This window comes from Pagrus pagrus, assembly GCF_965226575.1.
Source record: "Pagrus pagrus genome assembly, chromosome: 22".
Classification (NCBI taxonomy): Eukaryota; Metazoa; Chordata; class Actinopteri; order Spariformes; family Sparidae; genus Pagrus; species Pagrus pagrus.
This window is the reverse complement of record NC_140204.1, coordinates 4,814,911-4,886,999: the sequence shown is the minus strand read 5'-3', so window position 1 is coordinate 4,886,999 and position 72,089 is coordinate 4,814,911. Positions and strand designations below refer to the sequence as shown.

The 72,089-nt window shown below is 43.6% G+C and overlaps 4 protein-coding genes across 4 annotated transcripts; 1 reads left to right on the top strand and 3 right to left on the bottom strand.

Annotated features, from left to right (window-relative positions):
* Positions 1-31,641: 31,641 nt before the first annotated feature.
* On the bottom strand, positions 31,642-33,991 carry LOC311251217 (uncharacterized protein). The gene is made up of 3 exons (XM_084343584.1): positions 33,219-33,991; positions 33,009-33,074; positions 31,642-32,035 (listed from the first exon to the last, which is right to left on the bottom strand). Exons 1-3 carry the CDS (start codon positions 33,876-33,878, stop codon positions 31,793-31,795), a joined length of 969 nt encoding a protein of 322 aa, XP_084199710.1. The 5' UTR covers positions 33,879-33,991; the 3' UTR covers positions 31,642-31,792.
* Positions 33,992-41,206: 7,215 nt separating this feature from the next.
* On the bottom strand, positions 41,207-43,667 carry LOC311251612 (uncharacterized protein). Its single transcript, XM_084344109.1, has 2 exons — positions 42,967-43,667; positions 41,207-42,421 (listed from the first exon to the last, which is right to left on the bottom strand). The coding sequence occupies exons 1-2, from the start codon at positions 43,624-43,626 to the stop codon at positions 42,176-42,178; spliced, it is 906 nt and encodes a 301-aa protein (XP_084200235.1). The 5' UTR covers positions 43,627-43,667; the 3' UTR covers positions 41,207-42,175.
* Positions 43,668-45,923: 2,256 nt separating this feature from the next.
* Positions 45,924-47,859, bottom strand: LOC311251872 (uncharacterized protein; the record flags this gene model as incomplete). Its single annotated transcript, XM_084344517.1, has 2 exons — positions 45,924-46,675; positions 47,173-47,859. The coding sequence occupies 2 exons, from the start codon at positions 47,857-47,859 to the stop codon at positions 46,454-46,456; spliced, it is 909 nt and encodes a 302-aa protein (XP_084200643.1). The 3' UTR covers positions 45,924-46,453.
* Positions 47,860-49,574: 1,715 nt separating this feature from the next.
* LOC311251219 (uncharacterized protein) lies at positions 49,575-60,107 on the top strand. The gene is made up of 7 exons (XM_084343586.1): positions 49,575-49,581; positions 52,012-52,064; positions 54,807-55,148; positions 55,473-55,686; positions 55,949-56,013; positions 56,391-56,510; positions 57,003-60,107. Exons 3-7 carry the CDS (start codon positions 55,019-55,021, stop codon positions 57,557-57,559), a joined length of 1,086 nt encoding a protein of 361 aa, XP_084199712.1. The 5' UTR covers positions 49,575-49,581; positions 52,012-52,064; positions 54,807-55,018; the 3' UTR covers positions 57,560-60,107.
* The last annotated feature ends 11,982 nt before the right edge of the window (positions 60,108-72,089 follow it).

The following is a 72,089-nucleotide window of genomic DNA, read 5'->3' as shown; positions in this document are numbered from 1 at the left end:
CTGCTCGTATGAGAAACCGCCCCTGGCTACACCTGCTGATGCTGTTGATGAAATATGTTGAACAGTTGTATAGTGTTGTGGTTTTGTGGTTAGTGTGAAATGATGAACTACTGTAGTGAATGTGGGAGGTGGTGGTGGTGGAAAGTGTGTCAGACGGAGGAGTCATAAGCTGCCTGCATGATGGCCTCCTCCCTGACTGGCTTCCCCACCAACCTTATCTAACTAACAGTTTCTTTTCCACCTCTGATCAGCCCGCAGAGGTAGTATCGATCCATCACTCATCCAATAACAGATAACTGTCCCACACTTAAACCAACAGAGTGGTGTCCCAGGACCCAACTACAGCCATGTGGTAGCAGGTCATGTCAGTGGTATAACCCGTCTCCCTCGGTTGACGGTTTGCTGAGACGGCTGCCTCACCGAGCAAGTTTGGAGAGTTTGGTTGTGCTCTTCGTCACAGGACGACTGGCAGGCGGTGAGAGCAGCTCTTAGTCTCGTGTCGAGCTGCTGACAGGCTGCTGAAGGCTCTCGCTCGCCCGTGTTAGAAGTGAAGTTCCTGCGGCGTGTTTACCCACAAAGCTCCCAGCTACTTTCACTGAGCTCCGGCTCGTTACAGCTTTAAAGAATCAATCAGTGTTTGTTTTCTCAGGATGAACCAAATAAAACCGTCCAAATCAAATCTCACGTTTTACTTGTGCAGCTTCTCTGATATGTTTTACGGCTAGAAATTTAGAAATCTCTGTCTGTCTGTCATACAAAACGTAAAGGGAGTGCACCAAATGACCAAACATGATTTGAATGTGATTTAAAGATAAGTGCTTTTTAACAATAATGTAGCCGTCTGCAGCAAAATAACCTCCGAACCTCTCGGCTGCCAAACACCTACTGTTACGCTGGTCAATATATCAAACATGCTCCCTCACAGTTTCAGAGGAAGTCCCAGTGGTGTGTTTACGCAAATAGTTCCCAACTATTTTGGGACGGCACTGAGCTCCGGCTCCTCAACACACTGTATCAGTCATCCTTCTGAAACACAATGTGTGGTGAGGGGAAGTAAACCCAACATTTTCTTTTTCTTCCCCTGCTTCAGTCTTACTCTCCATACTTCCTCTTTCCATCCTTCCCGCCAAGTAAACGAGGCTTTTCATGGTGATGTGGTGTGAAGTATTTAATTCGTTCAACTACAGCTGTGAGAAGACAGTATGATGTGTGTAGCCTGACAGGCGTACTTCATGAACCTTTCCTTTTTGGCTTGTCATAGTGTGTGTGTGTGTGTGTGTGTGTGTGTGTGTGTGTGTGTGTGGTCGCTGTGGGACAGAGGTTTCATTTCTTCTTTTTCCAGAGATGATACATTTGATAAAACAGGTTTCAGGGTTGTTTTCCTCTGATGACGCGGCAGCATGACTGTTCTCCACCAGATCGAATGTCTGCAAAGTACGTCTCTGCAGAACCACAGATGAATTAAGACTTTACGTTTCTTTATGTTGCAACTTTAAGTCACATCGCTGTACTCTCTGGTTTGGTTTAGGCAGAAAAACACCATGTTTTGGTTTAAAAATGTCTGTTTTGGTCGCCACGAACATGGCTGGAATTGTCCTTGAGTGAATAAAACCTCTTCCCCTGCCCTGAAAAGACTTTCAATGGCGTTCTTTCCAGTAAAGACACCGTGGATATGACACATCTTCCATCAACAGTCTGCTACAGATCTGCTGTGCAGGCGTGAGGCTGTGTGAACCACGGTGCGCTGCAGGAGGTGGAGGGTCGGTGCATGGTCTGTTTGCTGAAGATGATTCATGACCTAAGTCCTGAACAAAAGATTTGAATTTTGTATGGTTTTCCTCACAGTAGGCAGGTCTGGAAACAGTTTGCAGGGATTGTCTCCACCCTCAGTGGATCCAGATGCTCTCCAACTCAACGTGCAATAAATTAATCAGGCGTTTAGTTGTTTTACATTAAACAACCACGGCTGCTGCACGAGGCACGGATGTTCAGTTCAAGTTTTACCTCCTCACGGCGTTAACGGATGAAAATCAGATGGAGATCACGGACTACACTGAGAGTGGATCACACCAAAAGCACAAGATGGTTGAGTTGTGACTTTGACCTTTTCCTCGCAGTTGGCAGCTCTGGAAATGATTTGGACTTCATGAACGTTTCCTTTTTGGCTTCTTTTTGGATCCTCATGAGTTCATCTTTCCTGACACTTTGCCCAGAACTGCAGAGCCCCCGGGCACAGCTCTCCACACACACACACACACACACACACACACACACACACACACACACACACACACACACACACACACACACACACACACACACACACACACAGGAGAGGTGGATAATGGACACGCTTTGGCTTTCCTGCGAATCTGTGTCCGACTTGATGTCATGCAGGCACAAGTGGGTGTAGAGTTTTAATAGGCTCTTGTGTGATGAGTGTGTCTGACAAGATTTATAATAATTGGGACTCAGATCCAGCAGGATGTGAGGTCCGATGCAGACGGAAGGCTGGTAACTGTCCCCGTGATCGCGGCTTCTGCCATCCGCTGCTGACGCCGGTCTTGTCTGAGAGCCAAGACTATTCACAATGGCGGGAATCCTACAGGGGCAGGAAGTGAACCTGCAATGAGAGGAGGTAAAAGAGGAAACATAAAACACTTCTGAGGCCGACCTTCTCTTCTTTACATGTTTCTGACTCATCAAATGAAGCCATGAAAAGGGGTTAAAAAAAAAGCCGGAACCAATCAGCTGGACTACACACACACACACACACACACACACACACACACACACACCAGAGAGGTGTAATTAAAGCACATACAGTAGAAATGTTAACATGACCTCTGGGGTCGTAACACCTGCCCCCTTAACACTGAACATTTCCCCCCTAAAGAAACGTTCAACAAGGTGTTCAGCTGTCGCCCCAGGGCGCGCACGCACGCTAAGACGACAAGAAGTCCGGCTGGACAAGTCAAGGTTGCCGCCGCCGACGCACATGCACCAAAGCCAGGCTGCTCACACACACACACAGACACATCCACTGTGTGCCACAGGATCTGTGCACTTCCTCCTGTTCATGTCCCTGTTACCGTAACACGCTGCCTGGAGGGTTAACCCGCAGCGTCCTCAGGATCAGCCCACGAGCGGCCCACGCCGGACGTGAATACAAAAGAGACAAGAATAGCAATCTAGCAGGTTATTTCCTGAGTGTAAGCCCACATTACTGTAGCGTAATGTGGGATCGGCTCTCAGGGATTTCTTGAAGGTGGAGAGCGAGGATACGTAGTCTGAATCTAGCCATGAACCCTTGAAGGCCCCTCATCATCTTCAGAACCAGCAGGGTTCTCCACTTTTACAAGACTCATCTCCACCTGTGTTGAGGGTCCTTCACCACCGGGTCCCGCCTCTTCTTACTTTGAGCTTTCCCGTCTCTGTTTTGTTTCTTACCTGAGGCTCAGGTGGACCAAAGGGTTGTTAAAATAAGTGAGCATTGCACTTCAGAAGTCTCGCTCTGAGGGCAGCAACAGTGACGTAGAGTCCAGATGTGTGTGAAGGATCCACGGTTTACAGTTTATTCTCTCCGAATCTGCTTTATTGTCCAAACGTGAACACACAGGAGGAGTTTAATGCTCAAAGACACACAGCAGCAGTCCAACAGAAGCTCATTGATTTGGCTGATATTGATCTTCAGGTGTTTGTCTCACCCTGTGATGAAGCTTTCTCTGTACTTCTGTAAAAAGACAGCGTGTTTCTTCACTGGTATCATGTCAATATAGTGATTCCTTCACTACACAGCCTCTGTTATATATGAGTCTGGACAGACGTGGGTGTAAACGTCTGCTGATTCTGATTTTAATTCATTATAGGTGGAAACTATCTGTGGCGGCTCACGACGCTTTACAACACTGCATGTGTTTATGTTCATTAGTTCACCTCAGTCATCATCCCACACAAACACAAGCTGCTGTCAGACAACACGATCTGTTTCATGGTTATTAAGATTTACCTGATTTTACAATCCACCGTCCTTCAGTAGCGTAACAGTCAGCCTGTGTAAACAGGTAGCTGCAGGCGTGTAGCCTCAGCCTTTCTCTGCATGTTGTCTTTGGGCTTATGATAAATGACATTTTAAAACACCAGAGGTCTAACTAGCACTGTCTGCTGTAACACTAATGCCCCTGTAGCGACCTGTTTGTCTGCACTGGCACTCAGTGGCCGGACCCTGCTGCAGGGCGGTCATGCACAGGATGTGACTGAGGTTGGTGGTGTGGAGCTGATGGACCCAAACGCAGACAATAGAGGCTGTTATGTAGTCAGGAGAAGGTTTATGAAACACAATGTGAAGGCTGATGAGGAGGCTGGAAGCTCTGCTGGTGGAGTCTGCAGCTGTTTGGGCTTCAGGCCTTTCTTTGCATGCGGTTGCGTTTGCTAACAAGGCAATAAACACGTGGCTGTGTGAAGTATTTAACGGCTGCTTGGTGTTAAGATCAGCTCATTATCTCTCCATTAGTGCATACAGAGAGATTTAAGGACTTCCTAAAAAAACGTTAAAAGTCTCTCATCCTGCACTCAGGGGGTGTGTCTTCATTTTCCCACAACGTTGCCCTGAGGACAACGTGTTGAATCCTTGGAGAGGTCTGGCACACAGATGCACACGGTTCATCAACACTGCTGCCTGTTTTCACAGGAAACACTTAACTATGCCGAAGCAACTAGCGTCCTATAGGTCGCTTTTAAACAGGACAATAAAAGCTGTGAGTGTTTAATATCTTTCAGCTGTGTCGGGGGTTTTCACGAGCTACGCCGCTTTCACTGTCGGGCAATGACAGCAGCGAAACCAGCAACCGACCTGCCAAGACTCAGAACTATGCAGATAATTGTTGGCCTTTCTTTGCATGTGTTTTTTGTGTCTGGACTTATACTGATAAAAAAAATAAAAATGTTCAGTCCAAGTACTTCAGTTACACTCTGCATCATATTCACATTAACACCTGTCAAAACAAATGAGTCATCATCGGTTTGGGGAACAGACATCCCCAGCGTTCAGGACAGCAAACTGCGCGGTGAAAGAGAAAAGAGCCAGCAGCTATTTTGGCTTCATGTCTTTCTTTGTATGCAGTCGCTTTGAGTTTCACACCATGACTCGTGTGTGACAACAGGACAATAGACATGTGGCTGTGTAAAGTATTTAACGGCTGCTTGTCGTTTAGATCAGCTCATTATCTCTATCAGTGCTACAGAGAGACTGCAGAGAGATATATGGACTTAATTAGCAACTTTAGAGTTTGTGACTTCCTGGAAAATCTTTTAAAAAATCGTCCTGCGCTCTGGAGGCCTGAGCTCAAAGCTTTGGGTGCCACCGCCGCTGTGTTGGACTGAAAATCAGAAGTCATCTGAGATCCTCACCAGTTCATCTTTATTTCCCGACCTTTGCCCAGGAATCTGTTCCTTTTTGTACAGTCAGTCTTCTGGTGCATGAAGGTTTTAAGTATTTCTGTTAGTTTCACTTCCTCCTTTTCCACCAACAACTTGCTTTATTACTAAATATGGTTTCTCAGGTTGTTTTCTCCTCAAAGGAGGTTGTGTCTCCTGCTTCTGCCTTTTCCTTATCTTTTTCTCCTCTTGCCAGGCCAACCTCTGAGCATTCAGTCAGGAAATAACCCTCCTGATTGGGTGGGAAGGTGAAGTGTTGTTCTGAGAGAAAGACAGTAGTGTAACCTTTCAGAGCAGACGGCACTCTCATGATTGGCACCGATGAGAGCAGCCCATCACAGTACTTCACCTCAGTGCTGCTACTTTCACATCCCTCTTTTATTTTGCATTTTATTCTTTTAATCTACTTGAATCCGTCTTTTTGCACGAGTGCTAGGAAGGTATCAACAAGCCAACACCTGACAGGAAAGTATGGAAAATGTGACCGGAGGAGAGAAAGAGGATGAAAAAAGTGTGCACACTATCTTTTCTCTCAGTTTTTGTTTATAGAAAACATGGATCGCTGTGACGGTGTGTCGGGGTGCAGACACACACACTCATTCAGACACACACACGCTGCTGATACAAGACAAAGAGCTGTTCCTAGCGCTTGTTTGTTTGGCTCGCCCCTTCAGTGAATCTCCAGCGCTCCTCCGCTCAGCTTCCTGCCCGTATTGCTATTAGGACAATAAAGCTGTGTCTGTTCAAAACAAGCGTGAAACTCGATATCATAACTCTGCAACGAAAAGACCTAAAGACGTGAAATTTTCCAGCAACCCACGTGGGTGCCTTTTCGGTGTTCTGCTGATGAGAGCTTCCGTCACAGACAGGACGCTCGGCGGCAGCGGCGGCAAATTGCCAAGAAACAACAAAGCAATGTAAACAGTTCTCTCTCAGGGTGTCTGTAAGCAGTGTGCATGTGACACAGCAGACTTGACATTGAGGCCCACAGCTTCGTCACAGTGAAACAGCTTTGCTGCTCCTTAATTCCTCAGGAAAACATGTTTCTTTAAGCCTTATTAATGTGGGTTTGCACCGTCTCAAACTGGTCTTTGGCCTCAAACTGCAGCTCAGCTAAACGAAGTCTAACATGTTTTATGAATGTTTTGTACTGTAACTGATCACAGTGAAGAATCGGGTCCCTCTGCATGCATCCAATGAGCCAACACGGGTTGAGACTTCTGTTCATTAGGAACCTGATTAAAACATGTTGTGAGCAGAAGTCTCACCTCAAATCTGCACTCAGTGCCGACTTGTACCCACCTGTGCGGATACACCGACCTGTTTGTCTGCACTCAGCGGCCGCCCTGCTGCAGGACAGTCATGTACAAGATGTGACTCTGCTGGTGGAGCTGTTTGGGCTTCATGTCTTTCTTTGCATGCAGTCGCTTTGTGTTTCGTACCATGAACGTGTTTGCTAACAGGGCAACAAACATCTGGCTGTGTGAAGTATTTAACGGCTCCTTGGTGTTTAGATCAGCTCATTATCTGATAACATATTTTCCAGACAAAAATATGTCATTCCACAACACAACAAGTGTAATCATCACATGTGATCAGTATGCGGCTGCCTCTCCCGGGCCTGCAGCTGAAACCGTCAGTATGTCTGATGTTGACCCACAGGAGGACGTATTAACCCGGCACAGCGCACATGAGGATTACATTCTCACGACTGAGGAGTCACACACCGCTACACTTCTGCTACGAGGAGTGCTGCGGGTTACAGCCTGAACTGAGTTTCTTTTCTTTGCAGAGATGTGATGCTACTTTACATGCAGATATACATAATCTGTATGCTTAAACAGGCAGAGCGGAAAAAAAGGGGTGTTGATGATGAAAACGTTTTGAATCCGTGGAGAGGTCTCCTCGTCTGCCTCTGCCCTGAAAGCTTACTGTCATAGAGAGTCCACACTGGCGATTCGGGCGTGGGGCACATTGTTCATCAACACTACGGCCTGTTTTACAGGAAACACATAACTGTGCCGAAGTAACATCACGACAACAACAGCTGTGTGAATACAGTATGATTCTTGTGGCATGAAGGGCGCACTTCACAAACGTTTCCTTTTCTTATCTTCCCCACCAGCCTTTATTTGCAACGTGGGCTGCAGGGGACAGTTTCTTTTCCACCTCTGATCGGCCCGCTGAGGTAGTAACGATCCATCACTCATCCAATAACACAGAAATGTCCCAGGAACCAACTGCAGCCATGTGGTAGCAGGTCATGTCTTTGGTATTTGTCCCCGTCTGTCCTACCGACTCTTCATCTCCCTCGGTTGACAGTTTGCTGAGACGGCTGCCTCACCGAGCAAGTTTGGAGAGTTTGGTTGTGCTTTTCGTCACAGGACGACTGGCAGGCGGTGAGAGCAGCTCTTAGTCTCGTGTCGAGCTGCTGACAGGCTGCTGTTAGAAGTGAAGTCCCTGCGGCGTGTTTACCCACAAAGCTCCCAGCTACTTTCACTGAGCTCCGGCTCGTTACAGCTTTAGAGTCATTCAATCAGTGATTGAGATTACACAGAAAACCACTGAAGCAAATGACTTAGTGCTCTCCGTTTCCACAGCTTCTCCTTTATCTTCACGTGTACTGACAGATTGTGTCTTTGTTGTCGGGTTTGATGAATAAGCAGCTCTTGTTAAACATTTTAAAGGTGCACCGTGTAGTAAGAAAAACTAAACTAACTAAACAAACTCTCTTTGTGTTCATGGCTGAATAAACAAAGTGACCCTCACAGTTTCATCCTGTTTTACTTTGTTTATATGAGGCGGACCCTGCCACCTTTCTAGCTTCAAACAGTATAGAGCCCCGTTAAACTTAAAGCAGATGATGTGTTTGCTCATTATGAAAGTATACGGATGCTGAAGAGGTGGTTTTCGACCCAATTACCAGATCGAATGTCGGCAAAATGTGGTTTAAAAAACCTCACCAAAAACACGAGTTACAGATATCCTCCTCTTTGTCTTGAGCGTGCTGCCTGTGTGAATATAACCACCTCCCCTGATATAACCGCTTCATATATAACCACTTCCCCTGCCCTGAAAAGACTTTAGATGGTTTTCTGTCAAGGAAGTCCAGCAGTAGGTTGTGTTGCAGCGTGAGTCACCGTAGGCGCGAGGCTGCGTGAACCAGGAGGTGAGGGCACATGTTCCATTTGCCGTACATGGTGAGGGCATCAGTGGCATCAGTGGTGTCCCCATTGTCTCCTTAAGGAAACTTCGGAAGACTTTGTTTATTTAATTGCCGTCATGTTTTCAGCTTCACCCACCCGTATCCCTCCTGTCCTGTCCTGACACAGCAGCACTGATAAGAGCTTTGGCAGCGAGAATGACCTCTCTCCATGACTGATGTCTGTGGATCTCAGTCAGGGACCTTTTGGACCTAAAGGCTCATTTTCTTTGGGTACAAACGTTAAAGCATACAAGTTGAGTCCTGAACAAACGATTTTGAATTTTGTATGTTGTTATTTTTAGCATTTCAGTAAAGACTTGTGACCTTTTCCTCACAGTCGGCAGCTCTAGGAACGATTTGGATTGGAGGGATTGTCTCCCACAGCACACTCAGTGGATCCAGATGCTCTCCAGCTCAATGTGCAACAAATTAATCCGGCGTATCAGACGTTTTACATTAAACAACCACGACTGCTGAAGTGTTACTCACATTCTTCGATTTCCTTCCTCACCCTCTGGAATGAAACCTCTTGGGTAACATTGTTGTGAAACTGTCATCCATGTTCAAACAGCACTAATGAGAACTTAAGATTTTAACCTAGTAGAGCCTCCAACGTTCCCGGTGCCGAGGTCGGTGGCGGGTCCAGAAAGTTGGCAGGAAAACTTAAACGTCTTTCCCAAAATAAAGGACTGCGTATAAGGTTACCGTGCTATACCCAAGTTTGCTTACATGCAAACCTAACTCAGTCCTCAGTTCACTTCTAGTAGAAGCATAAAAAACAGTTTTTGCTGGCAGTACACAGCGTTTTCAGCCACCCGGCCTTCACCAGTGTGTACGGATGTGGGAGAACAATTCATTTATGACTCCGCTGAGAGTGGCTCACACCAAAATCACAAGATGGTTGAGTTGACAGCACCCTCACACACAGACTGAAGCCAGCAAGCACGACTCAGAGACGGTTCAGGGATTTTCTTAGAAATCAACAGATAAAACAGGTCAGTGATGAGTGAACCAAGTACTGTAATCAAATCTCATATTCACCTTTATCCAAACAAATAAGTCAAATAATTTCTGGGAAACGACAGAAGCACAGACCGTGCCACATGCACCACCTTCCCCCCTCCTGTACATATCTTCCACCGTCTTCTACTTCCTTTTTTGGGTCCTCGCTCTCTTCAGCACACGGCATATATAACACTTTTCCCTCTAACCAATTATTGTTTCGTGGAATTTTCCAGACAACACCCTCTGTGCATCACGTTGTACAGCAAATTCATCTGGCTGTTTTCTGGCAATCAACAAAGAAACCACAAACGTCAGACCGGCTTCGCTGGTGCTTGAACACCAGATGTTCACAGACGAGGTTGTTCTTTTACAGATTTATTCGCATTATGTTTTACATCAGAAGTTATAGTGACCGGTGACCGAATGAAACGTTACCTTCAGTAAACAATATACATGATAAAGTTGTCGTCTTTAGACGTTTTAATGCAGACATGTCGCCTTTAAGTGAAAAAGAAGTCGATCAAGTCGAGAGACAGAAAAGGCAGAATGAGGTCAGCAGAGCTGATGATAATAAAAGATCACGTCGTTCTGCCGGGCCTCCTCTTGTCCTGCAGTGAAAACACAACATGTGATATTCATAAAGAAATGCAGACTTGTCTGTAATGATGCTAAATTACTGTACTTGCTGTGCGTTATTACTCATCACAGTTATTCTAGTGCAAGAAGTACAATTCCAGCCTTCACAGTCGCTGAAGCGTTGAGAAATTACGAGAGGAAAATCTCCTAAAAAGATTTCAGGAAGTCTTCCCACTAATAGAGGATGCTACACCACACCTTCACTACCACAGATAGACCCACTGCTTGCGTCCAAACCCTGAAGCTATGTGACAGCCTCAGAACCAGCCTGTAGTTCCTCTGCTGGTCCTTCACACAGCAGCTATTGTTTTGTTTTTTTGCAACCCAACTGCCAGATTAAATGTTGGTCTCTGCAAAGCCACAGATAGATGAAGACCTCAGGTGTCTTAATGTCCCACCTCTGTCCTCATGCTCTGGTTCGGTTGATGATGTTATTGTTCATGATGAAAGTATTTATTTTGTTCTGACAACAACTACAGCTGTGTGAATACAGTATGATTTGTGTAGCCTGACAGGCGTACAGTACTTCATGAACGTTTCCTTTTTGGCTGTGTCGTGTGTGTGTGCGGTCGGTGTGGAACAGAGACGTGATGAACTACTGTCATGAATGTGGGTGGTGGAGCATGTCTACAGACACGATACATTTGATGAAAGAGATTAAAGGTTGTTTTCGACGAACTGGCGACAACACATCTAAGGTCCTCATGAGTTCATCTTCAACACTTTGCCCAGGAATGCACGCGCACACACACACACACACACACACACACACACACACACACACACACACGTGACACAATGTTGCCTTCACGTACATCTTGTAAACTCTATAATCTCTCCTTGAATGACTCTACTTACAGACTGCTTCTCATCACCGTCTTGTTCTTACCTTTATAATCATTAACATATCCCAGTCGGTTCTGCTTTGGGCGGTATGGCCTTTAAATTACTCCGAGGTGTTTTAATGTCTGTGTGGAACTGAACGGGATATTTTAATGATTTCAGCATTACACTGTTAAAAAGCTGGGAGGGTGGAGGGGGGGGTCCGGAGGGGGCCAAGGTCAGTGTTGGGGGAGACCAGGAGGTCAGGGTAAGGGGTAGTGGCTGATCAGGAGGCCTGCGGTGAAGGCAGGAACCCTCCGGAAGCCGTCGGCGACGGCGAAGGCGAAGACGAGGGCTGGAACCCTCTGGAGGCCGTCCGCGAAGGCGAAGGCGAAGGCTGAGACCCTCAGGAAGCCGGCGGCGAAGCCGGTGCGCCGTCCGGGAGACCCTCCTGGATGTCGGCTAACAAAGAGCAACAAGCAAAGAATAACTAAAGCAAAGCACAAAACAAAAGAGAAACTAGACTATAAACATACTAAAACTGGGAGACATGAGGAGTCACAGGAGGAGACATGAGGGAGGACGCTGGAGGAGAACCAAGAGATCACACAGGGAAACACGGAGGAAACACGAAACAAGACGGACAAGACAACACAGGCTAGGCTATAACACTTACGGACGCAGGGAGCTAGATCACAGGCAAGACACAGGAAACAGAGCAACAAGGAGGCGAACGAACAAACGAACGAAATGATCCCACAAGGGCAGAAGGGAGAACAGAGGCTAAATACACAGACACTAATCACAAGACGAGGTACAGGTGAGTGAAGACGGACAGGTGGGGTAGTCACGGAAAAACACACAGGAGGAAGTGACAATTTAGACACGACACACAAGGGAACAATTTCAAAATAAAACAGGAAATCAAGTAAACAGAAGCAGAACCATGACATCAAATCCCTTCTCACGTCGTGTCATCGTTAGTCTCACATGTCAACATGTCAAAGTGTTTCTGTGTGGAGTGACATCATCAGCTGCAGGGGATGTCGGTTCACCAGCCAGCTGATTAAATGTGTCAGGTAGCAGCTCCGTTATGTTTACAGAGCAGTTCACCTGTAAACCTGACCTGCAGTCATTAACTGATAAGAGGCCTCAGCCAGTATGTCACAAAAGAAAGGCCGCTCCTTCAAACTGCAGAACTCGCTTTAAAATCATCACATTTTTAAGTTTCCCTCTGTATCAACGTCATTCAGTAACATCTGTCTACACATCCACAGGTACAATACTAACAGGAAAAGCTAATAGCTAATTCGGCACACTGTTAGTGCTGCACATGTGCCGAAATCATCAACAAACTGAATCCCTCGCAATGTTATTATAAGATAGATAGATAGATAGATAGAGCAAGTAGAGGAACAATAAAAGTCTATACAATAAAATGCTTAAGTAGCTATAAGATAAGATAAGAGGTGTGCATTCTGCCAGGTTTAACTGTCCTGTTTGTGTCAGTGTTGTGGTGTCAGCTCTGAGTTTAATTCTCTCTTTGTTTCCCTCTCTGTGGCTGATCAGGGAACCGCTGCAGAAAGGATGGATACTTGGATCATTGTCGTCATTACAGCACTTGTGATGTCTGTGCCTTGGGCTCTTTGCCTCCTTTTAGTACGGTGGTTGAAAATTTGCACACCAAGTGGACAAAATGTGTCACCTGGACCCGATGATGGACGACCCCTGACAGATCTGGAGATGGGACTTCTGACTAATGGGAATTCTGCTGGTCCTCAAACCAACGGGGGTCCTAAAGTCCAGAATTTGACTCAGTAAAATGAAAAACAAATGAAATTTTAGCAATTAGCAATATCCCAGTTTTCAAATTTGTCTCCGAAAACATAAAAACCCATCTATCTACGACTCACACGGACTCCACCAGACCGAAGAAGCACCGGGAGGATTTTGGGGCAACATGCTTGATCTGGTCCCTTCTTCGGTACTCCACTGTTCAGGACAGGCAGACGGACTGAATTCAGCATTCACCTTTATCACGGTTAGCATGTTTTTTTTGGGTTATTGTGGAAAAATTCTGTACAAACCACAAACAGCAATCAGGAAGAAGAAGAAGAAGAAGCAACAGAAACAAGCAGAGAGCAGAAGCAGTCCAACCACAGCAAAGACAGTGTTACATTAAGCTTTGTTGCCCTGAGGACAAACCTTTGTCCGCTACCGCCGCAGTGTTTGGCTGAAAAGTCGTCTAGGAACCTCATCAGTTCCTCTTTATTTCCTGACCTTTGCCCGTAATGGGCCTCAGGAATGAGGTATATTTTCCAGACAGAAATATTTAATTCCACAACACAACAAGTGTAATCATCACATGTGATCAGTATGCGGCTGCCTCTCCCGGGCCTTCAGCTGAAATCATAAGTATTGTCTGATACCCCGGCACAGCATGCATGAGGATTACATTCTCACGACTCAGGAGTCACACACCGCTACACTTCTTCTGCTGCGAGGCGTGCTGTGGGTTACAGCCTGAACTGTGTTTTTTTTCTTTGCAGAGATGTGATACTATGCAGATAGAGAGGTCTGCCTTGAGAGTCAACACCGGCGATTCGGGCGTGGGGCCTATTGTTCATCAACACTACGGCTCTCCAGTGACTCTCCAAAGAAAAATGTGTTAGTGTGTAGCGACGTGTGCTGAACATTAGCTGGCACATTCCTGTCTGTCGGAGGCAGCTCTGTTATAATTGTCCTGTTTCCATGGTGTGAACGTAAACAGATGATGTACAATCATGACAGTCATACGTATTTACTCCTAAGTCGAGGACGCCTCTGACAACACACAGACTCACGTGCCCCCCCAGCGGTGGTCCTAGCTTGCATGACACGCTGGGCGAACCTCACCTTCAGTACACCAGGCCACATGACAGCCTCAGTAACCGACTCTGCTGATGTTTCAGACTCCAGATATTGATCCACTCTGCTATATGTTAAATTTGCAGAGGGGAAATAAATCAAGGTGGAAATAAAGTTACAGATGCCCCTTTCACACATGAATGGGTCCAGAGTTTGGTTGTGCTTCTCATCCTTCATTAAAAGGACGACTGGCAGGAAGCGAGAGCAGCTCTTAGTGTCGTGCCGAGCTGCTGACAGGCTGCTGAAGGCTGTGTTGGCGCTGTGTGCACCCCAACTCAGTCATCCTTCTGAAACTTCTGTGAACACACACAGGGAAGTACACAAACCATTTTCTTTCTCTTCCCAACAAGGCTTTTCATGGTGATATGGTGTGTGTGCTGTGTGCCACTCTGTCTGGCTGTAAGGTAGCATTGAACACCAGGGTGAGAACAGGGCGTGGACTTCAGACTTCTCTCACACCGGCCAAGATGTTTAGTTTTTGGTGTCGTGCCAAGCTGCTGTCAGGCTGCTGAACGCTCTCGCTGGCCTGTGTTGTGCAGGAAGGGAAATCCCGGCGGGGAGAATATAGTAAGCGGGCGAGTTGACAGCGTGTAATCTTCTGTGGTTTCTGGCGACGAACCTAGAAATGAAGGTCGAGTGATCACCTAAACACGTCTCACTCGTTGTATGTCGTACGCCTCAAAGAAAATTGAAGAACACACCGTAGAGAGCAGGTTAACCGCTGAGTATATGGCTGTGTTGATTATTTTATCGTCAGTCTGTGATCTGAATTATTCCCAACACAGCCCAGAGGTCAGAGGTCAGAGGTCGGACTTGACAGTGAGAACAGCTCTTTATCTTGTATCTTGTTCTGTCTGCTAGGTAAATCCCTTCCTGAAACTGATGAGTGACTCGTTTGTTTTGACAAGTGTTAATGTGAATACGGTGCAGAATGTAATTGTAGTGGGCCTACCTTCACCAGACTACTAAAGAGACAATAGCAATCTAGCGGGTCATTTCCTGACTGGAGGTTCTGAGGTTTTCTGGCATTAATATGATGCAAGAGGAGAAAAAGATGAGGAACAACTTGGGAACAAGTCTGAAGTCTTGGCTCAGCTTTATTAAATCTGGGAAGTGGGACTGTCTCCAGCTGTGATTGTGGCGACACCAGGTGTTTTTAATCCAGATCTGGGAACATCTCTGGTTATGTTTGAGGTGACGACGGACTCTGGCTTCAATCCAACCCAAATATCTCACAAGCTTTTAGATGAGGGAACCAGGGATGTGCCAACTTCATGGTTAGCCTACAAAAATACAGCAACAGTGACGAAGCTGAGTCCACTCTCTCTCTCTCTCTCACACACACACACACCTTCAACACTACAGATGTGTAAACCTAACATCATCACAACTTCTGATCTACCTACAGCTAGAGGAGGACAACAGTCAGGTGTGACTATTTGCTGCCGTAAAACTAATTTAAACAGTTAAAAAACAATATCCTGACTAAACTTTGACACATACCAGTCTGTGATATTTCATCTACTTGTGTGCCTGTGATCATAACCATAGTGAAAATAATTCAGACTTCCTGCTTTTTTTACTCAAAAATGAGGTATAATTTTATGTAAATGAGGTCTATCATACCGTAAATTACAAAAATAAGTGTAAAATATATGTTAGATATGTAAGATATTTGTTCACTAAAAAGTTGAAACAAAAACACTAGGTGATCATTTTATACCTTAATGTTTAGCAGTCTGGGTCAATTTGACCCGCGAGGACAAAAGGTGCGTAGTAAATGGGAAGACAACACGAGGGTTAAAGATTTATTCGCATTATGTTTTACATCAGAAGTTATAGTGACCGGTGACCAAATGAAACGTTACCTTCAGTAAACAATATATATGATAAAGTTGTCGTTTTTAAACATTTTAATGCAGACATGTCGCCTTTAAGTGAAAAAGAAGTAAATCAAGTCGAGAGACAGAAAAGGGAGAATGAGGTCAGCAGAGCTGATGATAATAAAAGATCACATCGTTCTGCCGGGCCTCCTCTTGTCCTGCAGTAAAAACACAATATGTGATATTCATAAAGAAATGCATACTTGTCTGTAATGATGCTAAATTACTGTACTTGCTGTGCGTTATTACTCATCACAGTTATTCTAGTGCAAGAAGTACAATTTTAGCCTTCACAGTCGCTGAAGCGTTGAGAAATTACGAGGGGAAAACCTCCTAAAAAGATTTCAGGAAGTAGAAAGTAGTAGTAGAGGAAGTCTTCCACTAATAGAGGAAGTCTTCCACTAGTGAGGAAATGTGTTCCACTAATAGAGGATGTTACACCACACCTTCACTTCACCCATGGAGCGCCCATGCCTGCCTCTTCCCTGAGGTCCAGAGTTTGGTTGTGATTTACATTCTTCATCAAAGGGCGACTGACAGGCAGCGAGAACAGCTCTTACTCTCCATCACTTCCTACCAACTAAACGAGGCCTTTCATGGTGATATGGTGTGTGTGCAGTGGGCCACTCTGTCTGGTTGTAAGGTAGCATTGAACACCAGGGCGAGAACGGGGCGTGGACTTTAGACTTCTCTCACATCGGCCAAGATGTTAAGTTTTTGGTCTTGTGCCAAGCTGCTGTCAGGCTGCTGAACGCTCTCGCTGGCCTGTGTTGTGCAGGAAGGGAAATCCCATGAGTGACTCGTTTGATTGGACAAGTGTTAATGTGAATACGGTGCAGAATGTAATTGTAGTGGGCCTACTGGAGCCTACCTTCACCAGACTACTAAAGAGACAATAGCAATCTAGCGGGTCATTTCCTGACTGGAGGTTCTGAGGTTTTCAGGCATTAATATGATGCAAGAAGAGAAAAAGATGAGGAACAACTTGGGAACAAGCCTGAAGTCTTGGCTCAGCTTTATTAAAACTGGCAATTGGGACTGTCTCCTTCTGTGATTGTGGCGACAAAACCAGGTGTTTTTATTCCAGATCTGGGAACATCTCTGGTTATGTTTGAGGTGACGATGCTGGTTGTTTTTAACCAGACCTCGGGACATGAAGGTCTGAAGCTCCTGTTAGAGATGCACAACATGTGTTTGATATCATCTATGTGTCTGTATCAGTCCAACGCGTCACTCAAAGAGGAAACACGTCTTTCTTTAAGGTAACAGCTGCTGATCAGATCTCAGAGAGAAGGAAGAAGATAAAGTTGTCCTCCTTTGTCTCATGCTACTGAAACAGTCTTCCCCCGGGCCTGTTCAGTGAGTGTGTTGGGGTCAGGAACCGGTGTGTGTCTGTGTGTGTGTGAGACACAATAAGAAGGAATAATACAGATGTGTTGTGTTGCGCACAGTGTGCATGTGTCACCCCTCATGTCTCTGCCTCTTCCTTTAGCTTTCTCCTCTTGCGTCATATTGAACATACAGTCAGGAAGTAACCGGCTAGATTACTATTCTCGTCTCTTTTGTACAAGTGGGCCTACTACAATTACATTCTGCATCATAGGGTCAGTTGACCTGACTGTACACACTCACATTGCACACAAAAGTCAGATGTTGACAAATGTTTGTGGGTTTTCTCGTCCAGTGTAAAAGACTTTTAAAACTCCACACAGAGGCCAGGAGAGTGGGTGATTGACAGCTGTTAATCCAACATCTTAAGCCATGTTTCTGGTGAGACTTTCATCTTTCCTGTCTTTCCATCCTTGTATTGTTCACATTTTGTTCTGACAACAGCTGTGTGACTACAGTATGATTTGTGTAGCCTGACAGGCGTACTTCATGAACGTTTCCTTTCCAGACAGAAATCCCCAGTGGCTCCGTACGGAAATATTTGCATAGGAAGTGTTGTGTTTATTTTATTTCCGTCATGTTTGAGCCACCCATACCCCCCCTGTCCTCTGTACACACAGCGTCAGGGCTGACTAGAGCTCCGGCAGCGAGAATGACCTCGTTTAACCCCTGTGAGTCGGCATCCCTCTGCAGACGGGCTTCCCTCTCTCCATGACTAATGTCTGCTGAACTCTGAAGTGAGAGTAATGCTCAACGTGCAATAAAATAATCAGGCGTATGAGTTGTTTTACATTCCTCACCCTCTGGAATGAAACCTCTTGGGTAACATTGTTGTGAAACTGTCATCAATGTTCAAACAGCACTAATGAGAACTTAAGATTTTAACCTAGTAGAGCCTCCAACTTCCAAGGATCGCCACGACTTGGAGTGTGCGGGTAGGTTAACGCAGCGCTAACAGGTGAAAATCAGATCACAGTGGATCACACCGAACCCACAAGATGGTTAAGTTGACAGCACCCTCACACACAGACTGAAGCCAGTAAGCACGACTCAGAGACGGTTCAGAGATTTTCTTAACAATCAAGGTTCACTTGCTTTTAAAACAGGTCGGTACACAAAGATCAGGCAAACGAATCACAAGGGCTGGACAAAGGCGGTGTAATCCAGAAACAGGACGTCAAAAACTGGAATGAAGCTGGAGAGTTTCCCTGCAGGGGGACAAAGAGGAACTGGCGATGAGACGGTGGAAATTCGGTATATACATGATGGAGAGGAAGATAACTGGACACAGTTCGGCTCCTTTGAGGTCGGCCATTTCCTGCCAAACAACGCTACAAGCTGCTGTGGGCACAAGTGAGTGTAGAGTTATAATAGGCTGTGGTGTGATTAGTGTGTCTGATAACATTTATCCAGCAGGATGTGAGGTCCTGTGCAGACTGAACTGTCCGACTTGATCGTGGCTTTTGGGGCTCTGCCATCGGCTGCTGATACCGGTCTCGTCTGCTATCCAGCCGGGGAGAGCCGAGACTGTTCACAAGGGTGGGAATCCCACAGGGGCAGGAAGAGGACCTGCGATGAGAGGAGATACAAGAGGAAACATAAAACACATTTCTGAGGCCGACCCTCTCTTCTTTACATGTTTCTGTCTTATCAAATGAAGCCATGAAAAGGGAAAAATGTATTTAAGAGTGAAATCATCCCTTCAGACATCAGTGATGAGGCAGCACGGGAGCAACACGTGTTTTGCTTTTTGTACAATAAATCATTTGCGCGATGCAAATCTGTGAGGCTGTGTGGTTACGCTTTTCCCTCTTACCAATTTTGGTTCTCATACACACACACACACACCACACAAAACAGCAACACGTGACCAACACAACAGTGCAGTGCAACGGCCACAAAACGAAAGGCGTCACTACACACAACTGTTTCCAGTTTACACCTAAACTGCAACTACAAGTGACAAAAGTGGGGAACAGTTACCACAACCACAGGTCACAAACTATTTACTACAGCCATGCATCACAACGTGACTGAAGTGAAAAGCAGCCGTCACAAACAAAACAAAAGTTTCTGTACAAAGTATAAAACTGAGAGAAACAAACTGCAGAGACACACAAACTTCACCTGCCTACCAAGATGCTACCTCACCTAGCTAGTCTTCAGTGGCTTGCCGAGGCTCGGGCAGGAAGGGAAGTCCCGGCCGTGTTTACGCACAAAGCTCCCAACTATTCAACCGTTGATGATTCAGACTCCAGCTGTTAGCAGATAGAGCAGGTAATTGTCTGGGGAGGATTAAGTAAGTGGGCGAGTTAACAGCGTGTAATCTGTGGTTTCTGGCGAGGGACTTACAAAAGAAAGATGGAGTGATCACCTCAACACATCTCACTGTTTTTCCAGACTGGCGACAGTGTTTAGTAAAGCTTATGTGAGATACGTGGAGAAACACACACAGACCCGACATATCTATGTCATGTGACTTCTGATGAAGAAAAGCCTCAAAGAAAAAGGAAGAACACACCGTAGAGAGGAGGTTAACCGCTGATCTCTTTAGAGTGTATTGATTATTTTAACTTCAGTCTGTGATCTGAATTATTCCTAACACAGCCCAGAGGTCAGAGGTCAGAGGTCAGGTCTGCTCTATCAAAGGACGACTTGACAGTGAGAACAGCTCTTTATCTTGTATCTTGTTCTGTCTGCTACTGAACGTTGGATAAATCCCGTCCCGAAACTGATGTATGACTCGTTTGTTTTGACAAGTGTTAATGTGAATATGATACAGAATGTAATTGTAGCGTGCCTACTTGGTTTTCAGTTGAAGACTCAAACTGATGGAAGTACTGGAAGCCCTAGGTAGAGTGCATACCTCAACCAGACCACAAAAGAGACAAGAATAGCAATCTAGAGGGTTGTTTCCTGACTGGAGGTTCAGAGGGCCCTGCCAACTTCATGGTTAGCCTGCAAAAATACATCAACACTACACTACTCTGTGTGTGTGTGTGTGTGTGTGTGTGTGTGTGTGTGTGTGTGTGTGTTTGTATGCTGTGATACGGTATGATAGGAATGTGTGTTCACAGACGTCCTCCCATATCAGACAAAGTCTTCCACTAATAGAGGGAGTAGCACCACACCTTCACTTCCACAGATGGACCCCCTCTGCAGGTCCTCACACTCTCCTTCTGTGGCAGCTGTCTTCCTCCAGGAGAGATCTGCATCGACTTTTTGTTGTGTCATGGTGAGGCAGCACGAATGAGTCCTCCGTTCTCCCCCTTTGCCACCTGTAAGGGCGCGTCCATTGGAAATGCTCTTGCGTCCAAACCCTGAGGCAATGTGACAGCCTCAGCAACCAGAATGTAGTTCCTCTGCTGGTCCTTCACACAGCAGCTATTGTTTGTTTTTTTTTTGCAACCCAACTGCCAGATTAAATGTTGGTCTCTGCAAAGCCACAGATAGATGAAGACCTCAGGTGTCTTTATGTCCCACCTCCACCTCGTCCTTGTGCAAACTCCCAGGCAGTGAGCTGGGTCTCAACTTTGGTCAACCTCAATCACTCCTGTGTTTCCTTTCCAGTCTATCAACTGTCCTTCTAACTGTCTGGCGCTCTACTGAGTGCATTCCTTAACCAGACTATCAAAGAGACGAGAATAACAATCCAGCGGGTTGTTTCCTGACTGAATGTTTGGAGGTTTTCTGGCAATAAAATGATGCAAAAGGGGAGAAAAAGATAAGGAAGAGATAAGGCAGAACACACAACTTCCTTGGAGGAGAAACCATATTGAGAGTCTCTCAAGTCTCCTTTATCTCTCAATGAGAGATAAGTTGTTGTGTCTGTGTATCTGAATGTAAACACAGACACACACACACACACACCCTGTCGACACACTGCTGCATACTCTCGACTCCCCAGAGCCTGCGTTGTGTTTAAAGTCCCTGCTGTGTGTTAATGTAAACCTCCCGGCTTTGTTCACTGACCTCCTGCACCCCGAAACACCGTCACAGCAATCCTCCCAACAAAGGGAACAAAAACTGAGAGCAAACTTCCTCTTTGTTCGGTCACATTTTCCATACTTTCCTCTTTCCTGCTTTTCATTCTTCCTACCAAGTATACACAAACATGGAGAAAGGTAAGGAAGAGGCAGAAGCAGAAAGCACAACCTCTTTGGTGGAAATAACCTGAGAAACCATATCGAGAAATGAAGGAAGTTGTGGTTGGAAAAGGAGGATGTGTTTGTCTCACACACAGAAAGGTTAAAGCTATGGTCTACGATTTGAAAGATTTGTTATTACTATTAACATCATTTAGATGGTGGTTATGACCCAATAGTACCACCCACACAATGTGAAGAGTAAAAGGAACCAAAAAAATCCATTCTCTCTAGTGTCTGTAAAACTGAAAAGAAATGGACCAATAGGAACCATCCGGCCCGGATGGCTCCTATTGGATCAATTTTCCGATCCAATCCTCGCTCACTCTCCTGCTCCTGCTCACGTCTGGTCCCGACCCACTTCCGCATTTGAAACTACAAGCGGACGAGAGGTTTGTTTTGCCCTGAGCTGTTCAGCTGCCTCTGCTCGCCCCACTGACAAAGAGTCAAAGAAGGAAGGTCTGTCACTGAAAAGACACAAACCGGAGATGTGAAACAAAGAGGGCTCAAAACGGAATAAACATCGGGTCATCGTTTGAACGGTGGCGAAAGGTCCGTGAAGATATGGACTCGGTGCTGATACAGCGGCGTTTCTGTTGAGCAGGTAACCTTCGTCTTTATTGTGGATGTTGTGACACAGATAACTTTCATGCCGATGCTGCTGATGACTGTGAAAGCTGCCGTTAGTTTGTTTCTGTGTTATTAGACGGTGTCTGTCTCCGCAGTGTTGTCAACACTTGTTTACTTGTTCGACAGAGACGTTAGCCTCTGTGCTAGCATTGTAAGCTAACAACAAGCTAACATTGCTAACATGTTTACACCAAATCCGCCTATTTATTTGCTCGTGGCAGCTAAATGAAGCAGCAAGTAAGATGAATGAAGGGATGGATGAAATCCCAACGCGAAGCGGAGGGGTTTCGGATTTATTTCCGGATTTTTTATCTTATTTGTCCGGATTTATTTCTCTATAACAACCTCTCGCCCGGTCACTACTCAGCTGTTTTGCTAACCCTCCTCCCGGTCTTGTCTGTTTGTTTTCAACGAAGCCTTTGCTAAATCAATATGATGGATTGTCATATAGGCGTTACGATGTGTGTATTTGTGTGTCTTATCTGTCATAAACAAGAGATTACGGTTTACGGACACGTTTGTGTCGCGGTCTGTGTGAGTCTCGGAGCAGCTGTGTGTGTCCTAGCTGCTGTCTGGTGCTGCTCAGACAGCAGCTGGGACACACACAGTTGCTCCGAAACTCACACGGGTTTGTTTTTCAGCCACAATGTGGAAGCGATCGTTGTGATGAAAGCTGACGGCAGCATCTGTTAGTCTCTTGGCCCTCAATAACTTTTAGAAGTGGCTAACTTAGCTGTTGTAACTGATTACGTAGCTGTAAGGTAACGTAGCTGTAGCATGCTAATGACGTTATGCTAGCTTGGCTGTGGAGCTTAGCTGTGGACATTGTAGTGACTTACAAGATTTACGTGAGTTTCAGCGTGCATTGTAATAACTTTATCTGTGAATCCGACATCGTTACTCCGCATTCAAAGCTGGGCTGTATTTGGTTTCTGCCGGCTTGTTGCTCTTGGTGCTTGTTGCGGGACGTATAAAGTTCGTTGAAGAGAAGAGAAAAAAAAAAGCTTGTAGCCGGAGGGGGTGTGTCGCGGGGCTCCGAGGGGAGAGCGATACGAGCTCGGAGGGGAGGGGTTAAGGAGCACAGAGGGGAGGGGTGCGTGTGTGGGGGGGATGCTTTTTTCAAACCTTTCTCAGATCGTAGACCAGAGCTTTAATGATCTTATTTTTCTCTTCCCTTCTCTCCAGCCGCCTGCTTAAGCCTCGCCCAGGCGTTTCCATGCTGTTGGTGCCATGGTCCCCGCGGCTGGGCTGCATCACCTTCACATGACTTTAATTGTTGCCTCCCGATCAGATCTGCCCAGCCTCTGTTCATGATGCCATGAAGAGGAGCCACAATCTGCTTTCTCCACCACTTCCTTCATCTTCCACCACACCCAGCCTGCCAGCTGCCCGTCCACCGCTCATGTCCTGCCTGAGAAAGAGAGAGAGAGAGTGTTTTGATGACATGAGGGCGCTCACTCACATATCAAGGAGACACAAGATAAAGCAAAGAGCCACACACAGTTTATCCGACAAGCATCCGTTACTTTTGGTATTCATCTACAGATGTGGTGGTGATTTTTTGTCACACACCTTTAGAAAGATGTTGAAGTCTATTTTTAACACTCTGCTTTTGGATCACATTCATTTATTGAGGGATTTATAAAGTGCACCTAAAGGGGTTTGCGGCCTGCTGTACAGCCTGTGGCCTGGTGAGTCTCAGGATCAGAGCAGCAACCAGCCTCTGGTTCACCTGCTAATGATTCATACTCCAGCTGATAACAGATACAGACAACAGGAGAAGTAACACACACTCTCTTACTGTAAATCAGAGATTTACAATAAGAGTGTGTCTTCATGTTGCTCATGTTGGTATCTTCATGTGGGAGCCATTGCTATGGTGCATGACATGACATAACGTGGGGGGACGTGAGGACTCGTCAGACCTGTTTCACAGGAACAATATGACTAATAATGTGCCTCCGTGTGCCAGACCTCTCCAAGGATTCAAAATGTCGTCCTCAGGTCAGCGTTGTGGAAAAATGAAGACACACCCCCTGAGTGCAGGATGAGTCAGCAACATCTTTAAGACTTTTAAGGTTTTTTTCAGGAATTCCTTGAACCTCTCTGCAAACTCTCTGTGTGCACCAAGGAGCCTTTAAATACTTTACCCAGCCACATTGTCCTGTTAGCAAACACGTGTCATGGTATGAAACACAAAGCGACCGCATGCAAAGAAAGACATGAAGCCCAACAGCTGCAGACTCCACCAGCAGAGCGTCCAGCCTTTTACTTGTAACAGAGTATTTTCACAGAGTCACATCTTGTACATGACTGTCCTGCAGCAGGGTGGGCCGCTGAGTGCCAGTGCAGCCTGCAGCATGCAGACAAACAGCGTAGCTTTGAGGAAGAGTTTGAAGTTTGTCTTTTTATCTCATTAATATTGTAAATATCAAAATGCTGAGTTTGAATTTCTTCTTCCGAGCTACAAAGTGATCCTTTTAAAAAGGCCTCCCTGTTCACATGACAGCTGACATCACCTCAATTGACCCTCGACTCCTTTGTAAGGTCGTCATCCACCATCACACACACAGAAGCAGATAACATCACTTGGTGTTTCCTCTGTGTGGTTCATACAGCAGATATGAGGCACGTTGTTTATGTTATGGTGATGAGATTTACCCTCATTTCACACAGACAGATATTTATTGTCCTAATTGCTACGCGTGTTATGTTGATAATGTAATGTTTTCCCTGAGCTAACATAATCTGTTGATTTATCAGTAAGCCAAACACAACACGCAGAGAAGCTTTAGCAGACACACACCTCCAGCTACTTGTTCACACAGGCTGACTGTTACCCTCCATGGATGTGTTTGAGGTATAACAACTGGAAACATCCTATAACATTGAGAGGGATTCAGTTTGTTGATGGTTTCGGCACATGTGCAGCACTAACATGCCGAATTAGCTATTAGCTTTTCCTGTTAGTATTGTACCTGTGGATGTGTAGACAGATGTTACTGAATGACGTTGATACAGAGGGAAACTTAAAAATGTGATGATTTTAAAGAAAGTTCTGAGGAGCGGCCTTTCTTGTGTGAACATACTGACTTTTCGTGTCATGAGTTACACTGAGCTGTGTGTTAAATCATTATTAACAGGCTGAGTGAGGCCTTTCCCTTATCTGGTGATCACTGCATGTTTGGATGCAGGTGCGTGAATTGCTCAGAGCTGCTACATGACACACCCAAAGCACATTATGCCCTATGATGATGTCACTCCACACAGAAACACTTTGACATGTGAGACTAATGACACGACGTGAAGAGATTTGATTTAGAGACAAACGCAGTCGGGATTTTTTTTAGATGATTGAAATATGAGATTAAAAAACTTCAGAACTTCAGAACCAGCAGGGTTCTCCACTTTTACAAGACTCATTATCTCCACATGTGCCGAGGGTCCTTCACCACCGGGTCCAGATGACACATTTGGTCTGCGGGATTTTATCCACCAACATAAACCGAAGCCTGCGAGACCACCAGCCACAAACACGGCAACCTCTCCTCCGGTAACGGTCCAGATCCCGGTTCCCTTCTCTTCTCCAGGTGGTCGCTGTGTTTGCTGCACGGGAGAACAAAACAGAGGAATCATTGCAGCTATGAAACAGGAACAGCTACAATGCTTTGAGGTATAACAACTCGAAATATCCTTCAGTTTGTTCCCCACATTTGTTGACGGTTTCGGCACATGTGCAGCAATAACGCTCACTAGTTGAGCGTTATAGGAACCATCCGGCCCGGATGGCTCCTATTGGATCAATTTTCCTATCCAATCCGCGCTCACTCTCCTGCTCCTGCTCACGTCTGGTCCCGACCCACTTCCGCATTTGAAACTACAAGTGGACAAGAGGTTTGTTTTGCCCTGAGCAGTTCAGCTGCCTCTTCTCGCCCCACCGACAAAGAGTCAAAGAAAGAAAGTCTGTCACTGAACAGACACAAAGCTGCCGTTAGTTTGTTTCTGTGTTATTAGACGGTGTCTGTCTCTGCAGTGTTGTCAAACACTTGTTGTAAGCTAACAACAAGCTAACATTGCTATCATGTTTACACCAAATCAGCCTATTTATTTGCTCGTGGCAGCTAAATGAAGCAGAATGAATGGATGAATGAAACCCCAGCGCGAAGCGGAGGGGTTTCGGATTTATTTCCGGACTTTAATTTTATTTGTCCAGATTTATTTCTCCATAACAACCTCTCGCCCGGTCCCCCCACGTTATGTCAGGCACCATGGCAGCTGGCTCCACCATCCTCAGACAGTTGCACACTGGAGCTAACCGGCCAGTAAGCCCTGCTAAATCTGACTCCGCATTCCTCGGCAAAGGTCGGGAAATAAAGATGATTTTCAGCGGCAGCAGCGGACAAAGGTTTGTCCTCAGGTCAACGTTGTGGAAAAATGAGCAGGATGATTTTTTAAAATGTTTTCCAGGAAGTCACAAACTCTAAAAGTTGCTAATTAAGTCCTTAAATATCTCTGTAATCTCTCTATATGCACTGATGGAGAGAGAGAGAGCTGATCTAAACACCAAGTAGCTGTTAAATACTCCACACAGCCACATTGTCCTGTTACACGTGTCTCGGTGTGAAACACAAAGCGACCGCATGCAAAGAAAAGCCGGAAGCTAAAATAGCGGCTGCTCTTTGCTTTTTCACCGCGCAGTTTGCTGTCCTGAACGCTGTGGGTGTCTGTTCCCCAAACTGATGATGACTCATTTGTTAGGTGTTGATGTGAATATGATGCAGAGTGTAACTGAAGAACTTGGTTCTCAGTTGGAGACTGAACATTTTTATTTATTCATTATTTTTTATCAGTATAAGTCCAGACACAAAGAAAAACCCATGCAAAGAAAGGCCAACAATTATCTGCATAGTTCTGAGTCTTTGCTTAATTGTATTGAGTCGTTGTTTTGTTACTGTCCGTCAGTGATAGCGGCGTAGATCACTGAAACCCCTGACACACTCACAGCTTTTATTGTCCTGTTTAAAAGCGAGTAATAGGACGTTACTTCTGCATAAAACAGGCATAGTGTTGAATAAACAACTTGCCCTACCCCAGAACACGTGGACAATGATAGTAGGCTTTCAGGGCAGATGCAGACCTCTCCAAGTACAAATACTGCGGCAAAGGCTGAAAAAGGTTTGTCACATCTTGGACATGTCTGTCCTGCAGCAGGGTGGGGCCGCTGAGTGCCAGTGCAGCCATCAGCATGCAGACAAACAGGTCCCTACAGGGGCATTTGTGTAACAGGAGACAGTGTTAGTTAGAGATGGTGTTTTAAAATGGCATTTATTTAACAGGTCCATTTTCTCACTCTGACAAAAGCAGGCTGGGTAACTTTCCATCCACTCGGCTCAGGAGATCACCTCATAGGTCACATGACATGTTGCCTTACCTCTGCACACTGCTGGCGATCATCAGGATCTGAGTAGGTGCTTCAAAAGCAGACAGCGGGAAAAACACCAAAATGGAGGTTATTTTGCTGCATTATTGTTAAAAAGAACTTGTTTTTAAATCACCTTCAAATCATGTTTATTGAAGCGGATACATTTGGTGCATTTGTTCTGTGTTTTGTATGACAAACTTCAGAAAGTTTTATTTCTAGTCATAATAAAGATCCATCAGAGAGAAGCTGCACAGTTGACTGTTTGATTCTTTAAGGCAGAATGACACCATTTATTTTTTAAATATAATTTTATTGAGCACGCAGGTTCCACTGCAGTGTTTGGCTGAAGATCCAAATGAATGCTGATAAAAAACGTTTTGAATCCTTGGAGAGGCCTGGCACACAGAGGCACATTGTTCCTTCAACGCCCACTGCATGTGTGTGTGTGTGTGTGTGTTCAGAGTGTAGTCGGCCGCTCGGATGAACTGAGCTGTGGTGATATTGCTTGATAGTGTTTTGAAGGTGAATGCGGTGGTGGAGAGCAGCGTCATGTTCGTTTCTGTGATGCCACGCCGGCGAAAAAAGTAACATTTTCTAATGTCCCACCATTCATCAAGGATGAAACTTTAATCAATCAGTTGGCTAAACATGGAAAAATCATTTCACCAATCAGGAAAGTCCCGTCAGGCTGCAAGTCTCCTCTGCTGAGACATGTAGTGTCTCACGTCCTGATGGTCCTTAGCAACAGGACTGAAGAGCTCAACTTGGCTTTTAAGATCCGAGTGGACGACTTTGATTATGTCATCTTTGTTTCTTCTGACAGTAGCAAGTGTTTTGGGTGTGGTAGGGAGGGACATCTGATCAGAGCGTGTCCGGAGAAAAGCATCAACAAGGCAGGTGAGGGCAAAAGGAGAAACAGGCAAATGTGGAGACACAGGAAGGGACAGGTAAGGGTACAGAAAACAGTCAGGTGAGTGTGGGAGACCATGAGGAGACAGGTGAAGGTATAGAGGACAGTCAGGTGAGTGTGAGAGGACAGGAGGTGACATGAAAAGGACGAAGGCGGAGGATTATTTCTCTGTGGGAGCTGTTGGCAAACTCTGCCCGGCAACAGCTGAGGAGTAAAGACTTGTTTTGAAACTGTTTTTTTTTTTATAAACGTGTACGCTCCGACCACAGGACCACACAGTGTCGCCCTTTTTACAGGTTTTTAACCTCCGTTTTAAGAAAAGTTAGAGTTTTTGTTCTTGGGAGGGGATTTTAACTGCACTGAGAATGATATAGGAATCACAGTGAGCATCACAGAGTGCAATGAAGCTGGTTTTAAATGAACACGAGCTCACAGATTAGATCGGTTTTATTGTTTGAAACACCATTTCAATGTTTTTAAGAAATGCAGAATAATGCCTGTTGGCGTTACTGATCACTGTTTGGTTGTATGTAGTGTTTTTATCACTAAGTTGAAGCCTCAGAGCGCCTACTGGCATTTTAACACCAACCTTTTATCTGATTCTGATTTTAAAGATGTTTTTAGGTTAGGAGCAGGAGGCCTGATTCAAAACTAAACCACTCCTCCCTCTCTCTATCTCTCTCCCCCTCGCTCTCACAAACCATACCACACACCCTCCCTCTTTCTCTCATGATTCAAAACTAAACCACACATCCCCCCCCCCTCAAAGCACATACAACAGAAACCCTGTGTACAAACCCTGATCATCAGGCCTCAGCAACCAGCCTGAGATAACTCTGCTGAGGATTCATAACCCAACTTTGCTCAACCTCAATCACTCCTGTGTTTCCTCTGCAGTCTATCAACTGTCTTTCTAACTGTCTGGTGCTCTACTGAGTGCATACCTTAACCAGACCACAAAAGAGACGAGAATAACAATCCAGCGGGTTGTTTCCTGACTGTATGTTCGGAGGTTTTCTGGCATTAAAATGATGCAAGAGGAGAAAAAGATAAGGAAGAGAGAAGGCAGAACACACAACCTTCTTGGAGGAGAAACCATATTGAGAGTCTCTCAAGTCTCCTTTATCTCTCAATGAGAGATAAGTTGTTGTGTCTGTGTATCTGAATGAAAACACACACACACACACACACACACACACACACACACACACACACACACACACACACACACACACACACACACACAAACCTCCCGGCTATGTTTAACACTCTGCTTTTGGATCACATTCATTTATTGAGGGATTTATAAAGGGTTATATTATTATATTAAGGTTTGCGGCCTGCTGTACAGCCTGTGGCCTGGTGAGTCTCAGGATCAGGCCAGGAGCAGCAACCAGCCTCTGGTTCACCTGCTAATGATTCATACTCCAGCTGATAACAGATACAGACAACAGGAGAAGTAACACACACTCTCTTACTGTATCTTCATGTGGGAGCCATTGCTATTGTGCATAACATAACGTGGGGGGACGTGAGGACTCGTCAGACCTGTTTCACAGGAACAATATGACTAATAATGTGTCTCCGTGTGCCAGACCTCTCCAAGGATTCAAAATGTCGTCCTCAGGTCAGTGTTGTGGAAAAACATTTTTCAGCCTTTTAACGGATGGACTGAACTGATGGAGAGATAATGAGCTGATCTTAACACCAAGTAGCTCTTAAATACTTCACACAGCCACATTGTCCTGTTAGCAAACACGTGTCATGGTGTGAAACACAAACAGCTTCCAGCCTTTAACTTGTAACAGTATTTCACAGAGTCACATCTTGTACATGACTGTCCTGCAGCAGGGTGGGGCCGCTGAGTGCCAGTGCAGCCTGCAGCATGCAGACAAACAGGTCGGTTAACCCCCACAGGTGGGTACATGTGGGCACTGAGTGCAGATTTGAGGTGAGACAGGTTCCTTATAAACATTCTTCACTCTGTGACCAGCTACAAAACATTCATAAAACATTTTAGATACACAAAGAATAAGAAATGAATATATGCCTCATGTACTGTTGTCTCTTGTCTTCTTGTGTTACAGCAGACAGTGTTAGTTAGACCTCTGGTGTTTTAAAATGTCATTTATCATGAACAGGTCCATAAAGCAGGCTGGGTAACTTTCCCTCCACTCGGCTCAGGAGATCACCTCATAGGTCACATGACATGTGTTGCCTTGCCTCTGCACACTGCTGGTGATCACCAGGCTTTGAGTAGTACCAGGACAAACACTGTGTGTCAGCCTCTGTGACCAAACACACCTGAAGGGACACTACGTAGCTTTGAGGAAAAGTTTGAAGTTTGTCTTTTTATCTCATTAATATTGTAAATATCAAAATGCTGAGATTGAATTTCTTCTTCCGAGCTACAAAGTGATCCTTTTAAAGAGGCCTCCCTGTTCACATGACAGCTGACATCACCTCAATTCACCCTCGACTCCTTTGTAAGGTCGTCATCCATCCATCCATCCATCACACACACAGAAGCAGATAACATCACTTGGTGTTTCCTCTGTGCGGTTCATACAGCAGATATGAGGCACGTTGTTTATGTTATGGTGTTGAGATTCACCCTCATTTCACACAGACAGATATTTTTTGTCCTAATCGCTACACGTGTTATGTTGATAATGTAATGTTTTCCCTGAGCTAAGATAATCTGTTGATTTATCAGTAAGCCCAAACACAACACGCAGAGAAAGGCCGAGGCTTTAGCAGACACACACCTCCAGCTACTTGCTCACACAGGCTGACTGTTACCCTCCTGAAGGACGGTGGACTGCAAAATCAGTTGAACGACACCATAACCAGCATGAAACAGATCGAGTCGTCTTACAGCAGCTTGTGTTTGTGTGGGACGATGACTGAGGTGAACTCTACAAGTGGTTAACTAATGAACATAAACACATGCAGTGTTGTAAAGACTCATGAGCCGCCACACTTTAAAGCACTTATTTTTAAATCACATTCAAATCATGTTTAATGACGCAGATACATTTGGTGCATTTGTTCTGTGTTTTGTATGACAGACTTCAGAAAGCTTTATTTCTAGTCATAATAAAGATCCATCAGAGAGAAGCTGCACAGTTATGTCAGTGAGTCACGAAGTAAAATACTGTGAGATTTGATTTGGACAGTTTTGTTTGGTTCATCCTGAGAAAATAAACATTGATTGTTTGATTCTTTAAAGCAGAATGACACCATTTTTTAAAAATATATTTTAATTAAGAAGCACTGGAAGTTGTACATTTACAAAAACATACAAAAAAAGAAGAAGAGGTAGGAGTTGAAAAAGCTGAAGAAGATGTGCCCTTTTTTAAAATGGTGGTTGTTAATTCCATTAGTTTTTATTTTACTGAGTCAATAGTGGACTTTAGGACCCCCGTTGGTTTGAGGAGCAGCAGAATTCCCATTAGTCAGAGGTCTCATCTCCACATCTCTCTGCAGTCGTCCACCATCGGGTCCAGGTGACACATCTTGTCCGCTTGGTGTGCGGACTTTCAGCCACCACAGTACAAAGAGGCAAAGAGCCCAAGGCACAGACATCACGAGTGCTGTGATGACGACAACGATCCAAGTGTCCATCCTTTCTCCAGTGGTTCCCTGATCAGCCACAGAGAGGGAAACAAAGAGAGAATTAAACTCAGAGCTGACACCACAACACTGACATGGAGCGTGATTAAAAATGGTGCAGGTCTCTAATAGGCAGGCTTGGGGAGTCACATACATGTATTGGGATCATGTACAAACAGGACATTAATCATCAGGTGACTCATTACAGTAATAAAACAGGAACTACAGTCACAATGCTTTGAGGTATAACAACTGGAAACATCCTATGATATTGTGAGGGATTCAGTTTGTTGATGGTTTCGGCACATGTGCAGCACTAACAGTATGCCGAATTAGCTATTAGCTTTTCCTGTTAGTATTGTTCCTGTGGATGTGTAGACAGATGTTAATGAATGACGCTGATACAGAGGGAAACTTAAAAATGTGATGATTTTAAAGAAAGTTCTGAGGAGCGGCCTTTCTTGTGTGAACATACTGACTTTTCGCGTCATGAGTTTACACTGAGCTGTGTGTTAAATCATTATTAACAGGCTGAGTGAGGCCTTTCCCTTATCTGGTGATCACTGCAGGTCATGTTTGGATGCAGGTGCGTGAATTGCTCAGAGCTGCTACATGACACACCCAAAGCACATTATGCCCTATGATGACGTCACTCCACACAGAAACACTTTGACATGTGAGACTAATGACACGACGTGAAGAGATTTGATTTAGAGACAAACGCAGTCGGGATTTTTTTTAGATGATTGAAATATGAGATTAAAAAACTCATAAATTCTGTGTGACATGAAGTCGAAATTCATAATTTAACATATTTATGACTTTTTGCCTCATAATCACGTCTTTCTATGAGGGCAGCGAGACATCTGGTCTGTTTTTGGAACAGCGTAAAAGGCAGAAGTTCACGTTGCTGTTAGTACATAATAGAACCGTGTGCGTAATTACGCGCTCCGGTACTTCAACAAAAAGCGCTGCACCCCTGCTGAGAGTGAGCTACACTTACATTCAGCGCTGGACAGAGGGTCGTCGGGTCCAGGTGTGTCCGAGCATCCATTTCTCCAGTGGTTCCCTGGTCAGCCACAGAGGAGGAAACAAAAAGAGAATTAAACTCAGACCCGGTGAGACACCGTAACACTGACATGGAGCATGTTTTCATCAGCTGCATGAGAGTTCAGTGTTGCAGGTTTATATAGTTTTAATAAAGGAGGCTTACAGGTGTGGCGGTGGTCTGATCCGGGTCCGGGACCTTCATCCTCCAGGCAGAGAGACTTCTTTTCTTCCCATCTCTTTCTTCCACATATGCAAAGTAATCACCCTGGTCCTCCGGCTTCACCTGCAGGGTCGGAGTCAGCTCTCCAGTTGACCTCCAGTCAGAGCGCAGAGCGAGTCTCTCCTCATAGCCTGTCCCGTATGTGATGTCCCCGGAGGACAGGTCCACCTCACAAACTGTCTCACTGTTTCTGACCAGCTTGAACGTCCCATGCGCTCCTGAGGTGACGTAGAGGAACCAGAAGCTGACAGATCCACCTGAACTCACTGACACTGCAGAGGCTCCGACAACGTCCAGCTGGGTCGGTGTCTCCTCACAGGTTGACTCGTACAGACCGTTGTCGTTGAAGTTTGTGTTATTCAAGACGACCGACGCGTTTGGGTCGATCCTGTCCTTGTAGCCCGGACCCGGGGTCCAAACACCACCTTCCCATCGAGCCACCAGATCAGCACGTGAAGAGTCCAGCCGGTGCCGCAGCTCGGCTCCCTGTTTCTGGCAACTTGCAGTCGTAGTGAACTCAAAAGACTCTCCGAGAATCACAAAGACACCTGAAATATTTAAGATGGCGCTGAACAGACAGAGAAGTTGAAGGAGTGAACCCATTTCTCTGCTCCTGGAAGAAGACAGCAGCTCTGACTGGCTGACTGCGCTCCGTAGGTGCACTATTTAAAGACTAGTGAAGCAGAGGGGGAGGAGCGAAGCAGAGCTTCCACCCTTCTCATCAGCCCTCACTGTACATGTACCTTATAAGGTGTGTGTGTGTGTGTGTGTGTACGCTGTTGTCTCTACCAATAGCGTACACACACACACACACACACATGGTGTGTGTGCTGTTTGCCACTCTGTCTGGGTGCAAGGTAGCATTGAACACCAGGGTGAGAACAGGGTGTGGAGTCTATCAGAGTTCTTGTAATTTTAACTATTTTTCACTACGTAGGACAATTTATCTGTATTTTTGGCCCAAAGGCGACTGATAAAAGACCACATTCAGTACAAAACAATGTTCCATGTAAAAAAAAAAAGAACCTGCCATGAAGATATTATATATCAAGTAGATATGATATAACATGTTTTGTGTTTTTTTTTCATTTAAACAGTGGCGTCATGAAAGCAAATTCAAAGGGTTAAAATCCTGGAAATGAATGAATATTGTCAGTTCTTGACATGGAGCGTGTTTTGTACTACGTGTGTCTTTTATCAGCTGTATGAGAGTTCAGTGTTGCAGGTTTATTTTCTTTCAGTCTCTTTCTTTCACATATGCAAAGTAATCACGCTGGTCCAACGGCTTCACCTGCTGCAGGGTCGGAGTCCGCGCTCCAGTTGACCTCCAATCAGAGTCTGAGTCTCTCCTCCCGTGACTGGTTACATCATCACATTACTCACATTCCACGACTTCCTCCCTCACCCGTACACACACACACACACACACACACACACCATCGGCGTGTACAATATTGGGAAAATACCAATCTGTCCCCCCCCGATAATATATCTAACTATATGACATATGATGTCCTCCTTTTATGAACCCTCGCTGTAAGTGGATCCGTCTCTTGTTATTTCCGATTTATTTTCAATTTAGGAAAAACAAGGAAAACCAAACTGTGTGACCACCCCCTCCCGATTGTACACTTGGTTGCGCCCGTAAACGCCTGTGTTGTATCGAGCTGTGTTTCCTCGTCGAGAGGTGTTTCCTCCAGTCCCGCCCCCGTCTGACATGGCCCGAAGGAAGCGCGTTCACAAAAAGCTCGCCCCCGAGCTGTTGTGCCCGTACCACAGAGGCCCTGTGGAGAGAGCTGAGGTTCAAAACTGACTCTTTTTTTTAGCGAGTTTCATCCGAAAATGTTGTATTGTAGAAGTGAAATCCAAGTGTCATGACTGTCTAGTTCATTTATAGGCTAAATATAAACCTTTATTTTATCATATTTGTCTTAAATCCAGCTCCATTACAGCAGGTAAAGCACATCCTGACAGCTTGGACTATTGCTGTCAGATACTGTTCCCCCTCTGTTCAATATGAAAGGAGGCTCACACATCTTTCAAATTCATACTCCTGACTTCTTTCCCCACAACAGATAAGTCCTGTGATTTTCAGGCTGATATCATTAAACACACACACACACACACACACACACACACACACAAAATCAGATAACAGCACTTGGTGTTTCCCCGGTCTGATTCATACAGCACACAGGTTTTTCTGTGTTGCTGCAGCACTCCACGTCATTTCCTTCCTGAGTTATGATATCGAGTTTCACACTTGTTTTAAAACAGACACATCTTTATTGTCCTAATAGCAATATGTGTTGTGTTATGCACTTCCCTTGATAATACAGGTTGACGGATGTTTTCCTTGTGCCAAGATGATCTGTTGATTTATCAGTAAGCCCAAACACAACACGCAGAGAAGCTTTAGCAGACACACGCCTGCAGCTACTCATTTACAGAGGCTGACTGTTACGCTACTGAAGGACGGTGGATTGTAAAATCAGTTAACGACACACCAGGATCAGGCCAAGGGCAGCCCGTACCACTTGTGTACAAACCCTGAGGCTACGTGACAGCCTCAGCAGCCAGCCTTAGATCACTCTGCTGATGATTCAACCTCCAGCTATTCACGACACAGCGCCGAGGTCAGAGGTCAGAGGTCAGGTCAGCTCTGTCAAAGGACGACGGGCAAACAGTGAGAACAGCTCTTTGTCTTGTATCAGCAGCGTGTGTTTGTCTGCACCCCGACACACCGTCACAGCGATCCATCCAACAGGATGTCTGATTACTTTGTAGGTTTTCTATAAATAAACAGAGAGAGAGGATAGTGCACAAACTACATGTTCCATACTGTCCATACAGGAAACACAACCTCCTTGGACGAAAACAACCTGAGAAACCATATTTAGAGATAAAGGAAGTTGTTGGTGGAAAAGGACGGTGTGAAACTAACACACACACTCACAAACCTTCATCCACCAGAAGACTGACTGTACAAAAAGAAACAGATCAGCATCATCAGTGTTCCTGTGCTGCCTAAAAGTGCTGCACATGTAATATGTTGATAGTTATCTTGATTTAAAGTTGTTAAATAGTCTTAAAGGATTCTTCCGCTCTAAAATGCAACATCAGACTCTTTTCCTCTTTTTAGATGAAGCAGAAACATGTCGTCTCATATTACAACTCGGGAACCATCTGAAGTCTTGGCTCAGCTTTATTAAAACTGGGAAGTCGGAGCGTCTCCGGCCACTGGTTCGGCTGATGTTGATCTGCCAGAAATCTCTGGAACGTCTTTTTTGGACACATCAGTCATATTGTTGCTTAATGAGAAACAGGTCTGACAAGTTGTCACGCCTCACGCCCGTCCCCCCACCTCCCCCCACTGCATCATGTTCACATTACCACAGCAGACAGAACATGCAGTACCCCTCCACCTCCTGTGATGCACCATGGTTCACACAGCCTGAACAGCAGCTCTGGTAGGTCTTCTGAGAGAAAGACAGCTGATAGACTGGAAAGGAAACACAGGACTGAGTGGGAGTTGAGTGATTGAGGTTGACCAAAGTTGAGACCCAGCTCACTGCCTGGGAGTTTGCTTGTGGTAAAAAAAAATGTGGGTGTCACCACAAGTAAACTCAACAGTTAACCAGTCTGGTTAAGTAACATACCTTAAACAAATGAGTACAGAGGTGGGACATAAAGACACCTGAAGTCCAACACACTTGGTATGATAGGGGTGTGTGTGTGTGTTTTTCCCACCTTGGCTTCTGTCATCTTCCACCACACTTAGCCTGCCAGGTGCCCGTCCACTGTCCATGTCCTGAGAAAGTCTCTCTCCTGAGAAAGAGAGAGACAGAGACATAGTCCTGTTTAAGTGTTTCCTGTGAAAACAGGCAGCAGGCGGTAGCGCTGAATGAACAATGTGCCTCTGTGTGCCAGGCCTCTCCAAGGATTCAAAACGTTTTTATCATAAATCATTTGGATTTTCAGCCAAACACTGCGGCTGAAGCTGTCCTGGTTCACACCCCGACAGATCAGCCTGTCTGGACCAACAGGAGAAGAGAAGGGAACCGGGAGTGGGACCGTCACCAGAGGAGCGGTTGCCGAGTTTGTGGCTGGTGGTCTCGCAGGCTTCGGTTTATGTTGGTGGATAAAATCCTGCAGAGAAAATGTGTCATCTGGACCTGGTGGTGAAGGACCCTCGACACAGGTGGAGATAATGTGTAAATGATGAGGGGCCTTCAAGGGTTCATGGCTAGATTCAGACTCCTACATATCAGGTCCTCATCAATTTCCTAAAAATTTCCTAAATTTCCTAAAACTCCAGATGTGGAAGACTTGAACAGATGAATTTCTTGTCTTACGTGATTTCTCATCGTATGAACTGGAATGAATTAATGTCAGTAAATCTGTATTTCATCCAAATATTTTCTGTGTTGTTTCCTAAGTGAAATGTATATTTTTTGTATGGTAGTGAACGCAGAGAGGAATAATGTATTGATCCCACTGGAATCGTACCATGAGTCACACATATGATGTTTCTCAGTTTAAAACATAATTTTTCAACTCAATAAAGTTGCAGCTTGTATCTAGTCTTGTGTTAAACATGGCCGCCAACTCGCCACAGAAAAAGGATCATAACCTTGTGTTTGTCACAGAGATTATTTTCGGTGATATTTCAAAATCCAATCCAAACATCTCACCAGCTTTTTGATGAGGGAACCAGGGCGATGCTAACTTCAGGGTTAGCCTACATACATCATCACTACACCACTCTATCCCTCGCAATAATACAGGATATTGCCCATGTTACAACGCTTCGCAGAGATATGCTAACCGGCTAGCCCTGGTCTGTCCCAGTCTAAAGCACATATGGGTTGTTTGATGAGGTCAGGCTGCTTCCTCACTCACCCTGCAGGATCAGGCTGAGAAAGCAGGCTAACCACATCTACCACAGCTTTTCCACCATCAGCACGCTGCAGAACTAGCATCAATAAAAAAATGTGATCCAAAAGCAGAGCGTTAAAAATAGACTTAAACATTGATTTAATGAGTCTTTCTCAAGGTGTGTGACAAACTGCAGACACAAAAAACACATCTACTGTAGATGAATATACAAAACGTTGCTTTGGTGTGTTTGATATCATCTGTGTGTCTGTATCAGTCCAACGAGTCACTCAAAGAGGAAACACGTTTTAAATTAGGGTAACAGCTGCCTGTTCGATCTCAGGGAGAAGGCAGGAGAGAAAGTTGTCCTCCTTTGTCTCACGCTACCGAAACAAACTTCCCCCGGGCCTGTTCAGTGAGTGTGTTGGGGTCATGTGATACGGTGTGTCACAGGAAGAGACAGGAAGTGTCTCAAGGAGTCGAAGGAGTGGAGGACTTCCTGTTGAAGGAGTGAACCCATTTCTCTCCTCCTGGAAGAAGCGCTGCTCTGACTGACTGAATGACTCTGTGCAACATTTATGAAGAGACTGGGCGAAGGGGGGGGGGGGGGGGGGGGGGAGGGGAGAGAGAACCCTTGATGTGATTGGTTGCATCAACAGTCTTGTTGACTTGTGTGTGAACACACTGGAAACTTCTACAGTCTCTCTCACACACACTGTGGGCAGAGGAGGAAACCTCTACATGCACATGGGCAAACCAGATGACCACCACATTTAGCTAAAGGCCACTAACACAGACAAGGCCAATCAGATATTACAACTTGGGAACAAGTCTGAAGTCCTGGCTCAGCATTGTTAAAACTGTTTACTCATATGCATCCACTGTTCTCAACACAATACAGGATCTGAATTCCTTCTTAATGTGTCCCTTGGCTCATTTGTCTCTGCAGTTGTTTTTGTGACGCACCTTTACATCAACGTTCATGTCTACTGTTAACACACTGCCTGAAGGGTAAGCCTGCAGTGTGTGTCCTCAGGGTTTGTACACAAGTGGTACAGGCTGCTCTTGGCCTGATCCTGAGGCTATGTGACATCCTCAGCAGCCAGCCTTAGATCACGCTGCTGATGATTCATACTCTAACAAAGAGTGCAACTCCTGTCATGCGGCTGATAATATATAGTAATATAAACACTTGCCGGTCCTCACAGCTGCAGTGAGTCGTGGCCTTTTGTGTTTGTGTGTCTGTTTAGCGGCCCTTTAGACGGCAACACCCTCCGGCTGCATTTGTGCTTGAGGGCACAGGGATGTAACATTCCTCACACAAACACTGCGTCTGTTTGTTCTGGTTTTTGTTTCCCACCTTGGCTTCTGTCGTCTTCCACCACACCCAGCCTGTCAGCAGGTGCCTGTCCGCCGCCCATGTCCATCAAGGGAGACTGGTTACACAAGATAAAGCAAAGAGCCATGCACAGTTTTTCCAGACAGGCATCCGTTACTTTTGATAAAAAACAGGTTTCCTCTTTGAACTGGGAGACTCGTTGGACTGATACAGACACACAGATTAAGATTAAGATTAAGATTATATTTATGTAAGCCACACGTTACAACAGCTGGAGAAACTCCTAAACACTCACAGCTTTTATTGTCCTGTTTAAAAGCGACTAATGGGACGCTAGTTAGTTACGTGTTTCCAGTAAAACAGGCAGCAGGCTGCAGTGTCGGATGTGCCTCACGGCAGAAACGCCGAGTCACCGATGCAGACTCTCTATGACAGTAAGTTTTCAGGGCAGAGGCAGACAAAGCAGACCTTTTTTGGGAATGGGAAACAGCTGCACCCTCCACCAGCAGAGCTTCCAGCCTCCTCATCAGCCCTCACTGCACCTTCTACATTGTGTTTCATGAACCCTCTCCTCACTAAACAATAGCCTTGTCCACTTTTCAGTTCCTCACCTCAGTTTACCCACAACTCCTTTCAAAATTGTCACCATGCATGGCAGCACTTTGTACTTTGTATATTGAAGACTTTCAGCAGTTCCTGCTTTCCTTTCAGCAGTTCCTGAATCTATAAAAAGGCTAAAATAAACATGTTTTCCAGATTAATTAAGGAGCAGTAAAGCTGTTGATGAATCCGTGGGCCTCAATGTCAAGTCTATTGTGCCACATGCACAGTGCTTACAGACACCCTGAGAGAGAATTGGTTTGGGAAAAACTTCAAGTTCAAGTTCAAGTTCGAGTCTTTAGGTCGTTTCATTCCAGAGTTATGATATCGAGTTTCACACTTGTTTTAAACAGACACATCTTTATTGTCCTAACAGCAATATGTGTTGTGTTCTGCACTTCCCTTGATAAAACAGTTAGACGGATGTTTTCCTTGAGCTAACATAATCTGATGTTTTATCAGTAAGACAAACACAACACGCAGAGAAAGGCCGAGGCTTTAGCAGACACACGCCTGCAGCTACTTGTTTACACAGTCTAAGTGTTACAAAAGCATTCCTCCTCTCAGATTTCCTTCCTGAAGGACGGTGGATTGTAAAATCAGTTAAACGACACCATAACCAGCATGAAACAGATGGAGTTGTCTTACAGCAGCTTGTGTTTGTGTGGGACGATGACTGAGGTGAACTCTACAAGTGGTTAACTAATGAACATAAACACATGCAGTGTTGTAAAGACTCATGAGCCGCCACAGATAGTTTCCACCTAAAATAAATCTGCAGTTTACACCCACGTCTGTCCAGACTCACATATAATACAGGCTGTGTAGTGATTCAGTTTTTACCCGTTGTTTGATATATTGAGTGTGACCAACAGATGTTAGGTGTTTGGCAGCCGAGAGGTTTGGAGGTTATTTTGCTGCATTATTGTTAAAAAGAACTTATTTTTAAATCACGTTTAATGAACCGGATACATCTGGTGCACTCCTTCTATGTTTTGTATGACAGACTTAAGAAAGTTGTATTTCTAGTCATAATAAAAATCCATTAGAGAGAAGCTGCACAGTTATGTCAGTGAGTCACAAAGTAAAATACTGTGAGATTTGATTTGGACAGTTTATTTATGTTTATCCTGAGAAAATAAACATTGATTGTATGATTCTTTAAAGCAGAATGACACCATTTATTTAAAATATATGTGTATTGAGCACGCAGGAAGTTCTACATTTACAAAAATATACCAAAAAAGTACAATGCTCGCTTTTTTTCCTTTTTTTTTTGTTTTTGTCAGAAACCCCAACCACTGTGGTCCACATCAGCCTCAGGCAAGACACAAAACAGAGACAGAAACATAAAAAAGAAATAGAGAAAAAAAGGCACAATGTGAGAAGAGGTAGGGAAACATGGAGTTCAAACACTGAAGAAAATGTGCCCAAAACATCTAAATAAATTAATAGAAATGTATCAAGATAAATAAATGCAATTTGATGGCTCAAGATGGTGGTTGTTGTTAAAACAGCTGCTACAGGACAGCACTTTGTCCAGCAGGACCAACTTAGACCACCTGCTTCCAGTACAGTGAAGTGGCACTGGTTCAGGTATGTGGACGACACCTGGGTCAAAATCAGAGCAAGGGAAGTGGAAGCATTCACAGAACATATAACACATAACAAAGTTCACACGGGAAGATGTCAGAGGAGACAGTCTTAGCAACCCACATGAAGGCCGGTTGGACCAACGACCCACAAGTGGCCCTAACGACTCTGTCAGGACACTCCCACACAGTTTAAAAGCCTGCAACTCCTCTCCAGCTAGTTAGACCTGAAGGAGCCTCTTGGATGAGAGGAGACACGTCTTCAAGGAACTGACACAAGTCCAGTTGCCTACAGTACAGCACCTAGATTTAACAAAAGCAAAGAAAACAATACAAAGATGACATAGTCCATGAGAAGGTGAACAAAGCAGAGAAGGCGGTTGAGAACAGAGTTTGTTTGTGGTGTTGAAGAGGTGTGTTCTCAGGGATTTCTTGGAGGTGGAGATCGAGGCTGAGTCTCTGATGAGGACCTGATATGTAGGAGTCTGAATCTAGCCATGAACCCTTGAAGGCCCATTATCATCTTCAGAACCAGCAGGGTTCTCCACTTTTACAAGACTCATTATCTCCACATGTGCCGAGCGTCCTTCACCACCGGGTCCAGATGACACATTTGGTCTGCGGGATTTTATCCACCAACATAAACCGAAGCCTGCGAGACCACCAGCCACAAACACGGCAACCGCTCCTCCGGTGACGGTCCAGATCCCGGTTCCCTTCTCTTCTCCAGGCGGGCGCTGCGAACAAAACAGAGGAATCATTGCAGCTATGAAACAGGAACAGCTACGACGCACCTACAACACATTTAATCTGCCGTCTTGTGAAACCCACATGCCTGATGTCCTATCAAAAGGTTACTAGTTGCAGATACTGATGGTACAATGTGAGAAGAGATTTGATCTGGAGACAAACTTTTTATTTTTTTTATTGATTTTGTTTCCTGAGTCATTATAGGTTCAGCAAAAATCATAAATGTGACATAAAAAGTCGAAATTCAGATACAAAAGTCAAAAATTATTAGATAAAATGTCAACTTTAAACTCACATTTATGACTTTTTACCTAATAATTTACCTTATGTGTGTGTGTGTGTGTGTGTGTGTGTGTGTATGTATACACACATATATATATATATATATAGGCTATGTTTTCAAACGTTTTCGGCAGAAATGGCTCTAATAAATGAGATTTAGCTGAGCATGTTTTGTACTACGTGTGTCTTTCATCAGCTGCATGAGAGTTCAGTGTTGCAGGTTTATATCGTTTTAATAAAGGAGGCTTACAGGTGTGGCGGTGGTCTGATCCGGGTCTGGGACCTTCATCCTCCAGGCAGAGAGACTTCTTTTCTTCCCATCTCTTTCTTCCACATATGCAAAGTAATCACCCTGGTCCTCCGGCTTCACCTGCAGGGTCGGAGTCAGCTCTCCAGTTGACCTCCAGTCAGAGCGCAGAGCGAGTCTCTCCTCATAGCCTGTCCCGTATGTGATGTCCCCGGAGGACAGGTCCACCTCACAAACTGTCTCACTGTTTCTGACCAGCTTGAACGTCCCATGCGCTCCTGAGGTGACATAGAGGAACGAGAAGCTGACAGATCCACCTGACCTCACTGACACTGCAGAGGCTCCGACAACGTCCAGCTGGGTCGGTGTCTCCTCACAGGTTAACTCGTACAGCCCGTTGTCATTGAAGTTTGTGCTCTTCAAGGCGACCGACCCGTTTGGGTCGATCCTGTCCTTGTAGCCCGGACCCGGGGTCCAAACACCACCTTCCCATCGAGCCACCAGATCAGGACGCGAAGAGTCCAGCCGGTGCCGCAGCTCGGCTCCCTGTTTCTGGCATCTTGCAGTCGCAGTGAACTCAAAAGAGTCTCCGAGAATCACAAAGACACCCGAAATATTTGAGCTGACGCCGAACAGACAGAGAAGTTGAAGGAGTGAACCCATTTCTCTGCTCCTGGAAGAAGCGCAGCTCTGACTGGCTGAACTGACTCTGTGCAGCATTTATGAGACTGGGACTGGGCGAAAGGCGGGGGGGGGATCCCTTGCTGTGATTGGTTATCAAGCCGTCGCCTCACACCAGGCGTCAGGTTTCTCACTGCGTAAACCTCTTCCGCCGTGTGTTAGACCACGATCAGTGATTCATCTGCCGAGCAGAGATCTTTCTAATCTCTTTGGCGCCCCCTGTCACGCTCACCGCACAGTTTGAAGCGTTAATGCAGAGTTAACATGTGAAACCATCAATGATGACATGATGTGAGAAGTGATTCAGAGCCACTCCAAGGTGGGTTCGGTTGGTTTGGTTCTCGTTTTGGATCACAAGTAGGATCCGATGCTCCACTTTGGCTCAGCGTGTTTATCAGAATCACATTTTACAATTTAAAGTAGTGCAGTTTTTCCCCTTGATTTATTTTGAAAATAGACATTTTACAGAGTGCAGCTTTTACAGACTGTCACTTCGACCTTCATCACCATTCATCATCTCCTCTAAGGAATTATCACTCGACCAGGTGTCCCTCCTCTCTAAGGGTCTGTCATCTGTCCCCACCAGTGGTTTGAAAGTGGACGTGGGTGTTTTTAGACGGATCGAGGACACTGTTTCCAGAACCACCTCCACCCCCCGCAGCCCGCGGAGGCTCCGACATGATGCAGGCAGACAAACATGTTCAGTTAAAGAGGTGCTGCAGGTATTTTAACAAACATGTAGGATTTGATTTGGGACCAAATATGAGTTTTAATCTTGAGTTTGTTTTTAAGAAGTCACGTCGTGTGTCTGAACGTCCTGAGAGAGAACGGACCCGAACTTTGTTTCCATCTTATTTAATATTCACATGAAGTCTCGCAGCTTTTCAGTTTTTCACACTTCGTTACTTTGATTTAATTTAAGACGATCAGATGTTTCTAATAAGAAGCGGGTTCATTAGAAACATCACATGATAATAAAGTGTTACTTTCAAAATGCAATATATTACATATGATCAGTTAACTTAATTTTAAAGTAATATATAACGTTACAATATCACTAACAACACTAACACACTTTTTTGGATGAGTCACCAACATTTTAACAACACACACGCAACACAAACACGTGACTCCGTCGCTTCCTCTGCGGCCGTGAAGGCCTCACTGATGAAGAGAGAGGGCCGGAGCACAGCGAGCTGTCTGATGACTGCTCGTTACATCAGGTAATCTGAGTACTTTATTGTTACGTTAGTCCTGAACCAACACGCTCCTGACACCGCGTGTGATTATTGACTATTGACGTGTCATGTTCTGATCAGACTGCAGATTAACAGACAGCAGCTCTGCAGCCAGACGGTAATTCTGTGACGTAATATAGCCTATTACTTTAACATGAAGTTAATTAGTAATATGATATATATTGCATTTTGAACGCCGGTTAATAAGACAGTGGGTTCATTGCAATCATTAGGCCTACATGTGATCGGCTTAATGTTCTCTTAAAAATTGTGAAAAGTGTGAAAAATGAAAAGCTGTGTAACCTGTGCAAATATTTAAATGTACATTAAATACAATAAAATGTATATTTTCAAAAAGGTGCACTCATTTTATTTAAAAAATGTGATTTTTTCAAAGTGATGCGTCAAATCCAAACACACTCAGGTCAGTAAACCGAGAAGCAAAACAACTCAGACACACCCTTCGCGCTTCAGCAAGTGAACACAATGACAACATTGTTTACATGGTTTTGTTGTTTTTTGGGCACAACTTCCAGTTCAAGTTCAAGTCTTTAGGTCTTTTCGTGGCAGAGTTATCGTGTCCAGATTCACCCTTGTTTCACACAGACACATCTTTATTGTCCTTATGTTGATAATGTTTGTTAGTTTCCACCTATATTGAATCAGCAGCAGTTTACACCCACGTCTGACCAGACTCATATATAACACAGGTTGTGTAGTGATTCAGTTTTTTGGAGGTTATTTTGCTGCATTATTGTTAAATAGACCTTATTTTTAAATCATGTTTAATGAAGCGGATACATTTGGTGCATTTGTTCTGTGTTTTGTATGACAGACTTCAGAAAGTTTATTTCTAGTCATAACAAAGATCCATCAGAGCTGCACAGTTATGTCAGTGAGTCACAAAGTAAAATACTGTGAGATTTGATTTGGACAGTTTATTTATGTTTATCCTGAGAAAATAAACACTGATTGTTTGATTCTTTAAAGCAGAATGACACCATTTATTTAAAATATATTTTTATTGAGCAGCACTGGAAGTTGTGCATTTACAAAAACATACCAAAAAGTACAATGTTCACTTTTTTCACTTTTTTTTGTTGTCAGAAACCCCTGTGGTCCACATCAGCCTCAGGCAAGACACAAAACAGAGACAGGAAATATATTTAAAAAAACAAAAACAAATTAAAAATAGAGAAAAGAGGCACAATGTAAGCAACATAAGTGTGAAAATGTATTTAGTTGTTTAGTTTGAAATAAACACATTTGCAGTTTTTTTTAATTCCATCAACATTCATTGTATCATTTCTGTTACTTACTATTTATAAGGTTTTGTTAATTACTGGTCGGTTGTGCTCCGCTAATTATGAGGTGCATGAAAACATGAACAAAATTAAAAAGCACATTTTTAAAATCAGACCGCTTTTATTAGTAAAGAAGTTTGTTTACATGTTATAGAAAGCGAACAGTGGACCGTGAAGCTCAGCGGCTGTGTGTGTGTGTGTGTGTGTGTGTGTGTGTGTTTAAATATTTCAAATGTGGGACTGACTCTGGGCTACAAACTACTCCGCTCAATGGGCCCCTCCATTAGCTACGTGACTGGGATCTCCCCTCAGAGGGTCCAACTGTGTACCATCTGTGCGGGGTCTTGCACCTCCAGATCTGCGGGACTTCCCAACACTAACCCTCCACAAAGTGCAGAAGATAACTGCGGCAATGAAGAGCAGCACATTGAAGATTATGCTGACGATGAATCCAGGTCCAACCTTCTCCTCGGCCGGTCTCTGTGTCGGCTACAGAGGGAGGAAGAGACACACAAGGAGTTTAGTTAAATGCAGACTATTAAACTATTTATTACTATTGTTAATGAAATATACTTTTGTTTCAAATGTCCGAAATAAAAATACATTTGCATTTAATTCAAATTCAAAAACAGGGAAACTGTGCTGTCTTTTTTCTCTCCTGTAGAGTGACACAACCGGTACTGTAGGCCCAAACTGTGTAATGACGGTACCAGCAGCGAGCCTCCAGCAGCAGAGAACCACATGTGCGTCTCTACATCAACATGCGTAATTACGCACAAGGAACAGATGATAGGACCCCTGACTCGTTTCTTTTGGAGAGTTTATAACAGCTTTTAGTGTTTCTGATTAAATGAGCCGCCATATTTGTTGTTTCAGTGAAATACTGCTTTAACGGGAAGGTTTAAAATAACTGAAAGCAGCCTCAGGCCAGCTTTAACGACATGACAGGACAAAAATCTGCATGGACATGCAGAGAGGTGACTCACCTGTTGGGAAGTGCAGTCGAGGGGACCGAGGCTCCTCTTGGTCACCGTCACCTTCACGGCAGCAGGAGTTCCTCTAGTTTTCTGTCCGTTTCCATCCACCATGTAACAAACGTAGTTCCCCCCGTCCTCCAGCTGAGCCCCCTTCACAGTCAGCGACATGTCTCCAGTCAGGGACCAGTCAGGTGACATCGACAGCCTCCCCTCGGGCTGTCTGGAGGAGAGGTCCTGCTCCAGCAACAGCTCCCTGTTCCTCTCCCATCGTGCGCTCACACCCCGGAGGCCATCCGTGGAGAAGTGGCAGGGAATCCTGAAGTTTCCCCCCTCAGGCACACTCACCGTATAGGGAAATATGACTGTCAGCTGGACTGTTGTGATAGGCTGACCTTTGCAAGTGAACTCATAGAACGCATCATCGTTGAAGGTCACCCCGGTTAGGTTGACGGAGGAGCTGGAGACGTGATGAATCCGTTGCGCGTAGTTTTCATCCGGCTTCCACACACCGCCGACAAGTGCTGCAACATCCCGAGAGCTGCCGTCTGTCCTCTGCACACGGACCAGCTTCACGTCGCCGCCTTCGCAGCTCCCATTCACCGTTAACTGCACAGAGTCTGCCAAGTTTACAACTTCTCCAAAAACAAGCTCGACAGAGAAGAGAACAGAGAAGAGAAGGAGCTGTGGCTTGGCCATGGTCAGCCTGACAGTGAGAATGGTCTCGTCTCCCGCACGGAGGGTTAGAGAGAGAGAGACTGGAGAGCAGCGTGGGTGCAGCCGGGTCTATAACACAAACCTCCGCCCCAATGACTATACACGCCCCCCTCCTGCTGTGTCATGAAAAGACTTCAAGGGGAAAACTTCGCCATAAATGCATCCACAACACCAAACATGTTTGTTTGTGAAAATACAGAACTGAGGCAAGGATGGGAATCGGTAATGTTTTCTATCACAGTGTACATTCATTCAAGTACTGTATTTGAGTATACGTTTGAGTTTCTTGTACTCTACTTGAGTATTTCCATTTTGTGAAACTTTCTACTTCACATCTCACAGGCAAAATATTGTGTTTTAACTCCACTGTTACCTGCCATCTTTAGTTTTTTCCCTCCCCTTCATGTAAACTATGTGTCTCCAGATGTGCTGATTTGTAATGTTTTGTAATGCCTACATATTTGAACAATCTTGAACAACTTAGGAAAACGAGTCAAAACTTTATGAGCGTCTCACTCTCAAACACTAAATACTGACTTGATCTGCGACAGTGTCTCACAAATGACTTATTACACGTGTTTAAAGACTGTTTCCCTGAAGGGAATTAAAGAAAAACACAAGTAGCTTACCATTGGAGTCCCTAAGAATTTGTCAGAAACAGAGTTTCTCAAAGTTTATACAGTTTCTTCTGACTCAACAACTCACAAAACTGAGCGATTTTTAAAGGGAGTCTGGTGAATTTCTCTCCCTCTTCATCGCCTCGCTTGTGTTGACTGTAGTTGATGTCGCTGCTTTGACCTATAATATGTTGGTGTTCAAGTATGCTGTCTGCTGGAGTGCAACACCTTCTCAAATTGTTGTAAACGATTTGCAAAAAATAATACGTGTAATCCAAACAACATGAAACAAACTGTGTCCGACTTCCTGCGTGTTAATCATTTAAGTCAAGATAATCTGATTGATTGCCAAAGAAAGAGAGCTACGGCACGGAACATAATTAAGTCATCCAAGGAGAATGTGTGGAGACAAGTCTGCAGAGAAGTTGAACTTAATGACATTTGGCCACTGTTTATGGTCTACGGTTTATGAAATGTCGCATGTTTCCTTGTTTGCGGTATTTTGATTCTTTCAGTTGGAGTTTATGTTGAACTGCATGCAGACTTGTCCCCGGCAGCAATCAGTGCAACGAGCCACAGGCGGTGGCGAGCGCAGGGGATATGTTCCTTTTAAGCAGCAGGAAAGCAGCTTGAACAATTTTAGTTTGCCTACTTACCACAGAGAAGTAGGCAACACAGTCTTTCTTGTTTGATGGGACCTTCCCCCAGGATTCTCCACAGAGACAAAGGCTTTTGAAGTGCAAGGTGAGACGGGTCCTCAAGCTCAATTCATGGACTTAACCTGAGTTTACATGAGGGGCTTATACATTATATTGATCTTTAATTTTTATTATTGTAAGAAATGCCTGAATTTGTGTCTTTGGTTATACAGATTTGTTTTGTTGTATAACTGAGTTTTCTATCCAGACAGAGGTGGCATACATTATTGGTGCCTTCATGTGCTACGGTATTTATGGTAAATACCAAAAGACGACGTGAAACGTGCACATGAACACCCTCTCATGTGGTATTTTCCACTGGGCAACTTGAGATGAGATAACCTTTCACCTTTTCAACATGGCGGCGAGCAACGGAAGATTCGTGAATGGTAAGCAATGTACACTACTAAACGTGTTTTGCTACTGTTAGTGGATAGTTTTTGCTCCATTGACAATTGTAATATGATGCGTTAACACTCGGTGTCAGTTTTTAAAATACCGTTATGGTTTGGTTTTACCTCCCCAGCGCAGATGCTAACGAGCCTGAATCTGTGTCCACCATCTTTATTTTCTCTGTACAACAACAAAAGCACATGAACACAACGCACTGGTAAATACCAGATCACAAGTGGAAAATACCATCTGTACCATAGCACATGAAGGCAGCATAAATATATCATGTATAGTAAGTATAAGTAGGCTAAGTAAATTATATTAAGTATGTATACTAATAAATATAAATGTATATATGTATAAATATTACGTGAAACTAACCATGGCACTGGCATTATTACCTCACATGGCAAGCCAACATAATTAAGTATAATTAGCCTATTCCATCTCATTAGGCTGTCAATTTAATTGACTTTATTTCATTTATTTAGTTTAAGGTAAAACATTTTGGATGCTGCCGCTCTTTGGGCTCTAAACTCGACGGCGCAAGTGTCATTTTGGCATGACGCAGGTGTATTTCCTAGTTTGACACCGACGCAGTTGTCATTTTCTCCCTCTGCGCCACTATGAACTCGTGTAAGTCAGTATTCATTTGAGTTTCTTGTATTTTACTTGAGTTTTTCCATTTTGTGAAACTTTCTACTTCACATCTCAGAGGCAAAAGATTATACTTTCACTCCCCTAAAAGTTTCCTTGTGTTCAAAAAAACAGCCTGTTTTCAGGTTTTGTGATGATATATTTTCCAGCTAATCCAAAAGGCTTTTTTCAGACACTTAATTCAAGAAGTAGGAGAATTTTCTCAAATCACAAACACATACTGTACAACTCATGACATCACAGCACCAGCATCCCCATCTATAATCCATAACCTCCTCAAGGAAGAAGATATAAAGCGTTTAAAACCTGTAAAACCCTCAAATCCAAGTTTAATCACCAGCGCTCACTGGTGTGTCAGATATCACTGTCACATTCTGCCATCTAGTGGCCACTCATGAGACTGCTTTAATCCATCTGTGTGTTTTCTTAAGACTTTGTTATTGCAGAAGCCTTTTCACACATTCATGACAGAGACACAAACTGTATTTGTACATCTTAAAGGGACACTACACCGATTTTTACACATACAACTCCAGTCTTTGCAAACAGCTGCACACAACCTTCTGTGTCTCTGGAGAGAGCTTTCTACAAAGTGTGAGGCATTAAGGATCCTGAGTTGCATTATGGGAAATGTAGGATCCAGTGTTGTCACAGCTTGACCACGTACAAGGACCCAAAAGTCTGGATATCTATTTAGGCCTCAACAGCCTAAAAATGTGCAGTGTCCCTTTAGTGACTTAAGTGGACTGTGTAAAAAATCTAAATCAAGCTTGGCTCATATTGTACACGGGCAAAAGAAGGTCAATGTCAAATCAAAAGCAGACTGTACTCACCACTCACTGTTTGTATTAACTTGAGTGTGCAGGATAGTTTTTATGTAATCATTAGGGTTAGAACAGGGGACCACAAAATTGACCATGATGCACTGCTGTTGATCAAACTGTCCAATAGTTGCTTTATAAAATGAGCTCAACTAAAGAGAGTAATTAGTCAATGAAGATCTTTCTCTTCTGATTGAAATTCACCAAAAACTATGTAGTGCTCCTTTTAATATGTGGATGAACTGTTCCTTTAAACATCTACAGCAGCAGTAAAATTTATCTATCCATCTATACACGCACATAGTTGTAGACTTGTATGTATTTTGTTCTGTTTAACTAAATATTTGATTATTTGAACAACAGTGTAGGAAACAAGTTAAATCTTTATGAAAGTCTGTTTTTTTGGCTGATATTCAAATCCTCCTCTCTCAAAGACTAAATACTGACTTCATCTGCGTCAGTGTCTCACAAATGACTGATCACAAGCGTTTAAAGACTGTTTCCCTGAAGGGAATTTAAGAAAAACACCAGCAGCTTACCGTTGGAGACCCTGAAGTTAAAACCAGACATTGTTTGTTATTGTTATGTTTCGTTATTTATTATTTACTTATCTCATAATCTAAGGTTGTAAACGTTGTCTATGTAAATATCTATGAACATGATCATAATGTGCCTTTTCTGACTGTCGATGTGAAATGTTCAATAAAGTTGGTTTAAAAAAAAAGGAAGAACAAAAAAGAAGAAAAGAACAAAGCTCACCTAAACCGAAACTAATCTCTCACTCAGCTGTCGGACGTGATCGTGTCAGGAAGCTGTGACACCGTCTCTTTAAAGTTCAGACAATCGATTGATTGTTCTTTTCATTAATTTATTTTTTTCATTTTCATTTAAACCGGATTCTTCGTATTGTTTCTTTTGTTTTTGCTTCTTTTCCACCATGTGTCGGAGTCTGTTCCTGCCCGCCGTGCTGCTGCTGCTGCTGCTGCTGTGTCTCTGTGCAGGTGAGAGGTTTGATTTGTTCACACCTGAGCGCTTCACTTCACCTTGATAAGGGTGAGAAATGAGTTACGTCATTATAAAACTTAGTATAATTATAAAATTAATTGAAAGGAATTGTAGTATCTTTGGTTGCAGTTGCACAATAACGGAAAGAGAACACGGAAGTAAAGTAGTTGAGGTTGAGTGCAGGGGCGATTCCTTACATGGGCAGGGCTGAGGTGATGGGTCCACCTCTCAGTGCTCCCTAGTGATGCAGGTGATTCATCTGATGCAATTAGAAAAGTCAATCACATCATGAATGTGCTTCCAAATAAAGCACATTACATTTTTTCTGTCCTGCCACTGCACTCCTGGGCTGGTATTTGTCTGGGTGGGTGAGCTGACAGTGCAGAGTGTAGGATCCAGTACATTGCATGATAAGATGTTGGTGTGTTTAATGCTTTACATCGGGGCGCTGAGGGGCTAACGTAAGCCGAATTTACAAGAAGGCACCAAAATTAAGAATGAGTCAAAACAGAGTTTCTTTAAGTTTTAATAAAGTTTCTTCTGACTCATCAACTTGCAAAATTGAGCGATTTTTAAAGGGAGTTTGGTGAATATCTCTCCCTCTTCATCTCCTGGCTGGTGTTGACTGTCGTTGATGTAGCTGCTTTGTCATAATATGTTGGTGTTGATGTATGCTGTCTTCTCGAGTGCAAAACATTCTCAAATTGTTGTAAATTATTTGCTAATAATAATACGTGTAATCCAAAACATGACACAAACTGTGTCTGACTTCCCGCGCCCCTGGTTTTGCCGGTATTTGGTCATAATCAAAATGTAATTGCAGTGTTAGAGTACAATAAACCAGCTTTTTAGAGGACAGTAACATAACAAACAAATCACCAGAATAAGTGTTTGCTAAGTATGTTTCTTCAAAACCAAAAATATGTTAAAACTTTGTTTATTTATGTGCCAACTCTGCCTTTGTTCAGGTTCAAAGCTGTGCCAATGCTATGCTTGGGTTCAGGCACAAAAACCACTTGGTTAGGGTCAGGAAACACTATGGCTCGGCTTAAAATAGACTTCCTATTTTGGTCGCCACAGAAACAGCTAGAAATGTCCCATGTTCCCCTAAAAAAAAAAACCCAGTTACGTCACTACAAAAAGAGCCAGTGATGGTGGAGATGATCCACGTGCCCATGAAAAATGTCCGCCTTTGGTCGCAGTAAAAACGGCCTCCCCAGGTCTCCTCAAAGAAAATTGTTCAGTCAACACAAAGACCTTGCCTTGTGGCTTTTAATAACGTGACTTCACTGGTAATTTCAATGTTTTATAAAGCTTCAGTATGAACAGGATGATATGAGATCAGTCACATATCCTCTGGGACTGAGGAAACAAAAAAAGGAGATTTTAAAGATAATGAAAATTGTCATCCCAGTGGATCATGTGTGGTTTTTAACAGGAAAAGACTAAAGATACATACCTTGTATACTTTTACTAAAATCCTAACTGTAAATAGGAGGAAAAGTGCTTTCACCGACTTTCTCTGGACTGAAATAAGTCTTTATATCAGAATACATGACAGTAAAAATGCAAATGAAAATAGAGGAGAAGTCAGAGAATTATTCAGGATTCATCCTCTGGGCATCATGATAGTTATAATCTTCTACACGGGTTGCACAATGTAGGGAGGGGCTCGTTCAGTTTCGTGAGTCATGTTAGTCATCTGAAGGTAAGGAGGAGTTAATACTCTGAAACATGATCCTGCAGATTTCGTTCTTTGGCTGCAGTGGAGGAGTCTTTTGGCCACTTGATGATTTCAAACAGCTGCCTGCTGCGTCTTGTCCAAACACTGATTAGAGCAAAAAGCCAATAATGTCTTCAGTCCATTGCTCAAATAATAATAATAATAATAATGATAATGATAATAATACATTTATTTTATACAGTGCTTTTCAAGATACTCAGACACTTAACAGGTTAAAAAGCAGAACAGAAACTCTTATAACTTCCTTTTTTTTCTCTCTGACTTACGTTTGCTCCCACTGAAGACGCAAATCTTCAAAAGTGCCTCACAAATATGTGCTTTCACTTACAAATGGCTCAGTAACTTCCTCATACAACTACAGTCTAAACAAGGGTTACTAAAACAGGAGTAAAAAATGCTGTTATTGAGGATTAATAAGCTTTTGACTTGGGTTAAACTCCTGTAACTGAATGTCAAAGTTGACTTATTTTTTTAAAGACAAGTGAGTTGTGTTTGGTCTATGATAGAAATGGATCACCAGTGAACCTTCCTCTTCCTGGGTGACTGCAGGATGACAAAATCCTATAGTGGTTGTGAGGTTTCTGGGGAACCAATGTCAACGCCAGTGATTTCATTATTATTTTCAATTTTTAAATCGTAAATCTATCGAAATGAGGTACAGTTTTTCGATGCACTGTGTAGTTTTGCGGAAGAACCTACAAATCGAGACCCAATAGTCCAACAATGGCGTCGCCATCAGTGCGGAAACTGAAGGTGAAAAACTGAATCGAATTGTAGCCTTGAAATTGAAGGACAAATTAATAACCGAGGCGTTTGAAGAGTGTTAAAGTTTCACCAAAGCTGCCATATTTGAGAAGTTGGGCGTGAGAGCATGTTGGAATAAGATGTATCAGGCTTTGGCAACACAGGAGAGACTTGTTTGTAGATTAATTCATTGTTGGTTTTGGTCTTTTTAAAAATACACCAGGAACACCATGTTTTGTGTTTTTGCTAGGAGAAGCCTCGAGGAAAAGTGCTTCAGTGAAGATCCGGGCCCTTGCTGGCGAAACAGTCGTTCTGCCCTGCCACACCAACGGCGGTGACCTCCCGCTAATCGAATGGTCCAAGGAAGGTCTGGCTCCAAAAAACATCGTCCTCCTGTACCGAGAGGGCCGTGACGTCCACGCCGAGAAGAATCCGCTCTTTCATTACAGAACGAGCCTCACCATGGACGGACTGAAAAATGGAAACATCTCGTTGAGGATTTCTGGCGTGCTGCTGTCCGACGCGGGGAAGTACACATGCAGGACGATCCAGAATAAAGTACAGAAGGACGTCACAATAGAGCTTGTTGTGGGTATGTCCAATCAAATTGATTATTGTTATTATTATTTCTTATTTTTCTCAGTTAGTTGTTGTGTATCAGTGTTTCCCAAATGACTAAGATGTCATCCTTGAATGTCCTATATCATCTACAACCCAAAGATATTCAGTTTGCTGTCACAGAGGAAAGAAACCAGAAAATATTCACATTTACGAAGCTGGAATAATTTTTATTCGATGTTGAAGCTTAAACCAGCAGCAGGAAAGTAAATAAGCATTCCCAAAAAGCCGAGCCATTGTTTCACCTTCCCTGAGACCTGTTTCAAAGGTCACACCTTGTATAATTCTTGTTTTTTAGATGCAGTTTCAGAGCCGAAGCTTTCAGCTGTTCCTGCTGTCGGTGGTGGAGTGACTCTGCAGTGTGAGGCCCACTGCTGGTCCTGGGAGCCTCAGATAACATTTCTTGACGATCTGGGAAACAGCATCAGTGCTGAAGAGCCAAGAACTCATCCAGATACCAGAGGATGTTTCACCGTCACCAGGAGAATGACTTTACAGACTTTCACCAACAGGTTCGACTTCAGTTTAATACTCAAGCGACGTTTATTAAGTTGTTGTTGTTTCTTTATTTACCTCACCCAAGGTTATGTTTTCATTTCAACATTGCTATCCCTCGAACGACTCTACTAGCTTGGCAGCACCTAGGTTGTTGGTTGAATCGAAAGCAAATTTCCAAAATAAGTTAACGATAAGAGTAAAATGTTAAAATTCTATATCTTTCTCCTTTAAAAAACGACCTAAACTAAATCTTTATCTCATGTCCCTTCATCACAGCATCACCTGCAGCGTTAACCAGCCTAAAATAAATCAGACGAGGGTTACAAAGATTTACATACCAGGTAAGATCGAGCTTCAACAATCCACTTTAAACAACTTAATAAACATTCATCCTGTTATTCAGTCAGCCACGATTAGTTTTGCTATAAAAATGTGCTAACAATTCCCTGTATTCTTCTTCAGTTGTTTGCTTTCATTGTCAGCAATTGTCATTATTTTCCAGGTTGTCCATATTTGACTTTTTCTTGTCAGATAAGACAGAAAGTTTGGTGATCAGTGTTTAACCCTGTTGAAGATTTTGATCTCATGACAGTTATTTGGTTTGGTGGCACTGGTAAAGCGAGCAGTGGAGGGCAGAAAACAACTACGAATAATCTGACAACAAACCAGTCGGGTTGTCTCTTTCTTACTTCTTCGAAATCTTTATTATCTTTTTCAGATGACTGCATGAGCTCCTGCACTCGAACTGCTGCCATCGCTGTTGCTGTTGCAATCCTAGTCCTTCTCATAATCCTATTTGCATGTGTAATCGTCACAAGCAAGATGTGTGGAATAACTGGTAAGTTGTTAACACTGGTTTATGTTGAGAGGTGATGAAAACTTCATCACCAGCTTCTTCCTCTAAAGACACAGATTTGTGTTTATTGCATCCTTTCAAATTGTGTTGAAACAATACTGTGAGTTCAGAAAGAGCAGTTTATGTGCACCACCAGGAGGCGCCAAAGATAGGCTTCACTGGTAACACAAGAGGAGAGATCAGCTCTGCTCGGGGAGGGAATCATCAGACAGAGTTTACTGAAACACTTCAACCAGTTTTGTTCCCAGTTTCCTGATACCTGAAGAAGCTTTAAGGTTTAACCGATGAACCTGGTGTTCAAGGTGGTTTGTCACACAGAACCATCTGGGAACTCCTTCGTAGAACTTTCATACTGGACTTAAATAAAATAATGCAGCATATCAGGAAACATTCGGTTAAAATCTGTTTTTACTTCTGTTCTGTTTGAGCCTTTATAGTACCAGAACTGAAAACATTTTTCTTTTCTTCACACAGTTGGGGGAGAAAAATTGCCACTGTCCAGACAATCATCAGACCAGAGTACAACAGACACCACTGAGCTTCTGAGGAAAATAGCTGAACTGGAGTCGGATCTTCATAAGAAAGAAGACATCGTCCGCAAACTAACTGAAGAACTGAATGACCTCATCTCTCATAGGAGTGCTGGCGTGTGCCAGCACGGCCAGGCTACGATTAACGACAGTCCTCCCAGATCCTCTCCAGTCGCCCCACAACCCGTTGATCTATGCTCCAACATTCCCGACAACGACAACCCAAAACCAGTGGCCTCAACCGGCAGCAAACGTCCAAAATCTGTCAGCTTTCGCCACAACCAAGACCCAAAACCTGCCGTCTCAAATCCAGCATCCAGCCCTCATAACCCCAGCAGCCCTTTTCTTCCCAAAGACACTGCTGCTGTGTCGCCCAGTTCTTCTTCAGGAACGTCTGTCAAGCGTACGACGAGCCTCCCCTCCACCAAGCCCCAACGTAGATCCAGCAATCGCTTCAGTCTTCTCGAAAATCTATCTGAAGATGAGGTATCGTTGTTGTGATTAGAACAGAGCAAAGATGGGATCATGTTTGTCAGAAATTTAAATTTGAGATGAACAACTCACGGCTGTCAGCTGGACAGAAATTTGGGTTGTGGCAAAAAAAAGATGGCCAATTGGATGTTTACAAAAAACATGGTACCCATAGTAACACGATGTGTTTTTGTCTCGAAGCAGAAAAGCACAACAATTAGGAATTAACAACCAAAATGTGCACATATGATTTTGACATTATGAATTTTGTGGTACTGGGTCGTACTTTAATCGGATAGTGAAATGTATCAGGCGTAAACATTTATGCCGTGTTTACTTTCTAAGCTAGGCTACTTCTTGATTTTTGGTGTGGAAGGCTTAACGTGAGCCAGGATAATGTAAAGTAAATTCATTGTTTTATTCCGCCTCTGTGCCGGCGTTAGCTTTAGTTTAGTTTAGCTTTAGTTTTAGTTTTCAGGTTGTGGGTCCGTCACATTTTCATGAACACAATATCTTAGAAATGCTTTGAGGGAATTTCTTCAAATTTGGCACACATTGAAGGATGAACTCATTAGAAGTTGGGGCTCAAAGCTCACTGTGACCACACAAAATGCATTTTTGACCATAACTTCATACGCCGATTGCAAAAATTTAACACAAATGTCTCAAAAGTGATGAAGTGAGTGTTGTGTGCCTGATGCGCGTCCTACACTAATAACTTCAAACAGAGATGATTTTTAATTTTGCCGAACATTGCCTGTGCTTCATACTTCTGTCGAGTGTAAACCCAAAAGTGAACACTGAGTTATTGACTTAATCCAGACCATGATCTTCTCCAAAACCTAACCGAGGAGTTTTATTGCCTTAATCTAACCAACTGCGACTGAAAAGAGGTCGCCCAGACACAAGTCCTGCACTTGTTCCGCTTGGCCAGCTTGATACAATAAATGTGTGGGTGAACATTTTAATACTGTATCATCTGAAGACCTTTCCAAAATTACTGAAAAACATGAAAGTCACAAAACTTACCGAACTGTGCACTGCAGTTTTAGGGCGTCCCGACATTTTATATCCAAAAGGGTCGAAGATCAACGTCACTGTGACACTTTTATGGTCATTGTTCAACACCATAACTCAGGAACAGCAACTTAACTGGTGCGCAGTTGCAAATACAGCTGAGAGGCCTTAATTAGTTTCAATTAGGGATTATTACAAATATGCAATTTTTTAAAAAGAAGCCAGTAGTCATACAGTGAGAAGAAAGAAATCATGTAGAGATATCAAAAGTGTAGACGCATCATTTTATAACTGCGTCAAACCATTTGGTGCTGAGAGATTTCTGACCAGCAACTCATAAGGGGATCAGAAGATATCTCAAAACCTTTGTATATATGTTTTTTGGGGGGTTGAACTGACCCTTTAAACCCAGCTGTCTATCGGCAAACAAGCCTTTTTTCTCCTTTATTTTAACTACTTTATCATTTCAGCATTTACACTTTGTTTAACCTGTTGCAATAAGCTTTACAAGCAGTGTTTTTTTTGTCATAATTACAGCCATCATGCTAATTACGTACCAAACGTTGTCTCTAATCAGTTGTTTTTTCCTCCTTTTGAGGTACATTTGTTTTTATGTAAAATACATCCTGGGGCAGGTAGTTACATGTTACAACTAACATTTATGTAAAACAGTAGTTTCTTAAAGTAGAGTATATCTTTGAGCCAGTAATCTACTTTTTACTCACTACCTATGCAGTTCATATGTTTGTTATTAATCTGCTGTAATCACAGGGCAGATAGCAATTTGAGAACGAGAGCCAGCTGCGAGCGACAATCTCTGGACGCACGTTTTACACCAAAGTCTAAGAAAGATAACAGTTACATGATGAAGAGATCTGCATTTTTGAAATCTTCAAGTTACACATACAGTGGTTGAGTGTGTAGTTAGTGAGCTAAAGTGAGCCATGTTACTCCTCATGTTTAACGTTCTTTTAACATTATTGTAATGACAGTAGCTTATTCTGTAGCTGATGGTCTGTTAAGTTTAAGCAGTTTAGCTAATATTCAATTTACCTGAGCCTTTTTATGGGAGTGATTGTACTTTTAATCGTAACACATGTTGGTTGTTGTTGTTCATGTCTGTACATATTCTGTCTGTCCGTTTCATAACCTATATTTCAAGATCTTTGCACATTTCTGCACATCTGTTACAGTACTTTATATACGGGTGAGGGTGATTAAAAGTGATTGCTCCGTAAAAGGGTTGCAACTGTATGAGATCTTCAAGGTACAATCAGTTTCACGGTATTACACAACTGTTATTATTATCAACAAAGAGCCTCAAAGGAATGAAAACGGAAGGTTTTTTTGGGTTGAACAAATGCTGATATAAAATGGAAATATGATTTAATATATATTCTTAAAAACACTAATATGGTAGGATTAAAAACAAATGTATACGGTATGGAAACCATAAATTTTTATACCATGATATACCTTGAAACTGATTACAGCTGCAACTCTACTGTTAAGTTTAAAATGGTGTCAGTAAGATATTTGAATAAACTAAAGATATTTCAATAACAAAGAGCTTTTATTCGTGTGTTTGACGTAAGGTTTTGGCATCAACAGAGAACTGAGTAACATGACAACTTGAACTGTAATGAAATTGCACAACAAGTTCTGACTATAGTTGCTGTTTTTACCAGTTTGAGCCTTCAGAGGTCCTCATCTCCTGATATTTTATTTTTTGGTATCACCTCCCTATGAATTGTGTGCAGTACAAAAGCACAGCGTTTCTTTCATTTCAAGAAAATGTCTGGACATAATTCAGACAGCTCTTATATTTCCCAACAGATAAGTATTACATAGTTTCCAGAAGACGGGTGATTCTAGGTAGTGGATAAAAAAACGGTTTGTGAAGCATTTTTCACTTGTCTGAAAAATAATTCTCTGAATTTACATCGGATCTGAAAATGTTGTTTCATTTCTTTAAAATTCAGCTATATATTGTTCCTCCATGCAGCCTCAGCATAATCTTCACTTCCATGGCTATTCTGAGAAGTGTTATTAGTTTTAACTGTTTTGTCCTTTATTCAGACTTTAATTCCAAATTTACCCTTAAAGTCAGAATTTTGAAGAAAAATGTCTTATCAGTCCTAATTGTGAAAAGTAAGTTCAAACTTTATAAAATAAAATGATTTAAAAATGCACTACTTTGGTTCTGAGTGGAAGTATAGAGTGGCAGAAAATGGAAATACTAGTACCTCAAAAGTGTCTTAATGTATTAATAATTAATTCTGTCACTGGTTATTCTCATCTTTGACACTTATATTTTTATTTTTACTGAAAAGTGGGTCATCATGTGAAAGAGGAACAAGAGGATTCTGTGAAAGCTGCTTTCCAGAAATGCGCAATATTTAAACTTTAACTGGCTTGGGTGACAATTACAGAATTTAAACTCCATGTCTGCATTGACCGTTCTTAAAGTAACATTATACAACCTTTTTCTATACAACAACTTGAAGTAACTTGTATGAAAATTATGTATTTCATTACCACACTATCATAGCATAACAAAGTTTCTACAGCCATGCACGACCTTCTTCTCTTCAAACAGTCCATTCATTTAGAAAAAAACATAAAATGATCATCTGTTGACATTGTGTCCACTTGCTCTGCTGTCAAGGATAATCTCCACTGTTCTTCACTTACATCTTGAACAACTACCTCACTGACATACTGTAACCTCACAGATCCCACATTTGTATATTTCTTCTTTATATATACAGTATTTCTTCAAAATGTCCCATTAAAACTGATTATACAGTTAAATTTTATATTCATAGCTGCAGATTTATGATGGGTCATTTTTCTCCATCAGCTTCTTTCTTTCTGGCCAATGAAGGTTCATCGACAGCAAACACATCACTGATGGTAAGAGCACACCCACTGTCATTGCAGTAAATGAATATCAGACTTCCTCCAAAGGCTCAGTTGAAATTCGAGGAGACAGTCTGGTTTCTACCACTGTGAATCGAATCGATTTTCGGTAGACCTGAGGGGCGGTAAGTTTCTTTTGTAATTACTTTTTGAAAATTAATTTTCTGCTTCATATTAGTTATTTTTGTGAATACAAACATGCATTAAAGCAAAACTTCACTGCTGCCACTGAGCATGTAAATTACAACTAACCCAACTGTTGATTTGCTTTTTGCATCTCTAAGTTTTATTAACACGCATATTCTGATATTTACCAACAGATATATTTTAACAGATAGAAGATAACCTGATGAAGGTCTAAGCACAGAAACGTTGTTGTCATTAAACTTAATTGCAAGTGAAGTGGACAGTTCTTCGGCTTTCTCCTCGATCTGGAGGTGTGCAAAAGCTGTAGTATGTATGTTATAACAGATGAAAGAAAACTTTTAGAGAACTTTTACAACATTTTATGTAAATATTGTGCATATTTGCAGTAACACACACACACACACAGACACACACACACACACATATTCATGGTGAAACTTTTTTTTTTAAATTCACCTTGTTTAATCTTATAGCTGTACTCCCAATACTTTTTAAGTTATGATTTTTAAAGTTTGGCCCCTCGGAGCTAAATGTCAACATTTTAGTGATTCTGTGTATGAGACTTCTGAACCTCATCACTCGCTTTTTCTTCTTCTGGATTGGGTTGAAATTTTTCCTGAACATCTAAAAGAACCTAAGGAACCTTTGTACCATGTTTTCATTTAAATAGTTGTTGCTGAGTGGTTACAGTGACACAGTGACCCAATGAAGAACCAGAATGACCAGTGTGTGTGTGTGTGTGTGTGTGTGTGTGTGCGGGCAGTAATTTGGACACAAATTAAACTGATCACACAATTTCAATCTCATGTATTTAAAAAAATAATATATAGGAATGTTAATACTTTAAGATAAAGCATTAGTTCACAAACACAGAAGTAATTTAAGAATTATGGGCAATTGTAAAAAAAAAAAGAGTTTTGACTTATTTTTCTCAGAATTCTGACTTTAATTCCAAATGTACCCTTAAAGTCAGATTTTTGAGGAAAAGTCATAATTCTGCGAAAATGTCAGAATGTTTAAGAAAAAGACACGATTCTGGTTACAGTAAAATAGTGGTTACATTTTTAGTAACTATTGAACTTTGATATCGAGACATTTAGACCTAAAGTTTGAACAATCCGTTTTAAAATCCAGGAACTGATAAGGCTCCTGGATGAGTGGAGACAAGTCTTCAACTCACATCCAGTCAGTAACTTTGACTTGAGATGCAACAGTCAACTTTTCACTGTGGTTCAAACTAAATGAAATCAAATGGAAATGCAACCTCCTGATATGTACGAATTTTGCATTAAAGGTCTAAAAACAGCTAGACTTTTGTTATATATTATGTTGATTTGTGTGCTTACATTATCCCAAATGTTTCCAACAATGTAGGTAACTCAAGCCAACGTGTTTCATTAGGTTGTCTGTCGCCACTTCCTGGATAGTGAGGAAGGAAGCCGGTGAGCGAGACTAAACTTAAGGTGAATAACAAAGTAGGAGCCCTTGCTCCACCTTCACAACAAAACACTCAACAGATGTCTTTTGTTTTGTTTTGATAGAGAGCCTCCGCGTGAAATAAGTTACATATTGTATATTTCACTGTAATATTTGCTAATTCTTCTTAATCTCTCCTCTGACCTAATAACAGTGTTTGACGATGGCACTACTGAAGATGTGGTGCCTCCTGCCCTTTGCCGCCCTCCTCCTTCTATCCATCATTCCCACAACAGCTGAAGTGGTGGGGTCGATGTCGGACTGTGAAGGGTTTCTTCTTCAGGAAACTCCACCACGTGTTCCGGGAATCTTGGAGGGGGGGAATATCCTGGACCAGAAAAGATACAAACCCATTTGCCAGACTTTGAATAACTTCAGAAGTTTTGTGACGCTCTACGACACCACGAACAGGATCCCAGTGTTTTCTGCTTCCAAATACAAAGGAAGCCAGGGCAAGAGACCCCGACCAATCTGGAAGATAGAACCACAGGTAGGCTTGTTTTGTTTTTTGTTTTTAACCTACTTTATAACTGACTTGTCTGCATCAGCAACTTGGCTTTCCCATTATTACATCTTAAGGCTGTAATCTGCTGTAATCAATTACATCTTAAGGCTGTAATTTGTCTGATGCCATGAAGGCATCAGACAAAGTAAGGCACTATACCTACCAGGCTGGGGAATGTGACTACAAAAATAATTCCCAACACCTAGATAAAGGGCATTTATTTCCAAGCTCTTATGGACATGCGGTAAATGATCAGAAATCTACATTTACCCTGACCAACATTGTTCCACAAAAACACATATTCATTAACAGAAGCTGGAATTGATATGACAATGATTTTTGGCATCAACAGATTACTGAGTAACATGACAACTTGAACTGTAATGAAATTGTTCAACAAGTTCTGACTATAGTTGCTGTTTTTACCAGTTTGAGCCTTCAGAGGTCCTCATCTCCTGATATTTTCTTTTTTGGTGTCACCTCCCTATGAATTGTGTGCAGTACAAAAACACAGTGCTTCTTTAATTTCAAGAAAATATCTGGACATAATTCAGACAGCTCTTACATTTCCCAACAGATCACTATTACATAGTTTCCAGAAGACAGGGGTGATTCTAGGTAGTGGATGAAAAAACTGTTCGTGAACCTTTTTTACATTGGATCTGACCTTGGGGAATATAGTTTCATTTCTTTAAAATGTAGATATTTGTTGCTCCTGTGACTCCATGCAGCCTCAGCATAATCTTTCATTTCCATGGCTATTCTGTTATTAGTCTGACTTTATTTGCAGAATTTTGAGAAAAATGTAAAAAAGTAATAGGGTATAAGTTCAAACTTTTTTAAAAAAGTACAAAAATGCACTACTTTGGTTCTAAAGTAGCAGAAAATGTAATTACTAGTACCTCCAAAGTGTCTTAAAGTATTAATAATTAATTCTGTCACTGGTTATTCTCATCTTTGACACTTACATTTTAATTTTTACTGCAAATGTAATGTAATTTTGAACCAAAACTTAACCTGAGCACAAAGCACATTCTTAGCCTCAGCCTGCCTTGCTAACATTATTCTGCCAATTAGGTTTGAGTTTTTCACAGTGTTGTACTATTATTATGGATGGCACAGTAAACAATTTTACACAGATTCAATTCGACACTTGCATATTACCTTGATATTTGTTGCACACAACTGTCTCTGCCAATTTTGTCATGTACAGCCACATTTCTAACTAGAAAGCATTTAAAAGAAGGTGAATGTTCAGCCATATTTTGAAACGATTTGAACTAAATTGCTACTAAAAAAAACATACAATGATCATCTGTTGACATTGTGTCAAGGTCTCTTCTTCTCTTCACTTATACACACTGACTTGTCTGTATCAGTAACTTGGCTTTCACATTATTACAGCTTAATAACATCTGTGGCAAGAAGAACATGAAGGCATCAGACAAAGTAAGGCGCTACATCTACCAGGCTGGGGAATGTGACTACAAAAATAATGCCCAACACCTCGATAAAGGGCATTTATTTCCAAGCTCTTATGGACATACGGTAAATGATCAGAAATCTACATTTACCCTGACCAACATTGTTCCACAAAAACACACGTTTAATAACAGAAGCTGGAAAAACATGGAGAAGTGCATCAAATGCATTCTGGATGACTACTGCATCAACAACAATGGTCAGGTGGAAGGCTTTTTAGTAATTGGAGCACAGCCAGGCAGCAACACCCTCAACAATAGGGTTAATATTCCCTCCATGCTTTGGTCAGCTTTCTGCTGCTACAGTCGCAGTAAGGGATGGCTAGCAAGTGCCCACTGGGGCCAGAACATTCCAGATGGTGATGAATATCTGCAGACGAAGACCTTGGACGAACTCCATAAGAAACTGACAACCCCAAGCTCAGTATTTGAAGTGTTTCCTGGGACACAATGTCCTCTACACACCACCGTCACTCAGTTTTACCCAGAAGTTAATTCTAAGTCTAAGTGTAGAAAATGCAATTGTCCACCACTCATTTCAACTACCTCTGCTGCTCCAACAACCGCCTCAACCCTTCCCGTCTCAACAACTGCACCTTTCAGTACCACATCTGCCCCACCTAGTTCCACATCTGTCCTACTTTCCACCACATCTGGCCCTCTAAGTACCACATCTTCCCCAGTCAGTACCACATCTCCGCCTTTAACCCCCACATCTGCCTCTGTCAGTACCACATCTGTACCACTTTCCACCACATCTTCCCCAGTCAGTACCACATCTGCACCTGTTAGTGCCACATCTGCTCCTTTTACTACAATATCCGCCCCTGTCAGTATCACATCTGCTCCTTTTACTACCACATCTGCCCCTGTTAGTACCACATCTTCTCCTTTTACTACCACTTCTGCCCCTGTTTCTACTACATCTGTCAGTGTCGGTACCACATCTGTGCCTTTTACCACCACATCTGCCTCTGTCAGTACCACATCTGTCCCTGTCAGTACCACATCTGTCCCACTTTCCACCACATCTGTCCCTGTCAGTACCACATCTGTCCAACTTTCCACGGCATCTGCCCCTGTCAGCACCACATCTGTCCCTGTCAGTACCACATCTGTCCCACTTTCCGCCACATCTGCCCCTGTCAGTACCACATCTGCTCCTTTTACTACCACATCTTCCCCTTTTACTACCACATCTGCCCCTGTTAGTGCCACATCTGCTCCTTTTTCTACCACATCTGCCTCTGTTAGTACCACATCTGTCCCACTTTCCACCACATCTGCCCCTGTCAGTACCACATCTGCCCCTTTCAGTACCACTTCTGCTCCTTTTACCACGACATTTGCCTCTGTCAGTATCACATCAGCCCCTTACAGTACCAAATCTACTATTTTTACTACCACATCTTCTCCCTTTATTAACACATATGCCCCTGTTAGTACCACATCTGCCCCTGTCAGTACCACATCAGCCCCTTTCAGTACCAAATCTATTTCTTTTACTACCATATCTTCTCCTTTTACTACCACTTCTGCCTCTGTTTCTACCTCATCTGTCCCTGTTAGTACCACATCTTCCCCAGTCAGTACCACATCTGTGCCTTTTACGACCACATCTGCCCCTGTTAGTACCACATCTGCTCCTTTTTCGACCACATCTGTCCCTGTTAGTACAACATCTGCCTCTGTCAGTACCACATCTGTCCCACTTTCCACCACACCTCCCCCTGTCAGTGCCACATCTGCCCCTTTCAGTACCACATCTGCTCCTTTTACTACCACATCTGCCTCTGTTAGTACCACATCTTCCCCAGTCAGTACCACATCTGCACCTATTAGTACCACATCTGCTCCTTTTACTACCACATCTGCCCCTGTCAGTACCACATCTGTCCCACTTTCCACCACATCTGCCCCTGTCAGTACCACATCTGCTCCTTTTACTACCACATCTGCCTCTGTTAGTACCACATCTTCCCCAGTCAGTACCACATCTGCGCCTTTTACCACCACATCTGCCTTTGTCAATACCACATCTGTCCCACTTTCCACCACATTTGCCCCTTCCAGTACCACATCTGCACCTGTTAGTGCCACATCTGCTCCTTTTACAACAATATCTGCCCCTGTGAGTACCACATCTGCTCCTTTTACTTACACATCTGCCCCTGTCAGTACCGCATCTTCTCCTTTTACTACCTCATCTGTCCCTGTTAGTACCACATCTTCCCCAGTCAGTACCACATCTGTGCCTTTTACTACCACATCCGCCCCTGTTAGTACAACTTCTGCCCCTGTTAGTACAACATCTGCCTCTGTCAGTACCACATCTGTCCCACTTTCCACCACATCTGCGCCTTTCAGTACCACACCTCCCCCTGTTAGTACCACATCTGCTCCTTTTTCTACCACACCTGCCGCTGTCAGTACCACATCTGCTCCTTTTACTACCACATCTTCTCCTTTTACTACCACATCTGCCCCTGTTAGTACAACATCTGTCCCACTTTCAACCACATCTGCCCCTTTTCCTACCACATCTGCCCCTTCCAGTACCACATCTGCACCTATTAGTACCACATCTGCTCCTTTTACTACCACATCTGCCCCTGTCAGTACCACATCTGTCCCACTTTCCACCACATCTGCCCCTGTCAGTACCACATCTGCTCCTTTTACTACCACATCTGCCTCTGTTAGTACCACATCTTCCCCAGTCAGTACCACATCTGCACCTATTAGTACCACATCTGCTCCTTTTACTACCACATCTGCCCCTGTCAGTACCACATCTGTCCCACTTTCCACCACATCTGCCCCTGTCAGTACCACATCTGCTCCTTTTACTACCACATCTGCCTCTGTTAGTACCACATCTTCCCCAGTCAGTACCACATCTGCGCCTTTTACCACCACATCTGCCTTTGTCAATACCACATCTGTCCCACTTTCCACCACATTTGCCCCTTCCAGTACCACATCTGCACCTGTTAGTGCCACATCTGCTCCTTTTACAACAATATCTGCCCCTGTGAGTACCACATCTGCTCCTTTTACTTACACATCTGCCCCTGTCAGTACTGCATCTTCTCCTTTTACTACCTCATCTGTCCCTGTTAGTACCACATCTTCCCCAGTCAGTACCACATCTGTGCCTTTTACTACCACATCCGCCCCTGTTAGTACAACTTCTGCCCCTGTTAGTACAACATCTGCCTCTGTCAGTACCACATCTGTCCCACTTTCCACCACATCTGCGCCTTTCAGTACCACACCTCCCCCTGTTAGTGCCACATCTGCTCCTTTTTCTACCACACCTGCCACTGTCAGTACCACATCTGCTCCTTTTACTACCACATCTGCCCCTGTCAGTACCACATCTGCCTCTCTCAGTACCACATCTGCTCTTTTTACTACCAAATCTGCCTCTGTCAGTACCACGTCCGTCCCACTTTCCACCACATCTGCCCCTGTCAGTACCACATTTGTCCCTGTTAGTACCACATTTGCTCCTTTTTCTACCACATCTGTACCTGTCCATACCACATCAGCCCCTTTCAGTACCAAATCTACTCCTTTTACTACCGTATCTTCTCCTTTTACTACCACATCTGCCCCTGTTAGTACCACATCTGCCTCTGTCAGTACCACATCTGTCCCACTTTCCATCACAATTGCCCCTTTCAGTACCACACCTACTCCCTTTACTACCACATCTGCCCCTGTTAGTATAACATCTGCCCCTTTAAGTACAACATCTGTCCCTGTCAGTACCTCTTCTGGCCCTGTTAGTACCACATCTTCCCCAGTCAGAACCACATCTGTGCCTTTTACTAACACATCTGCCCCTGTTAGTACCACATCTGCCCCTGTTAGTACAACATCTGCCCCTGTTAGTACCACACCTGCCCCTGTAAGTACCACATCTACTACTTTTACTACCACATCTGCCTCTGTCAGTACCACATCTGCCCCTGTTACTACCACACCTGTCCCACTTTCCATCACATTTGCCCCTTTCAGTACCACACCTACTACTTTTACTACCACATCTGCTCCTTTTTCTACCACATCTGACTCTGTCAGTATCACATCTGCCCCTGTTAGTGCCACATCTGCACATGTAAGTACCACATCGGTTCCTTTTACTACCACATCTGCGCCTGTCAGTACCACATCTGCTCCTTTTACTACCACATCTGCTCCTTTTACTACCACATCTGCTTCTGTCAGTTCCACATCAGCCCCTTTCAGTACCACATCTACTCCTTTTACTACTACATCTGCCCCTTTCAGTACCCCATCTTCTCCTTTTACTACCACATCTGCCCCTGTCAGTACCCCATCTTCTCCTTTTAGTACCACATCTGCCCCTGTCAGTACCACGTCTGTCCCACTTTACACCACATCTGCCCCTGTCAGTACCACATCAGCCCCTTACACTACCACATCTACTCTTTTTACTACCACATCTTCTCCCTTTACTACCACATTTGCCCCTGTTAGTACCACATCTACCCCTGTCAGTACCACATCAGCCCCCTTCAGTACCAAATCTATTTCTTTTTCTACCACATCTTCTCCTTTTACTACCACTTCTACCCCTGTTTCTACCTCATCTGTCCCTGTTAGTACCACATCTTCCCCAGTCAGTACCACATCTGTGCCTTTTACTACCACATCTGCCCCTGTTAGTACAACTTCTGCCCATGTTAGTACAAAATCTGCCTTTGTCAGTACCACATCTGTCCCACTTTCCACCACATCTGCCCCTTTCAGTACCACTACTCCCCCTGTTAGTACCACATCTGCTCCTTTTTCTACCACACCTGCCACTGTCAGTACCACATCTGCTCCTTTTACTACCACATCTGCCTCTGTCAGTACCACATCAGCCCCTTTCAGTACCACATCTGCCCCTGTCAGTACCACGTCTGTTCCACTTTCCACCACAACTGCCCCCGTCAGTACCACATCTGCCTCTGGCAGTATCACATCTGCCCCTGTTAGTACATCTGCCTCTGTCAGTACCACATCTGTCCCACTTTCCATCACATTTGCCCCTTTCAGTACCACACCTACTCCCTTTACTACCACATCTGCCCCTGTTATTATAACATCTGCCCCTTTAAGTACAACATCTGTCCCTGTCAGTACCTCTTCTGGCCCTGTTAGTACCACATCTTCTCCAGTCAGAACCACATCTGTGCCTTTTACTAACACATCTGCCCCTGTTAGTACCACATCTGCCCCTGTTAGTACAACATCTGCCCCTGTTAGTACCACACCTGCCCCTGTAAGTACCACATCTACTACTTTTACTACCACATCTGCCTCTGTCAGTACCACATCTGCCCCTGTTACTACCACACCTGTCCCACTTTCCATCACATTTGCCCCTTTCAGTACCACACCTACTACTTTTACTACCACATCTGCTCCTTTTTCTACCACATCTGACTCTGTCAGTATCACATCTGCCCCTGTTAGTGCCACATCTGCACATGTAAGTACCACATCGGTTCCTTTTACTACCACATCTGCGCCTGTCAGTACCACATCTGCTCCTTTTACTACCACATCTGCTCCTTTTACTACCACATCTGCTTCTGTCAGTTCCACATCAGCCCCTTTCAGTACCACATCTACTCCTTTTACTACTACATCTGCCCCTTTCAGTACCCCATCTTCTCCTTTTACTACCACATCTGCCCCTGTCAGTACCCCATCTTCTCCTTTTAGTACCACATCTGCCCCTGTCAGTACCACGTCTGTCCCACTTTACACCACATCTGCCCCTGTCAGTACCACATCAGCCCCTTACACTACCACATCTACTCTTTTTACTACCACATCTTCTCCCTTTACTACCACATTTGCCCCTGTTAGTACCACATCTACCCCTGTCAGTACCACATCAGCCCCCTTCAGTACCAAATCTATTTCTTTTTCTACCACATCTTCTCCTTTTACTACCACTTCTACCCCTGTTTCTACCTCATCTGTCCCTGTTAGTACCACATCTTCCCCAGTCAGTACCACATCTGTGCCTTTTACTACCACATCTGCCCCTGTTAGTACAACTTCTGCCCATGTTAGTACAAAATCTGCCTTTGTCAGTACCACATCTGTCCCACTTTCCACCACATCTGCCCCTTTCAGTACCACTACTCCCCCTGTTAGTACCACATCTGCTCCTTTTTCTACCACACCTGCCACTGTCAGTACCACATCTGCTCCTTTTACTACCACATCTGCCTCTGTCAGTACCACATCAGCCCCTTTCAGTACCACATCTGCCCCTGTCAGTACCACGTCTGTTCCACTTTCCACCACAACTGCCCCCGTCAGTACCACATCTGCCTCTGGCAGTATCACATCTGCCCCTGTTAGTACATCTGCCTCTGTCAGTACCACATCTGTCCCACTTTCCATCACATTTGCCCCTTTCAGTACCACACCTACTCCCTTTACTACCACATCTGCCCCTGTTATTATAACATCTGCCCCTTTAAGTACAACATCTGTCCCTGTCAGTACCTCTTCTGGCCCTGTTAGTACCACATCTTCTCCAGTCAGAACCACATCTGTGCCTTTTACTAACACATCTGCCCCTGTTAGTACCACATCTGCCCCTGTTAGTACAACATCTGCCCCTGTTAGTACCACACCTGCCCCTGTAAGTACCACATCTGCTACTTTTACTACCACATCTGCCTCTGTCAGTACCACATCTGCACCTGTTGCTACCACATCTGTCCCACTTTCCATCACATTTGCCCCTTTCAGTACCACACCTGCTACTTTTACTACAACATCTGCTCCTTTTTCTACCACATCTGACTCTGTCAGTATCACATCTGCCCCTGTTAGTGCCACATCTGCACATGTCAGTACCACATCTGCTCCTTTTACTACCACATCTGCTTCTGTCAGTTCCACATCAGCGCCTTTCAGTACCACATCTACTCCTTTTACTACCACATCTGCCCCTTTCAGTACCCCATCT

What these genes read in the sequence shown, in the direction of transcription:
- LOC311251612 (XM_084344109.1), bottom strand. Translation starts at nt 43,626, where the DNA reads ATGGGTTCACTCCTTCAACTTCTCTGTCTGTTCGGCGTCAGCTCAAAT. An exon ending in ATCAGACCACCGCCACACCT is followed by an intron (nt 42,422 to 42,966) that starts GTAAGCCTCCTT and finishes TTTTGTTCGCAG; the next exon opens with CGCCCGCCTGGAGAAGAGAA.
- LOC311251217 (XM_084343584.1), bottom strand. Translation starts at nt 33,878, where the DNA reads ATGGGTTCACTCCTTCAACTTCTCTGTCTGTTCAGCGCCATCTTAAAT. An exon ending in ATCAGACCACCGCCACACCT is followed by an intron (nt 33,075 to 33,218) that starts GTAAGCCTCCTT and finishes GTGGCTGACCAG; the next exon opens with GGAACCACTGGAGAAATGGA. An exon ending in CCCTCTGTCCAGCGCTGAAT is followed by an intron (nt 32,036 to 33,008) that starts GTAAGTGTAGCT and finishes GTGGCTGATCAG; the next exon opens with GGAACCACTGGAGAAAGGAT.
- LOC311251219 (XM_084343586.1), top strand. Translation starts at nt 55,019, where the DNA reads ATGGACGGACTGAAAAATGGAAACATCTCGTTGAGGATTTCTGGCGTG. An exon ending in CACAATAGAGCTTGTTGTGG is followed by an intron (nt 55,149 to 55,472) that starts GTATGTCCAATC and finishes CTTGTTTTTTAG; the next exon opens with ATGCAGTTTCAGAGCCGAAG. An exon ending in TTACAGACTTTCACCAACAG is followed by an intron (nt 55,687 to 55,948) that starts GTTCGACTTCAG and finishes CCTTCATCACAG; the next exon opens with CATCACCTGCAGCGTTAACC.